This window comes from Benincasa hispida, chromosome 5 (genome assembly GCF_027475165.1).
Source record: "Benincasa hispida cultivar pf3 chromosome 5, pf3_genome.v1.1, whole genome shotgun sequence".
Classification (NCBI taxonomy): Eukaryota; Viridiplantae; Streptophyta; class Magnoliopsida; order Cucurbitales; family Cucurbitaceae; genus Benincasa; species Benincasa hispida.
The window spans coordinates 26,765,606-26,837,694 of NC_143482.1; the positions used below are offsets into that span (position 1 = coordinate 26,765,606).

Sequence of the window (72,089 nt, forward strand, 5' to 3'; positions counted from 1 at the left end):
GTCGCCTACATTGTGTTGACACATCCACCCTTGCGGCGATCTTTCTTCTGTGGGTCGTAGCAATGGAATAAGATGAATGCTTCTTCGCATGACATCGTCGTGATCCAGCGCCTCGATCGTTGTAAGAAAACAAAGAGAAGGTCAAATTATTTTAAACAAAAGGAAAATCGTTAACGCAAATTAAATCTTTTTTTTTTTAGAAATGAAAAATAAAAAGATAGTTGAATGATAGTGAAGATTCTAAGTTAGTGGAGAAAAAGAGTTGAAGACTTGAAGCCCAAGCTTGCGTCCCTGAGAAATTTCGATCATGTGACAACGCAGGGACCACCTACTTCCTTCTTTATTCAAAGTTTCTTAGTTCCATGGAGTCGACTTGGCGATGCCAATCTTCTCCGTGGTAGCCCATTGACTTTGAATATGTTGGTACCGTGTCATTTGATAATTCTACCGCACCATGCGGAAGTACTTGTAAATTATGAACGGTCTGGACCAACGAGACTTTAGCTTTCCCGGGAAGAGTCACAGGCGTGAATTGAAAAGCAAGACTTTCTGTCAAACTTGGAGGTTCTTGCTGCATATGCGTTGATCGTGTCAGCGCTTGGTGCGCTCCTTATAAATTTTTGCATTTTCATATGTGTTGTTCCTCTATTCTTCTAGCTCGACCAATTGCATTTTCCATGCTTCCTCTTCTTCCTTTAAATCGAAATTCATTTTCTTGACCGCCCACAATGCTTTATATTCCAGCTCCAAGGGCAAGTGACATGCTTTGCCGAATACCAATGCATAGGGGGACACACCTATTGGTGTTTTAAATGCGGTCCAGTATGCCCACAATGCATCATCAAGCTTCACTGCCCAATCCTTCTGCGAAAGTTTTACTACCTTTTCAAGTATCAATTTAATTTCACGGTTGGACACTTCAGCCTGGCCATTTGTTTATGGATGGTATGCAGTGGCCACTTTGTGAAGGATATTGTATTTGCGCAAAAGCTCCTTTATATGGTGGTTGACAAAGTGTGATCCTTCATCAATTATGATGGCACGGGGAGTGCCAAAACACGTGAAAATATTTGTCTTCAGGAACTGAGAGACTACTGCTGCATCACTCGCGACGCATGCAATTGCCTCTACCCACTTAGAGACATAGTCACAGCTAATAAAATATAGTGCTTACCATTTGAAAGAGGGAATTGTCCCATGAAATCAATCCCCCATACGTCGAATAATTCCAGCTCCAAGATAGTATTCATCGGCATTGTGTTCTTTCATGAAATGTTGCTAGTGCGTTGACATCGATCAAATTTCATTGCATAGTCAACAGCATCATTGAATAATGAAGGCCAAAAGAATCCACTTTGCAAAACCTTAGCTGCAGTGCGTTGTCCTCTGAAGTGCCCTCCATAAGGTGAATCGTAGCACTATGACAATATGCATTGTTGAGCAGCATCTGGTGCACATAATCGAATGATTTGGTCTGCACCTCTTTTATACAGATTCGGCTCATCCCAATAGTAGTGTCTGAATTCATTCTTGAGCTTTTTCCGTTGATGGTAGGTGTAATCTTCAGGAAATTGTTCACATACCAAATAATTAACGATGTCTGCATACCATGGCAGTTCTTCTATGCGAAACAGCTGTTCATCCGGGAACACGACACTCACTTCAAATTCATTGGGGTCAACTTCAGGATTCTCCAGTCTGGACAAGTGATCTGCAACTTGATTCTCTGTCCCCGTACGATCAATTATCTTGATATCAAATTCTTGAAGGAGGAGAACCCATCTGATCAATCTCGGCTTTGCGTTCTTCTTTGTCATCAAATATTTTATTGTTAAGTGATCAGTATGAATGAGTACCTTGGTCCCCAACAAGTATGCCCGAAATTTTTCCAACGCAAAAATCATAGTTAGGAGCTCTTTTTCAGTGGTGGTGTAATTAAGTTGAGCAGGATTCAGGGTTTTACTCGCATATGAAATGGGGTGCAATAGGAAGAAGAAGAAAAAGTAGATAATGATGAAATCCATGGAGAAAAACTAGGAATAAAAAGTTTTGATTTTTCTTTGGTTTCTCATTTTATTTAACTGCATTCCAGAAAGAAATGTAGTAGGTTAATTGTCATTCATTACAAAAAAAAAAGAAAAAAAAAAGAAAAAAAAAAAAAAAGATAGAAACAAAAACTTTTAAAATTAAAAGAAAAAATTGCAATCTATATTTTATTCAACACAAAGATTGGTAGAATTATTGAATAAGAAAGTTTCAAAACAAAAGTAGATTATTTAGAGTCCAAAAAACTGCATCAGATATCCCATAGATACAAATTCAACTGCACTCCAAACACAAACATATGAATTCATACCCATAACTCTACACCTCAAACACAGACATATGAACTTCACATATATATGAACTCCATAGACATGAAATCTAAACATCATATCTTAATTCCACGTCTCAAACGACTCTTAAATGAGAAAGTTATGATCAACCAAGAAGATGTTAACCAACTAAAAACCAACACTTGGCAGGTGGGTTGACGTGACAGTCTAGCCGTCAAATTATTGTTGACGACATGCATTTCAACTGTCAAAATTTGCTACTGTGGAGGTGGATATTTAGGTGAAGTGGCAATTTTAATCGATTGTTAGATGACACATGGTGGCATTCACTCCCGAGGCAAACACATGTGGTGACAAAATTCTCCATTAAGTTTTTATGATCGAAGTGAAGACTCCCCACATAAAATTTATGACAATTGGGTATTTTCTAATAAATTATATTTTATGTTTTTTCTAATTAAATACTTAACTTTTCATCAAAATAGTTATTTAAATTATTAATTTTCACTTGGAGAATCTTCATTTAAAGAGAAATTTCTTAACCCTTCTAATATAAACAAAATACTTAATCTATTAAATTATTTAGTTTTTGGTTTATATAGTCCAAATATTTAACTTTATGACTCAAATATATAAAATTATCTAAGTCAGTAAACAACAAAACTTGATATTTAAATTTTATGTATATTTAATTGTATGAGCGTCTCTCATTTTCAACTTTTCTTCTCATAAAAGTGAGGTTCGATTGGTTAAAGTTCTTTAAAAAAAACTTTAAAAGCTTCCTCTTGTTCCATTTTTGGTAGAGAAAATTTTATTATTTTAAAGATTATATTATTTCTTTGAGTGCTCAAATTTGTAGTTTTACGCGTGATAATAAATTTATAGACTTTTAATTTATGTTATTACTTTATTGGATGTTTTAAAGGTGTGCATAGCATGGGAATCCACTTTAACATCGAGAGAATAAGTTCCAACCAGTTTGAATTGACTAGAGAACAAAATCATTTTCAAAAAACTCATTTTTATTTTCTCTTTTGATAAAAACTGTAAAATATTTAGTGAAAATGTTACAAAAGTTATTTTGAGTGATTTCAAAACACTAATTTTTCAAAATGACTTATTTTCAAAATTAAACATTTAAAAAGTTAAACCAACACATTTTTTTAGTTGTAAAACTAAACACACCTTAATCCTAAAATAAGAGAGATATAATGGTTTGACACTAAAACTGCTAGGGGTTTATGTTTACTCTTTGCTTGACCAACAAAAAAAAATAGTGATCAATTTGGTTCTTTTTTTTTTTAATACAATTTGAAGTCACGTGATTTCTAACATATTCGGATGTCAATTAAACTATGTCCAATTTAGCAATTTCGTTATTGTTTGCAAAAAGTCCACAAGTAAAATAATCAAGGAGTTTTAAGGCACTTTAAAATTTTCTGCGTCATCTCTACCATTTCACTAGCTGTGAGTTCAACTTCTCAAATATTTTGCCCTTTTGTAGGTTGCAAGATAAAAATAAAAAATAAAAAATAGTACTGATTAAATTAAATTAAATTGATGTTTACATCACAATGATTATATTACTATTTCAATATTTCAATATCCTCATCTGAGTCATCTCTATAGAGCTGAAAGAGCACAGAGAAGAGCACTGAAGTTTTTGGCATGGGAGAGACAATTTTAAGTTTTTTTTTTCAAACCATAGAGACTAAATTTACAATTTAACCCTATAATGGTAAAAATAAAATTTTAGTTCATAAGATTTAAAATTGGCATCTATTTGAGCTCAAATTTTAAAATCAACCCTTTTGTCTTTAAAGTTCAAATAGTTGTTCTAAATAGTCCTCAAGACACATTCACCACGACAATCAAAGTCCATACAGGTATACTTCATAGATTACACATTTAAAACAAAACATAACAATATATCGAACAGTGTAAAACAAGGAAAAATACTAAGAACTAATATATTGAACAGTGTAAAACGAAAGTCAAAACCCGAGACCGATCCTACGTTTTAGCTAACACTAAATTACAAAATCACACCAGAAAAAATTTACAGATTGAACTGTATATATAATGAAATGTGTTCTGATGCAATAACGAACAAAAGAATATATGCAACTTTATATAGCACAATAGGCAAGAGTTCAAACACATGAAGAATACATTACAACCAGCGGTTCAGAGAGGACTCAGCTATTAGTTAGTACCCCTTGGGTGTGAGGTGGGTTGGTGCTTCGGTCAAGAGGCCGCAACAGCTGGTACCAAAATCAATCTCACCTTCTATACTCAACTGTAGCTAGATTTTAAATTTGTGATACGTTTGGAAGAGGGGTATTCTGAAGCTCTGGCACCTCAGATGGGGCCTCTAAGGGTGGCGGTGCATTGTTTGTGGATGATGAATTTGGAACAGAGGAATTCTGAACCTCAGGCGACTCTAACACGGCCTCTGGACGTGCGGTATTATTTACAGACGACAGTGGTATTTGAGTCTCTACTGGTGTTGAGGACGCTAATTGGACATCAAATGGCTCTGAACCATTTGATGTTGTAGGAACATTTTCTGCTGGAGTAGTCGGAGATGTGTCCGTAGCTGCTGTTGAAGTTGGGGCATTACCGTCCAAAGTCTGTTCACTTGGTTCTGATTGGATCGGTGTACCTTCTGGTGGTGGTTGTGGATTAGCAGGTGGTGCCTCCAACAGTAATTGCTTGGCTGGTTGCTGCAATGCACCTTGTGCTCCAGGCGTTGGCTTCTTTGGACCGAGAATAGAAGATGAAAGAGTTGGCATTCCTGGAGGAAGAATTTCAATTGGAGGCTTCTTACCTGCATCTGCCAAGCTTGTGAGTTTTGGTTCCTCAAGGGATGCAAAAAATGCAGCTGTGGCATCAGTCTTTTCTGACGAGGTGTGCTCCATCTCCTTCTGTAGCATCTTGTTCCAAGACTCGACCAAGCTTTTCAATGTCGGTCGCCCATGAGCCTGGAAATTGCATGAAAGTTAATTCCCAAACAGAAGTACATACATAGCACAAATAAAGATGACCTACTTGAGCGTGAAGCACAGCTTCCGCAAGCATTCCTGTGTCTTGCCATGCTTTTTCCATGAGAGCATTGTCTCCCAAAACTGCTGCTGCAAATGCTGCTTCGCGCCCCGAGCCGACTGAGATCAAATTGTTTACCAATCCCTGTAGCATTTACATCGTCATTTAAGACTAGGTTTCCTAAGAAACAATAATATATCAATGCAACCACTGCAGGCAATAATTATCCAGTCTGCAACTTCACAAGATGAAGAATATGCAAAATTATTAGGCCATTTTGATAATGTTTTCTTTTTGTTTTCCCTTATATGTTTTTAATATTTTGCTTCATTTTTTATTTTACTCAAACAAATTCTTGAAATTCTAGCAAAGTTTTAGAGATGAAACTGGTAATTTTCAGGAAAAAAAACTGCTGTCCCGTCAAACTCCATTAACTAATTGCCTGAAATTTTCTCCAATTTCAGAGAAAGCTCAACTTTTTGAGCTCAGCTTTGTATTAATTTCACCAAAAAATTGGGATTGTAAATGTCATCTAAAGATCCCAAATTTGCAATGATTACAGTTACCAAGTAACAGCTCGAAGAGCCTTACTTATACAGGCTCCCTTCTTTGCTAATTATATTCTCATATAAGAGTACGCCAGAAAAGAAAACGATGATGCTGAAATGACATTTAAATGCAACATGAAATTTAATAGTTAAGATAGAAGCTACACGAAACAACAGTATGGGGCAAAATTTTGGATCGGATGAACCAACCTAGGAAAAGCATTATTCTATAGAGCACGGCATATTTTGTATAAGAAAAACAACTACCAAGCTTTGAACATAAATGAACCAAGGCTAGAAAAGTGTTTCCAAGCACTTACACTCAGTCGCGTCAACTCCCCATGATTTGCTAATCGCAGAGCCAATCCTCTTAACACATGACCCTGTAATGCACCTTTCAAGGAGCCTGCAGCAGCTAACCTCTTTAGGACCTCACGAGCAATATCAGCTTGTCCAGTAGCATCCGCAGCATCAATGAAATCCAAAAACTCTTTTGCAAATTTCACAATTCCTTGAAACGTTTCAACCATATCTTCCTTTTTAGTTGTTAAGCTAAGAATGTCATTCAAATCAAGCCCTGCATTATCTTGGCCCATGTCCCTGCTGTTGCTCATAGTAAGCAGACACTGAAGCGCTCTTTTTAAATCATTTCCTTGCATAGCCAGATCAAATTCCAATCTGAAATTTTCAAATAGAGATGGATTAACAAGTAGAACTAGGACTAGGACATGGTTTTGACACATTGACCTCATATCAAGTGACAGACTAGCAACTACTCAATGAGTGATTGAGAAACTATGTAAAGGGGCTTATAAACGACAACAGACAATAAGAAACATAGGCCCTTTAATTTTACATTAGGGTACCATCTTTCCTGCAAGTGTTTGTTTACCTCTTAGATATTCCAGGCAGATGTAGAGCTTCCGTAGCATAACCCATACCGAGCATAAATTGAGCTAAGTCATCATGATGCTCTCTACCAAGCCTACTTGCCCTGCAGGAAAAAGAAATATTTAGGACTTGAAACAATTCCCACCATGACAACATGTAAAAGAATGAGAAAAGTTAATACCATTTGACAGCACTGACTGCATCACCATAGGCAGCAAGACACCGACAACGGATACCAGGATGATTCAAGGATAGAGCATGTGCACTCATATACCTGGCCAAGAAAACTTGAGCAGCATAAGTCCTGATTCTCATTATTATATTTAAACTCTTTTCTGATTTAAAATTCAAGAATCCATCTGAGCATAAAAGACAATGAAATTGGAAATGAGATGAGAATTGATCGAGTGACAGTATAAACTCTATCCAGACTAACATGATCAAAATGGAGAAAGCTAGTGTAATTTCTTAAATACTTCACAAGCACATTGTTCAATGAAAGATTTACTGAACTTTCACCAATAGCTCTCGGATGGTACAACAAAATGAAAATATGTGAACAAATAGAAAACCAGCTTATCAATTTTTTGAATAAATGCATCCAACCATGATGTACAAATGGCAGACGCACTTTTTAAATTTTAGCATTTTGATGTCTTTTAACTTTTTCAAGCACAGATAATATCAGTCGTCTAATCTTCCATCATTCGAAAACGGAGAAAAAGCAACTTAAACATACAGAGAATAGTGATCTCAAACTGACAAATACAAGCAATGTTCATGCTAATTTCTTGCTGATTGAACTGCTTGCATGGTAATGATTAGTTGAGCCATCACGTTGGCATACTGAACCATTTCTAACATTTGTGCTGAAAAACTTCAACATTTCTGATTTCTTTTGAGAGGAACGGTAGTTGTCCTTTAAATTCCTATATATTACAAGATTCAAGTACCTGTCAATTAACCAGAGAACTCCATCTCTAACACCAACCACAACTAGAGGTCCGACAGGACGTTTCTGCTCAGCTGGGAAACGAGTAACTGCCACTGACACTCCACCACCACCAACTGCTATCTCATTTGCTTTTCTTTCTTCAAAATCTTTTTGCATCATTGAATCATCTGCATCTGCTTTCGACTGTTTGGGTAATGATAAAAATGGTGGTACAGAAGGAGCTTGCTGAAATGATGCTAATCGCACTACCTGAAGTAGTATGGATTAATATTAAAAGATTTAGAGAGAAATCAGCATTATTCACATGATTCAGAAACCATATATGGTAAATATACCAAAAATTTAGTCGTAGAAACACTATTTTGAATAAAGGGTAGGTATTGAACATACATTCAACATGGATGTGCACTCAACATCTGTAGGACACGATTTCTTAATGTGATTTTCTAATAATTATTCATAAATTTTACTTTGCTGGGACATGCCAAAACACAACGTTGGATGGTTAGTAGAGCAAACTAATAAAAAAAAAATGGTTTTAGGAACTAGTTTCCAATTGGAAAACCAAATGTCATCATTATTTCTTGAAGAGGGGTGTCAGTCACTATTAAAAATTTTAAATTGTTAAATATCACAATGGAAGAGACTTTCCCCATCAGAACCTGCAAATATTCTAAAGTCAGTAGGAATGGATCTTTCCCATATTGGTCAAGGATGTGCACAAAATCAAGATTCACATTATATGAACCCGAAATTAATTAACATTGCTAATATTGTGACCACAGAGTCATTTATAAAGAAAGGGAATAAGATTTGACCTGAAGCATTGGGGGCCTCAACGTTATCCTTTCTTGGGTAACAGTTTGAGGACCATCTACAGCGATAAGAGCTAACTCCCCATGCTCAGCAATGGCTTTAGCTTGTGCATCTTTCAACTTCATCTCTTCTTTCATCCTTCTCGTCTCAATGTCAATGGGCGCAACTCCAGCATCCACAAAAACACATCTAGAACATTCAGCAGAACAAAGTAGCATAAGTTCTAGTAGTATTTCCTTTAAGTTCAAACTTCAGATGTCTATCATTTTCTATTTATTTATTTAATTTTTTTTTTAAAGGAAACAATACTTTTCATTGATAAAAGTAAAATGAAAAGAGACTAATGCTCACAAATACAAAATACCAAAAAACATAGAAGAGTAATAAGATAATAGAAACAATACAAAACTTAAACATGGAAAAATAAAAACTTTCAAAAACAAGCAAATGTCTTGAATAGAATAATTAGCATAAGGCTTCGATGAAGAATGCCAAGAAGAGTCTAGAAGAGGAGCATAACCCAAAAGATCCATCCATCAAAATGGAATGCCTTGAAAAATCTACTGAATGCAATGTGAACTTACAATAATTTATAAGACACAATATCTAGAACTTACAATAATTTAGAAGATATCAAAGAATAAGAATTACATTAAATGACAAAGATGGATGAAAAAAGCTACTTGTACAAGCAACAAAAAAGGACCACAAATTTCTCCAATCTCTCTCCTGGATACCCTGTCTCCCCTTTCTCCACTATGCATTACTAGAAAAAATGGAGGTGGTACAAATTTTTTCCTCATCTCCATGTGGCATGAAATAATGACCAAGATCAAAAACGAGGTTTTCACATTGCAAGATTGACCAGAACTGCAAAGGAAGAGTTTCAGAAGCCCATTCAAATAATACATTTGCAATTAGTAGAGAAATGGTTGCGGACGTATGAATTGCAAATGGCTCATTACAATTGAGAAGTATTTCACCCAAATCTCCATTGGTTTCAGCTTGATTGGGCAAAGTTATTCTATTATGACTTGATCAATCTTCTTGGGTTTCTCATGGGCTTGGGGTCAAATTCATTTGTGTAGCATGACAGCAAATATCATAGTTAGTTATGAAAGTCATTAATTTGGTTATGTTGCAAAGTTGATGGAAGATAACATTTTCTTTTGGGTTTAGGCATCATAGGCCTTGTTCTCAGTTATTTGAATTGATAGGTCTTGTTCTTGGTAATCTGGAAGATTTCTCATGGTCTCACATGTTTTTGATAGTTTGAAGCCAACTCGTTTCAATGCCTCGTCCTGTTGCACTTGTTTTCCATCTATGTGTTGGCTTCTTTATAAGTTTTATGTTTTATTTGAGATACTTATTTTTTCCCAAATCGATGTTCTCTTGGTCTTCTTTTTCTTCTCTTCTTTCAGGTTTTATTTACTTTGATCATTAGTCACTTTTCATCTCATCAACGAAAAATCTTGTTTCCTTTTCGAAAAAAAAAACCAAATCAAATCAAATGTCATTGAAGACCTTCTGATCCCCTAACAGTCACACAAGTTATTTTGGAAAACGTAATGTAATGGAGAATTCATATGGATCCAAAAGGGAAAAAAAGAACCAAAAATAAAAAAAAAATGGAGGAAGCTTCTTAGAGACTACGAAAGTTCTAAACTCTAGAAGAAAAGGAAACAAAGTGGGGAAGACTATGAAGGATGGGCAAACTTCCCTTTTTTAATTTATTTTTTTATGAGAAACAAATTTCATTGGTGTATGAAATTTACAAAAGAAGGCCAGGATGCCCAAACCAATGAGCTACAAAAGATTTCTCCCGTTGGTCAAAAGAGATGATAGATTATAAAGCTCCAGAACGATGTACATTTTCCCCAAGTCACTTAACACTGAATCTCCGTGCGATATCCCCTTGCTAAAGGCCTATCTCTCATCTTTCAGGCAAACCCGTCTTTTTTCGTTACTTTGACTGTGCTAGGAAAGCAGTCAGACTAGTGCCACGCCCAAAGCTAAGATCCAAAGTCGAGAGGGAAACAGCCCAGAGCGTACGCTAAGGTCTTAATCTCCATGACACTTGGGCTCCTGTTTAGAAATGAGTACATAAAGCTCTTTGAGGGGCAAAAATTCCAAAGAAAGTCAAAAATAAATTTATGGGTCCTTGTTCAAGGAAGCTGAACACCAGGGAGATCCTTCAGAAAAGAAGCCCAAATATTTGTTGTCCCAAAATTGGTGCATAATGTGCAAAGCTAATGCTGAAAACCACAACCGACTTTTTTTTTTCTTTTGCTCCTAGGCAATTCTTTTATGGAATAGGGGGATTAGTTGGTGTGGCCTAAGAATACTAATGAAGTTATCCAGCAGTTGATTTTTGGGACTCCTTTCAAAGATAGAGATTTAACTCTTTGAATCAATGCTATCACAGCTCTTATTTTGAAGTTGTGGCCTGAGAGAAGTCAAAGGGTTTTCAAAGAGGGGACAGTAGCAAGGATGACCTGTGGGGCTCAATCAAGCTCTCTGCCTCCATCTGGTGTTCTCTCTCTAATTTTTTAGTAATTTAGATCTTATACATATTATGGCTAATTGGGAATCCTTTTTGTAGCCCTTTGGCCTAGGGGATATCTCATCTCCCCCTTTTTGTTGTTACCACTTTTTAATATAATATTTTTGTTTCTTACCAATATATATATCTTTCGCTACTTTTACAGAGATTGGAGGTTTAACAGGCTATTGATGACCAGTTTGGAGAATTCATGGAGTATGCTGATATTAATTATTGCCTAATTGATTGTGTTGAAGTTGATATCAGAGTCTAGAGGAAATAGAATTACTATGGACTTGTTTCTTTAGAAATTAATTTATTTGATTTAGAGAAAGAATTAACAGATTGCATTGCATCCCACCAAGATGGCAATCTTTTGATTGGTAGAATTGTTGGAATCCAAGTGAGCTTCTCTCTGGCGACAGCTAAGGTTTTCTACAAAGGCCATTAGCGACCTGGTCCAAACCAGGTCTGTGTGGGGAAAGTCCAAGATGGATTGCTCTGCTCGACAATTTCCATAATAGACCTCTTCGACCATGGTCAGACGTCAGGTACAAAGGGTCAATACAGTTGGTAGTTAATTAGAAAATCAACTGGCATTCTAAATAAATGAGTTCTACCCTCCTACAACTTGTACTCTAAACCACCAGCCACAGCATGAGCAGTGTAGACGGTTAAGTTACTCAGAATAATTGTAAACTCACTCATAACATGTAGAGCATAGCAACAAGAATTCTCAAGAAAAATAAAGTAATATGAGTCACTACATCATAAAAGAATACCTCTTACCATAACATTTGGGAGATTTGATATATACCAAATTCTTTAATTCAGAAAGAAAAGGTTTCTATCTGATATTTGAATCAGGTACCTATGAGTCTGTCTGTGAGAGTACTAGTTAAGAATATAACGGGTAATATTAGTATGATGAGAGTGAGGGATATTATGGATAATTAACTAGTGGTGTCTTGATTATAAATAAAGGGAGTTACAGACCTTAGAGGGGTGAGTCATTTTGGTGAGAGTTCCCATATGGGACTTCAGGAGAGAGTAGCCATCTTGAAAGGCTATGGTATATTATAAATTTTTCACTGACATTGCAACATAGTTATCTTTGGTGTTCTCTTGTATTTTTTATGTTTGGGGACCTACAAGTACAATGACGAATGAAGAAGAAAAGAGCCTCTACCTATTGTCATTATATAGTATCTTTCAATTGATCATTTTGTGGACAGATCCAAAATCCACCATAAAAAGGTCTCGTTTGTAATTGTGGATACCATTGTTTTTCTTTTTAGAAACAATAACTTTCGTTGAGAAGGAAAAAAAAAATACAAGGTCATACAAAAAAATCAAACCCACAAAAAAAGGGACTTCTCTATAAGAAGGGCCTCCAACTAAGTGAAATGTTACCTATGGAATAGTTACAAAAGATCTTCGAAATCGAAGCCCATGATGGAACATGAAACCTCACAAGGGATCAGACGCCACTAGGGTTTCACTCTACCCCCTAACCTAAACACACTATTATTTCTTTCACATCTCAACCCACTGATCCCACAACAATGCACACACCTCAACAAATCATAAGAAATATCCGTTCTCCCAAAAAGGCAGATGGACAAAGAAACTCTACAATAGTAACACTAATGTCACTCCGATGAGCAAGCGAGAAGCTAAACGCCTAAAAGAAGTGGTTCCAAATAGATCTAGCAAACTCGCATCTCCAAACAAGGTGATCCAAATCTTCCTCCGCCTTTCGAAGGAGAATGAATTGTTGATACCACGTACCTAGGTTCAGTGTGAGTGACATGACAATGCTAAATTGTAATTTGGAATACTCATGAAATTTGAATACATCTAAACAAAAACCAAACCAAAACAAACACATTGCGAGATTGAACTCAAGAAACCAACACATTAAAAGATTCAACTCCAGAAACAAATACATTATGAGATGGCATTGGCTCCTTGGTTTAGAGAACTTGGTCTTTGCATAAAGGCGGTCCCAACTCAAAAGCATCCCAACCGATTATCAACCAAGAAAAAGAAGGGGCTGAGAGAACTTCAAAATCTAGAAAGTTAAAGATTTTCTTAGAGGGGTTGTTATGAACTTGATTTTGATTTTACGGCTCCGCGTTGTTCATTTTTTAAAAAGGCTGATAATTTGGTTTTTATGGCTATTATTCGTCCATGCTGATCTTACTAGAGCTTGGCCTTTTTCTTTTCAGACATGCTTCATCTTCGAGATCCTTGCTGCTTTTGTTATTGGAGACACACTGCCCTTTTGTTTTTAATCCATATTTGGTTGTATATCTTCATCTTTTCTTCACTTGTTCATTTGTTCTTCTTTTGGATGTAATCGTTCACTCTCATTTGGACTTCTCCTATGGTGTATCTTCATATTGTACTCTTTAGATTATTTCATTGATCAATAAAATGTTTCTTATCCCAAAAAAAAAAAAAAAAGATTGAACTCCAGAATTGAAGACACGTCCCTTGCAATATTTGAGAGAAAACAGAATTCATGAGGAAGATGATGAATGTTAAGCCAGGAATACAACCAGAAGTGACACAAACAAGGGGGATATATAAACTTACTCTATGGTAGTCGGAGTAGCCACAAACAGTTGTCTACGGTGCCAAACAGCTCCAGTAGCATATGGAATTGCTACGTCTCCCAAGTATCTATACTGAGGCCGCAAAGAAGATATGACAATGTAATGCTGATATGCAAAAGCACAATATTCAACAGTTTGGTCCCATGCAGTCCATTCTGGCTGGTGCAGAAGCCCACCAACAGGCTGAAAAGTTTCCCAGCTGCATGAGATACACCATCCAGAGTGAATAAAAAGGAAAAATAGAACCAGAGAGATAGGGGATAATGTTAATCCCAACAACCAGCATCAATCCCCTAACCAATTTTTAAGGAAAAAAAATTGTCAACAGGGTGAAAAGTTCCAATCTACACAATAACTACCATCAAGAGAGAATACAAAAGAAAAAGAAACAATAGCAAAAAAAACATGCTATTTATAGAGGTGGTGACTTGTAAAAGTCCAAAAGCATCATTTACAAGTCAAAGATAAATCATACATGAGAATAAACTACTTAGAACTTTTTCTTTGAACAAGCGACAAAACTCATTATTGAAATGAAAAGAGACTAATGTGATAGAACCTCAATTATTTATCCACTGTTTTGGCCCCAAAATAGCCACGGAAGGTCGAGTCCTCCCCCTCAATACAGCCTTAAGCTTTTACAAGATAAAAGATGCCTCCCCTCCTCTATAATCCTATCTTTTATACTAATTTGTTATCCCCCTCCCTACTAACAAATTTCCCCACTACTAACCGATTTGTTATAGATTTGGTGGTCCCCCTCTAACTAATTTGATTCTTTTCCCCCATTTACATTTGAGCCCCTCTCTCTATTCTTCCTTTTGCCCTTTCTTTCATACCTTTTAAATATGGGGGGTCTAACATTACCCTCCCCCCAAAGCACCACCTTGTCCTCAAGGTGAAAATCAGGGAATTGTTCAGCCAATTGAGCTCCTCCCTCCCAAGTTGCATCTTCTACTGGTAGGTCTTCCCATTGTATAAGCACTTCGAAGTCATTTGGTGAAGATATTGTTGAACCAATCTTCCTAACTCCCAAAACTGCCAATGGTTTTGGTTGTTTCCCCAAGGACCTACTGTTGGTGAGGAAAATCGTGGCAATATGGTCCTTTCTGCCCTTCTTAGTTGTGAAGCATGTATCACTGGGTGTATGGAGACATTGTGGGGTAGATCAAGCTTATATGCTACAGATCCGATCTTTTGAATTACCTGAAAGGGTCCAATGTAACATGGTGCTAGTTTTGGGTGCTTGTGCACCAGCAATGATCCTTGGCGATAGGGCTTGAGCTTGATGTAAACCCAATCAGATACTTCAAAGTTTACCTCTCTTCTTTTTGAATCTGCTAGGGCCTTCATTCTTTGTTGTGTTGCTTCTAGTGTTTTCTTCAGTTGTTTGAGCATCTCGTCCCTGTTTTTAAGTAGGACATCAACTTCTCCTACTGTGGCATTCCCTTGTGTGTAACAGACGATAGTAGGTGCTGGTCTACCATACAATACCTCATAAGGGGTTCGTTTGATGGCTGTGTGGTAGGATGTGTTGTAATTATATTTAGTCCATGCTAGCCATTTGTGCCATTGTGAAGGGGTCTCCATAGTAAAGCACCTTAGGTAAGCCTCTAAGCCTCCATTGACAACTTCTCTTTGCCCATCTGTTTGTGGGTGATAGGATGAGCTTCTCTTGAGTTGTGTTCCCATCAATTTAAACAATTCTTCCCAAAATAGGCTAGTAAACACCTTATCTCTGTCAGAAATGATGCTCCTGGGTACTCCATGCAAACGTATGACCTCCTTCATAAATAAAGTAGCCACTGTTGCTGCTGTATAAGTGTGGCGAAGGGCAATGAAATGTGCATATTTGGACAGCCTGTCGACCACTACCAAGATTGAGTTGTAACCCTCTGATTTCGGCAGTCCCTCCACAAAGTCCATGCTGATATCTTGCCATGTGAGCTCGGGTATTGGCAGAGGTTGGAGCAGGGGCTAAGGCCAAATACTTGGCTTGTTGGTAGATAGAACAGTCTCCTAGAAAAGCCCTTACCCTTGCCTTCATTCCTGTCCAGAAAAATTCTTTTTTTAGCCGTTGGTACATCTTCACTACCCCATTGTGTCCCCCAATTGGATTGTTGTGAAACTCTTGTAGGAGTAACGAAATGGTAGGTAATTGAGGTGGTAGTACAATGCGTTGCTTATACAATAGAAGTTCCCCTTGCAGTGTATATCCCTGGGGTGTGGTAGTTCTGCCCGAATGTTGTCCCTTATTGCCCTTAGTTCTTGATCTCTCAACTTTACTCGTGAATATCTCCTGATTCAGGGCATGTAATACCCTGATCATAGACAATTCCAACAAAGGAAGTACTCAGACAAAGCATCTGCCGCCAAATTTTCCCTCCCTTTCTTATACTCAATCTCAAACTCGTATCCTATCAATTTTGCAACCCATTTCTAGTAATCTCCTGCTATGATTCGCTGTTCCAACAAGAATTTGAGGCTTTTCTAATTTGTTCTTACAATAAACTTCCTTCCTAAGAGATAGGAGTGCCACTTTTGCACAGCCATAACTATGGCCATTAGTTCCCTTTCGTAGGCAGCCTTGAGTCGATGTGTGGGTGGGAGTGCCTTGCTGAAATAAGCCACCGGTCTTCCTTCTTGCATCGGGACTGCCCCCACTCCTACCCCAGAAGCATCTGTTTCAATTACGAAAGTTTGATTGAAATCAGGAAGCTTAATGGTGGGTAGTTGGGTCATGTGTTGCTTCAAGGCTTCGAAGGCTGCCTGAGTATTTTCATTCCACTCCAATCTATCCTTTTTGAGCTGCTGTGTTAGAGAGAAGGCTAACGAACCATATTGAGGTACAAACTTGCAATAATAGCCTGTTAGCCCAAGGAATCCCCTAATTTGCTTGACGGTTGGAGGTGTTGGCCATTTGAGCATAGCTTCCACCTTTGAAGGGTCCTTCTGAAATGATATGCCCCAGATAGTCTATTTGCCTTGCCCCAAACATACACTTCTTAAGATTGGCCACGAATTGGTGGTCTTCCAAAGCTTGCAATACCACAGATAAATGATGCACATTATCACATAAAGAAGAGCTGTAGATTAAGATATCATCGAAGAATACTAACACAAATTTTCTTAAGTAGGGGTGCAAGAGGTCGTTCATTACCGATTGAAAGGTGGATGGAGCGTTTCTCAGACCGAATGGCATAACTAAGAACTCGTAGTGGCCTTCATGAGTTCAAAATGCGGTCTTGTGTATGTCTGAGGGAGCCACTCGGATCTGATGGTACCCTGACTTCAAATCAATCTTCGAGAATACCCATGCACCAGCCAACTCATCAAGGAGTTCTTCAACCATTGGAATAGGGAAGTTATCTGGCACTGTCACTTGATTCAAAGCCATATAATCGACACAAAACCGCCAACTACCACCCTTCTTTTTCACTAATAACACTGGACTTGAAAAAGGACTCACACTAGGCTGAATGATCCCAGCAGTAAGCATCTCTTCTACCAGCTTCTCAATTTCGTCCTTCTAGAATTGTGGGTACCTATACGGCCTCACTTTCACTGGCCCTGCCCCTGGTTTGAGTTGAATGTGGTGTTCATGGTGTCTCATAGGTGGCAACCCTTCTACTGGACTGAAAATGGCTTGGTGCCTTTCTAAAATGTCTTGTATTTCCGATTGCAGCTCAGTTATTGACCTTATTTCTCTACTTTTTTCAGAGGTCATGAGGGACTTTAGCTCAAGAAGGATACCTTGGCCCTCTCCTTTTACCAACTTCATCATTGTCTTCAGTGAAATCTGTGACTTCATCAAGCTACGGTCACCTTGCAAGTGTACTCTCCAATCACCTACTTTGAATTCCATCTCGAACGTTCCCCAGTCACATTCAACACGTCCTAAGGTCATCAGCCATTGCACTCCTAACACTACATCAGCACTACCCAGAGGCAAAGGAAACAAAAAGTCATTGATGATAGTTAAGTTTGGAAGGTTAAGAATTACTCCCTTGCAAATGCCTGTTGTCTTCACTGATACCCCTGTTCCTAACATTATTCCATAACTCGTTGTTGGCGTCTGTGGTAGTTGCAGGGTTGATACTAACTTGTTGTCAATGAAATTGTGTGAAGCACCACTGTCAATGAGGACAATCACATCCTTATCTCCTATGGCTCCCCTGACTTTGATCGTTCGCGGTGAGTCGATCCCGACGAGAGAGTTTAAGGATACCTTTGCTTCTTGTTCGTTCTCTTCCATCACCATCGATTCTAAGGTAGTTGTCATGGGCATCTCGGCCTCCTCTGCTTCGTTCACTGCTTCCGTATCATCATCCCCCTCTTCCTCGTCATGGTAAAGCAAAATGCTCAACTCTTTCTTTTTACATCGATGCCCTGGCGTATATTTTTCCTCACAACGGTAACAAAGTCCTTTGTCTTTTCGGCTTTGCATCTCCCTATCGAATAAGCGCTTGAAAGCTCCGGTCGTGAATGGTTTTCCGTTGACATCCTTTAAGGTAACAGAGTTTGAAGACGTACTAGAAAGCCGGTTCGGGTTGAGAGAGATCGTCCGAGCAGCTGCGTGCGTGTTTTTATTCGGGTTGGGGCGGTTTGACTCGTGACCGCGTTAGCTCCCGAGCTCGAGGATGTGCTTGTTGATTTTGCCAGATTCGGGTTGCCCCACTTCTTTCTTCGGGCCTCCTCTGTGTCTTCTATTATTTGGGTCATTCTCATCTTCTCTTTCAGCCCAATCAACTTAAACATTCTCATTTAGACTTGGATGTCTTCCTTCAATCCACTAACGAACTTGCTTTCTAATGTTTCATCAGATAGGTCTTTCAACGACCCTGAAAGCTGCTCGAATCGCCGCCGGTAAGCTCGCACACTACCATCCTGCTTCAAGGTGAGAAACAGAGCCCTCCGATCCTCTTCCTTGACTGGTAAGAATCGTAGCAATAATTGTTCCTTAAATTTGGCCCATGTATCCATCGCAGTCCTTTCTTCCTCCCATTGGTGCCACTCCAAAGCTTCTCCTTCTAAACACAAGATTGCAGCCTCGATTTTGTCCTTCTCTAATAACCTATTCACAATAAAATACCTCTCGACTCTATGGAACCATCCCATTGGATCCTCGCCTGGTTCTCCTTTGAATATTGGTATTTCCAACTTTCTCGATCGCATATCGAACAAGGGCACCTCCCTTCTTTCTCCCTTTTCCTCACTTGTCGGCTGCTTGCCTTTATCAGTCACTGTTCTTTCCGATGAATCCGACCCCATCTCCTTGGTTGTTTCTGATTTCTTTGACCAAACCTCCAGTGCTCGTATCATCTTCTACTCCATTGACTCTCCTAGTGCTTTGATTTTCACTATCAACAAGCTCTCCGTGATCTACTGCATTTCTCCGAACCTTGGATCCATTCTGTTCTCCATTCCAATTTGAAGCAAGGTAAGTTATTCTTCCACAGCTGTTAATCTTGCCTCCATCTTCTTAACCGTACCCTTTTCCCACGAATCGGATGGCTCTTATACCAAATGATAGAACCTCAATTATTTATCCACTGTTTTGGCCCAAAATAGCCACGGAAGGTCGAGTCCTCCCCCTCAATACAGCCTTAAGCTTTTACAAGATAAAAGATGCCTCCCCTCCTCTATACTCCTATCTTTTATACTAATTTGTTATCCCCCTCCCTACTAACAAACTTTCCCACTACTAACTGATTTGTCATAGATTTGGTGGTCCCCCTCTAACTAATTTGATTCTTTTCCCCATTTACATTTGAGCCCCTCTCTCTATTCTTCCTTTTGCCCTTTCTTTCATACCTTTTAAATATGGGGGGTCTATCATAATGCTCAAGAGATACAAACTCCACTGGAGAGTGAAATAACAACAATCAACATACAAAATAACAAAAAGCAATTCTGACAACCAAATGATAAAAAGACATAACAAGACTATTCTCAAAAATAAAAGCAGCCCAATTTAAGTTTATATCTTGAAGAGAGTAGCCCTAAAAATATTTAGATAAAGAACACCAAAAAGGCATTGAGGCGAGCTGATTTGAAAATATCCACACAAGAACTAGCTTTATATTTTCAGCATGTTTCTTTCCATCCACAAGCTGGAAAGAAGAGCCTTAACCGCATTAACAAATTGAGATTTTCAAAAAGAAAAACTAGCCAAACATAGTTTCACTAAGCTATTGTTCCAAAACACCTATTTTTTTATAATCTTTTTTTATAAGAAATATTTCATTGATGAATGAATTATCCAAAGAGTACAATATGGAGAGTACACCAAATAAACGATGCCCAGAACACAGGTAAAGATACAACCAATAAAGATATGAAGCAAAGGAGATGAACTAAAGATGTACAACCAAATTGGAGAAAGAAACAAAAATACAGGGGACCACGATATAAAGCTATAAGGAAGCACATGTTGGAATACAACAGCCGATAGAAAGCCCAAAAATCAGGTCCCAAATCACCCGGTTCAAAAAACAAACAAGGAGGAAGTCAATAGCACACCCATGTTGAAGATGGCCCTTCTCCAACCAAATCTTTAGCTTTTTTTGTTTTTGTTATATGAGTTCTACAAACCTACTTTGAAAAAAATTCAAAAGCAGGCCACACACTAGTGAAAGCTGACATAGAGATCGTGATCATAGTAAAGCTGAGTACTTTGGCATTGCTTTGCTGGCTTTCATAGCCATTAGAAATTGACCTTGGTCTCCATAATCAACATAGTCAAGGTTGTTATCATATAGTCAGGAGTTAGTAATACCCGGTGGTTGAATCTCAGCTCCACTTCTCCAAAAATATTTGTCCAGGACTTGTGAAGCTTTTTTGTTAACAAGTTTAGAGGGCAAAAATGAAGTCTATCGACTAATGGTTGTAGGACCTTCCTTGGTCAAATTTGGCTGGAAAGTAATAGAAGAGTTTCAACTACAAAGTAGTAATAGGGACTCCATCATTCTTTCAGCTTCCTCTTGTTGTACTAGACTCTTTTTGTAATTAACTTTTAACTTCTATACACTAGGGAACTCTTTTTACGCCCTTTTGTATTTTCATTCATATCAATCAAATGGACGAACAAAAAACCTACTCTAAGTAACAAATTTGAAAATTCATTATGGAAAAACCTACTCTAAGTAACAAGCTTCTACTCTAAGTTAGTAGAAGCTTATGTCAACCTTATGGAAAAACACTCATTTGTAATTCTCTTGAAGGTAGCAAGAATGTCTCTAGTTGAAAGGAAGGTGATTTATTCTTTTCTGAAGAGGCTTCAGAGTTTTTTGTTGAGGGTGGTAGTAGACCTCATCATGGATATCTCAAGTCACTCGGAGTTCATTATGAAGATTCTTGATGTGTTTTTGGATGTTCAGTTTGTTGTTCTTTGAATATTTTATCATCTTGTTTCATCTTTCTTTTTATAAGAAATCCTCTTCCTCCTCTTCTTGTTTCATCAAGATATATATTAAAATATATGTATGTGTATTTCCTCTTGAATTTTTGGATTTCTTTTTGGTTGTTTTGTCTTTTTTATTCCCATTGGAAACTTGAATCCTATTCCTTGAACATTTTTCTTCCATCCATATATCGATGAAGGGTTGTTTCTTGTTCAAAAAAATCAAGAATCAACCAACCTACAAATTCATAATATATCTGGGCTGAAGGATAGCTTCCACAATGGCTCAAGTCTTTGAGCCCAAATAATTGAAAAATAACCTAATTATATATCAAAAAAGATTGTAATTACTTTTTTTTATTCAATTACTTTGTCTTTTTTTTCTTTTTTCTTTTTTTTTTCTTTTTCTTTTTTTTTTTTTCTGTGATTCATGTTAATCAGAGCCTTTTTCTAGTGTCCATTGACTCTTTGAATTGAATAGATTTTTTTTCTTATTTAGAACAAAAAGAAGAAAGAAAGAAAGAAATGAGCTCCCCATGCAAATTTATTCTCACCTATACAATTGAAAGTTTGGTGGTGTTGTTTCAGATGAAGATTTATGGGATGAAAAACCATCGTCAAAACTTGTAAAGGAAGAAACACCACTGTTGCCAAATCCTGATAAAGGCATCATTGAAATTGTTGTGGCAGCAACAGGACTAATTCTCCTAGATGTTCGATATGCAACTCCAAGAAGAGCCCCACCATGCAAACCAACAACCTAAAAACGTTATTTTAGCAATTACATGAAGTAATTGAGAAAATAATATGAAAAGTGCAATGACTTGCTAAGCTCATTGAAGTTTGGCATTACATGAGATGAATGCAGTAGAATATCCAATGACTGGAAAGAAATGCATATCTCTGATAATCAGACAAATGTATAGGAAATAGCTAAATATTTAGACATAAATAATATTAAAGCTCCATAAGCATCTCAGCCATATAAAAGCACTGGGTTGGTCAATATAATTGCTTTTGTTTTCTTATTTTCAAAAAATTCAACCAGATATCTAAGTTTCTAACATGTCAGTTTCCCACTATATAGCTATAGATGTAATGTCGATTAAAGTTCGAGCCAACACTAGCCTAAATCAAACTGTAGGTACCCCTACTTTCTCGCAATACTAATATAATCTCAATGGATTTGCCTTCTCTTTTTCATAAACCAATGTGGCCTCAAAAGAACTCCTCATCACCAAATTCTTTGTTTTCACTTTCAATGCTTAATCTTCACCTAGGTTTCTCTTAATGTGGCAATCTCGCATGCAGGAGTGTCAAGGAATTTTAGCAGGAAACAACTTGTTGGAGAATAGTTAAATTAGCATCAAATCATGAAGGGGTTGTTTTCATTTACTTTAAATGGTAAGAGCGTACTTTTTCATCAAAAACACCACCAAAAAAGGAGGGGAAAAAAAGAGAGAGAGAGAGAGACATAAGAGTGTTCAAGGTAAAACGAAGTAGGTTGACATTCATTTGTCATACTATGATATTAGACCATGTAAAGTGTAAATAGTCTATTAAATTGTCGAAGATGCATTTGCCATAACATTGAACTATGGAAGTACATTTTACCATTGTCTCACGAGAAAGTATAAGGGAAAAAATGGTGAGGACAAAAAGCCAAATACCGGTTCACTGCGGCTACCTATAGACCTCATCAATATGTTTGATGTCCCATCATCAAGTAATATACGAACTTGAACACTGGCTGAGGAAGCAGCAGAAGCAGCTGCTGCAGCCGCTTGTGCTGCCGCTGCTGCAGCCTCCTTTGCTCTCCTTGATGATCCCCCCTTGGGAATTACAGGAAATCTAGGAGGTATAGCAGATTCCAGTAATGCAAACCTGTCTCGACATGTATCCCAGGCCAAAAGCCTCGCACTTCCAGAATCAACAATGGACCAGTCACTTACTTTGTAGATGGAAAAGTACGGAATATCAGGCCAAATTATAGCAAGGTACCTGCATCAAATGATTATGACTTCGGAATGAAATTACCACTTTCACCAGACTCTTGTTTTAATCTACTAGAAATTAAGGGAGGCAAGCAATAGCATGTTACAGAAAAAACAGAACTGTTAAGTCCTAAAGAAACAATTTCCAAAGGAAAAAAAAAAACATGTATTGATTGCTCATTACTAGAGACGCTGAAAACAATTATAGATCCTGATGCAAAAACTTGAAGGAAATACAGATCAAACTTAACCATCCAATGAAAATTCTGATAACCCCTCCTATATTAATATGGATGCACAACCAAATATATAAAATCCACTTTACACAAAAGATTCAAAAAAGAAGAATATGAGGCCAACTTACTTTCCGGAACTGCTAACGGAAAGAACTGAATACGCATCATGTGGAACTGGAGTGCTGATGTGTTTTTTGACCTGCTTGACTTGTAGCAGCTCATCTCCCTTTAACCTTCCTCCTTCAGATAAGGATCCATTATTTCCCAAAGATGGATTTGTTGTGTGAGACAACTGAAAATTTAGCAACTTTAGCTCCCTTTCAACAATATAAACAGCCGAATGCTCTCGTCCGCCTGATGGAGTTGGAAGAGGAGCTACTGCTGGAAGAGATCTAGCATCAAGTTCACTGATGATAACACCAATATTGGTTCCAGTAGCAACAAGATGAGGTTGTAATGGATGAGCAATCATACAGTAAACCTACAACATGAGACTGATGAGCAATTATACAATAAACCAGCAACATGAGATTGTTAAGGTGGCTGTTTGATAATTCATGTTGTTTGATTTTTTTTAGAGAAAAGAAAAAGAATTCCCTAGGGAAGAATAAATGGCATCTATAATTTGCCTTCCCCATATAAAGGCATATTGCGTCTCAAGTATGATAGCAGGGAGCACTTTTCGAAGTCTTTCGGCTAGGACCTTCCCAATAAAGAGAAGAAACGAGACTAACTGGTCTATAACCTCCCACCTGTCATATGTGTTTCATTTGTTCTCTTGTTGATAATGCCCTTTTCCAACAACAACAACAAAAACAAAACAAACAAAACAAAACAAAAAAACCAAAACAAAAAAACCAAAAAAAAAAAAAAAAAAAGCCCCGGTAATACCTTCAACAAATTGGTTTTAATGGTCTTCCAACTTTTTCAGAAACTGAGCATTGAAGCCATTGGGGCCTGGGGATTTGAGATTTTCCAAGGCAAAAATGGCACCAAAGTTGATTGGTCTTTCCAGATGTGGTTATGGAACAAATAGGGGGTCCTTCATGGGTGTCTAACAAATACAAATTTCTCCTTTTGAAAATGTATAGTTTACAGCCTCATCTTGGACTGCCTCACACAATTCTTTTTGTAATACAGTGTCCTCATTAACTTAGATTGGAGGTTTTCCTTGTCAACCCTCTGAATTAGGCTTAGGGACCCCTCATCTCTAAAGCCTCTTGGTTGTGTTCTTCTCTTTTGATGAATATACTTTCCGTTGTTTCCCATTAAAAAAAAAAAAAAAAAAAAAAAAAAAACAAAACAAAAATAAAAAGTAATAGAATAATAAAAATAAATGCAAGAGCACCAAGGAGCTAGGTAGAAAATCCCAACAAAACAACAAAAATATAGGTTGAATGTTTTATAGAAGCCAAAAACATAACAAACTCATTAGGAATAGTTACAAAATTAATGCTTGTGATAAAAGTCGTACCCTAACTTTCTTGTTTGGAGCAAGTACTTGAGGAGGGACAAGGGAAGAAAGTTCACAAAGTGGTCTTGTGAGAGCTGAGTACGTGGGGTGCTCGATAGCCCTGAGAAAATTAATCTATCAGAGCCTTGATTTTGTTTATTTATTTATTTTAATTTTTAATTTTTTTTATAAGAAACACAATCTTCATGATTTAAAAAAAAAAAAAAACAAACCCTATAAGAGGCTTGATGTAATAAGAAAGCTGAAAAAACAGAACTGAAATTAAATAACCTAGGAAATAGATGGAAGTTGATATCACAAGCTCACCACTCTTTATTTCGCCAAAAAAAGATAGAAATGCTCAACATTCTTATATGACATAATCTATTAATAAAATTTAAAGTAATAATAAATAAAAATCCTACCATATGTGGGAATCTTTAACACAAGTGAGAATATCAAGGTTTGGAGCTCGAGGATGACACCAAGATGCAACACTATGGCAGGCAAATTTTGGAACAGGTTTAATGCGACGCAGTTCCTGAGAAGAAAAGATTAAATGGGATATCATAAAATATTCAAGAAGACTTGCAAGAAGAAAAGCTAGGAAATATACGTTAAGTGCTCCAATATTGTAAAATGTAATGCACTATAGATATGCAAAAATACCTTAAAAGAGATAGTATCCCAAATTGCAAGTGTTTTGTCCGCACCAATCGTGATAAGCTGTGGAGCACCTCCAATCACTCTGGAAAGTTCAACAGCCACTACCCCACCATCATGTGCCTTGATATCAAGAATGCAATAGATCTTATCATTAACCCGTTCATTAATCTTTATGGAGCACATATAAATATAATTATCATGGAAAGGATATGAATGCATTAAGTATACAACTTTTAAAGAAATAACCAGATAGAAGTAGAGGACACACTTTTAAGCTTAGTTTTGGTACAAGTTCTCGTGAATCTTGGCTGTTGTCTGCACTCCAGAGTACAAGTAAGCCATCACTAGCACCAGATACCAGAAGTGCCTGGCAATCAAATTCACAAATACAAAATGATAATAAATCCAAAAGGAAAAGCAGGAAAAGCATCAATAAGAAAAAAAACAGGAGATCAAGACAGTGCAGACAAGATTTTTAACTCGTGAAATAGAACACATATCGAAGTTTAAATTTAGTGTATCGTGTATCGTAAGGCATCGTGTATTATAAGTTTCAATTTGGTAAATAACATTAAAATAAAAATATAACTAGTAAAGCCTAAAATAAAGGAATGAATAGTCAAATATTAAGCAACTCCAAAATAAGTATTAAAACATTAACTAACCTCAAAGTTCAAAATACCAGGAAAAGAAAACATCAGTTGACTTCAAAAATAAGAACGAAAATTCATTTGGGTTTTCAAAAAGCCGTCTCATTTTCCTTTTCTGTTATTTCTTCTCACTACTCGTGCGGCCGTGCCCACTGCCTCGTCATTTCCTTCTAGACTTTTCCTTCTCCTTTTTTTCCCCTTTTCTTTTTGTTTCAAGCACATTCTTCTATGATTATTTCATACACGCTACTCTTTGAGCGGCGTCGCAAACCGCTGCACGAAACAAAGTCATCTTCTTTGGCCACCATGCGAACAATGACCAAACACTGTATCTTTTAGTTTTTTCTTTGTTTTCCTTCATTTCAATTTGAATCATACGATACAACTCGTGTATCATACAAGTTTAATATAACTAAGTGCAAATATATAAGAGAGCTAACTCAGAAAGACAATTTATTGAAATGCATATTTTTTTTTTTAATGAAAAGCCAAATTTAATTGAGAGAAAAAAAAAATGAAAGAATGCAATATCATTTAGAAAATGAACAACCCACAAATGGGAGTCCAAATAAAGGAAAGGACTCCAATCAAGAATAATAAGATCTAGGAAATAATTACAAAAAGGATTCTTGCCGACGCCCAAAAAGACAGAACTTGGCAAGGGGCCACATGTCATACGACTCTTCTCAATTCATCTAAAAGTACCATCATTCCTCTCCCCAAAATTGTTGGGCAATAATTATAATTAAAACCTTATCCCAAGTCAAAGCCCAAAATTACAAGTGTACATCAAATTGTTTGACAATAATTATAATATTAAATTGAGAGTAAGCACTCTGAATGAACCCGAGGCAGTCTGTTACAAGCTTTGTCCCCAAAACTACATATAATTATTTGAAGGAATTTACAAGCTTTGTCCCCAAAACTCCTTTCAGACCAAGTTTATTCTCTTCCTTCTTAGTGGACTTGCCAATGCCAATAACACATGACAGCAAGCCAAGGTTGGGTATGGTTAAATCACCGAATGACCCAAATGCTTAAGCTGGTGAAGGTAAATTTAATATTATATAACCATTTAACACTCCCTCTCACTTGTAGGCTTGAAAATTTGTAAAAGACCCAATAAGTGGAAACCAATATTAAATGGGGAGGAAAAACATCATAGTATTTGAAAATAGGATCTCCTTTACTTCCTACTCTGATACCATGCAATGTTTTAAAAGGCTAAAGGCGGCCTCAAGGCATTTTCTCTTAAAGAGGTGAGGCGTAAGCCTCGAGATGGTATGAGGCGGAAGCCTCATTTTAAATTAATAAGACATAATTAAATGGGCTATTTTCAAATATAGAAAAATGAACCAAAATATTTACAAGTAATAGCAAAATATCACAATCTATATGTGATAGATCGCGATAGACTACTATTTGCGTATCTTTGTGTCGTGATAGACATAGTGTATCACGGTCTATTGCCTAGATTGTGATATTTTGCTATTGCTTGTAAATATTTTCAATAGCATCATTTAAAATAAACTCCCTAATTTAATCATAAAATATATACTATTATATATTTATAATGCTATAATATTGCTTAAAAATACCTAACATACTCAAAACTAATCATGACAAAGACAATAATCTCAATAATTAATCACAAAAAAGAAAAAAATTCTCAATGACCCATCTAAATCTCATCTTCAATATCATTATCATTAGCATTACTAGGATCTTCCATAACATCATCCTCGTATCTAATAATTTCATCCTCATTTTCATTGTCACTCTCAATATCTACCCATTTCTCTTCATCCAATGTCATCGACCTCTTCCCTTTATTTATTTGTGAAATAAAATTGGTAAATAAAAGTTACAACTAAGTGAATTCTGGAAATTTGTTTAAATTAAATATTTTTAATAAATAATATACCTCCACTTTTAATGTTTGGTTGTTTGGTCTTATCACTACTTTTGTTGAGAACTATTTCCTCTCCAAGCTCATAAACATTGACGTTAGAATCATCATCCTGCTCAACAAAGGAATTTGTAGCCCCACAATTATTTTCAACAATCCACTCATCATCAGATGGCACATCATCTACCACCAATGGATCAACTTCTTCCTTGAGACCCTTTCACTTCCGGTGTCTATCCTTTAATCTTCTATTGTACATGATAAAAACTAAGTTATTTAACATAGTTGTGCTCAAACGATTCCTTTTCTTTGTATGCACCTATCCATGAAACATAAACTTATCACTAATGGTAAAAGTCTTAGACAATTCTTTGCAAAGTAAGGAAATACAATTGAACACTTCCTAACCTCATTAAATGTACTCTAATTACGTTAACACCCAGATGCTGAACAAGTAAGACTCAAAACTTTGATGGCGAATCTCGCTAGTTCTGGTGTTCCATCCCCAAATTGAATCCACCAATCAACTGCATCGCCCAATATCACATCAACTAAGAAAACCAAAATAAATAAAACTATGATATATTATCTTCATGATGCTCATCTGGAGTTTTTTTTTTTTTTTTTTTTGCAAGAGGCTATTGCTTGTTGGAACCCAAAGAATTCTTCCCTCCTTCGAAATGAATCCATTTGAAGGTCAGCTTTTATTCTCTCGTTTTCATCTGCTATCAAATTGTTCATACATGTATACAAGCCCAATTTAATCTTCAGAGTGGTAAAATTATCATCATATTGAAAATGTGGGTTCAAGAAATATGCTACCACATGTAAGTGTCGATGTAGTTGAAACTCCCACTTTTCATCAGTAATATTCCATATCTCCCTATAACTTACTTCCTCCCCACCAAGATTCTTGGCAATTTCTTCTTTTGTTGAATCCATGGCACCATATATAAATCCTATTGCAGGCACCTTCTCAGAATCAACCAATCTCAAAACACCCACCAAAGGTTTTGTAGTCTTAATTGCATACACTACAGCAACCTCCTTCTTCCTTTCCGTCCACCTCTCCCCTACCCACCTCTCCCTCTTTCCGTCTAGCAATTCCAGCCACTAGTTAGTATCTCAACGCCAGTTGCTCATTGCGCAAAAAAGCTTCTGTCAATGGAAGTCAAAAGTTGTAGGATAAATATAGTACATTTTTGTGCTTATCTCCAAGATGGACAGTTTTACGTAGAAGACGTGGAAGTTAAGAAACATCTACTTTTATCAGAATCGCAGCTCTTCTGGTTCGTGGAGAATATCTTTGAACTGATTAAGTCCCGAACCTCAAGTTTCTTCATTAAAAGTGGAAAAGATGAATCCAATGTTACAAGGTTATCCAAGATCCGCAAATCCTCGAGCTGGTTATTGAGATGTGTTGTATGGCCTGCATCTAGAGGAAGATTTTTCATCCACATCCCATCAAGTAATTCAAATTCAGGTTGGCATTCCTTCGTCAACATGTTAAGTGACTCTATGAAGCTATACAGAGAAGTTTGTTCGCGCAAAAGCATTCGAAGTCAACAGCTCGAACACTTAAGTCGACTCAAGATGTCAGCTTTGCGGATATGTTAAAGGGAAGAAAGATTCCAACAAACTCCGTTCTACCACCAATGAAACAAAGCACATCTAAGATAAGCAACAAGAAACAGAGCTCCTCCCATGCTCCAGTTGTTGAAAAACGAAGCAAGACAGGGTTTTGGATCCCAAAATAACCAAGAAGTCTTCAAGGAAGACTTCAACAAATTATGGGTAGTCACAAAACTTTCTGAGTTCAATAAATGGCCAGAAGTCTCCAAAGTGCTAAAACTCTATTTCAACTCTGAAGTAATAATCAACCCTCTTTCAGATGAAAATGCTTTGATAAAATTGGAGAGTGGGAATCTCGAAGATCAAATAGAGCAACCCAGAACATGGCAAAAGCTAGGACATTTTCACTTGAAGTTCGAAAAGTGGAACAAATTAGCTCACAGCCGGCCAAAATCAATAAAAGGATATGGAGGTTGGATATCCATAAAAAATCTAGACTATTGATGTAAGCAAACATTTGAAGCAATAGGGACCTACTTCAGAGGTTTAGAATCAATTTCAAATGAAATGTTGAATCCACTCAACGTGGCAGAAGCAAAAATCCAAGTAAAGAAAAACTTTTGGGGTTTTATGCCTACGACATTAGAAATTCAAAGGAAAACAGAGGAAGCATCTTTTTACACTATGGAGATATAGAGTTATTTGAACCTCCCAACAAAATTAAAGGTGAATTATTTGAAAAAGGCTTTTCAAATCCAATTGATTTGGCTCGTTTAAATCAAGTTATGAAAACGAAGGGGTGGATTCATTGAGTTTGAATGCCCTGCAATGCATTTTCCAATCAAAAGAAGAATCCATGACAGACTGTAACAACTTCCCTTTCATAAAGCCTATTGACAAGAAGGAAATTCCAAAAAATCTGATTTCGATTGTGGAAGATTGTGACTTGATCCCAGGATAATCCCAGAGAAAAGGATCCCACACCCAAGTTCCATATCATGAAGATTCTGTCATGGAACACAAGAGAACTGAGCTTTGTAAGTCTGTTTTATCACACATCCCTTTATACTACATGTCAATTTTCTTGATGCCAGAAAAGGTGATCCTAATTATTGAAAGACTATTGAGCAACTTCTTCTGGGAAGGGCACTCAGGAGGTAAACTAAATCACTTAGTTAAATGGGACTTTGTCACTTGTGCGCAAGAAGATGGTGGGCTCGATATTGGAGGTCTGAAAATTAAAAACCAAAGTCTCTGGCTAAATAGGGGTGGAAGTTTATCATTGATGAAAATTCTCTATGGAGCCAAGTGGTAAAAAGTATCCATGGTTGTAACACGTTCAGTTGGCATACTAATGGAAAAGTTAATTGTAGCTTACGAAGTCCTTGGATTAATATATATCAAGGACTTGGTTAGAAACATTGGCAGCATTTAAAATAGGTAACAGTAGAAGGGTTGCTTTTTGGAACGGCCCTTGGTTGGTTTTTGTTACACTAAAAACCTCCTTCCCAAGACTCTACACCATTTCTACAAAGCCTGACGGAGCTGTCCATGATTTTTTGGGATAATGCACTTGAATCATGGTCCATTCACTTCCGAAGACTACTGAAGGAAGAAAAGTTGGAAGATTTTCAACTCCTTATTGGACAGCTTTCTACTTCTACACTAACTACGGTTCTAGATAAAAGACGGTGGATCTTAGAATCTAATGGTTCTTTTTCAGTAAAATCCCTCGTCAAACATCTAACATTGGCCTCTCCAATTGGAAAACACTTAGAAATGGCATTGTGGAAATCTAAAAGCCCGAGGATAAACATTACGATTTGGATAATGCTGTATGGGCTGCTAATTTGTGCAGATATTTTGCAACAGAAGCTTCCCACTCACAATATCCCTCCACAGGCTTGTTCTCTCTGTTCGGAAAATTCTGAAAATCTGCAACATTTGTTCTTCAAATGTGTGTATGCAGAAAACTGTTGGCTCTATCTGCTTAATTGTTTTAATACTAGTTGGGTTTTTGGTAATGACTTCAAAGCTAATGTCCTCCAACTTCTAATTAGTCCTAAAATGAAAAAGAAATTGAGATTAATTTGGATCAACGCAGTCAAAGCCTTGTTATAAAAGTTATGGTTCGAAAGAAACCAAAGAGTGTTCCATGACAAAGCTTCTCCTTGGACGTACAGAATTGAGATAGCCTATATTAATGCTTCTTCTTGGTGCTCTCTATCCAAAGCTTTCAAAGATTTCTCCATTCAAGACATCAGCCTCAACTAGAACGTCTTCATATTTCCTTCTACTTAAAAAACGTTTGAATGTATCTAGTTATTATGTTGATTTTATTTTGTCCGGTCTATTTACGTTTGTGTAAGCTCATTGTACTAGGCATGGTTTTCGTGTCGTTGTCTTGCCCTCCTTACCTTTCTATTTAGGATATGATGAGAGTGCTAAGGAAGTGTCAACCTAGTTGAGATGTCTAGGTGCACTTACTGATCCTTCTATATTGCTTTTGTGTCCTGACAATTATCTTGTAACATCTTTCATTATCTTAATGAAGAGGTTTGTTTCCTTTTTCAAAAAAATTGCATAGACTACAACAGGCCAAAAATTTGTCACTTGAAACTATTCTCCACTTCCTTTCCTTCAGGTTTTTTTGCCGAAACACTATCTTGTTATTCCTTAGAAATAAAAACTGCTTGTAACGGTTGTTTAGATTGGCAAATACTTTGCAATGTCAAATAGGCATTAGCAAATCTAGTGCCGATTGGACGAACAAGCTCTCTTTGTGAAAGATCTCATTAATGCTAACACCCAACCATGATTATAGATAAAATTACCAACTTCCTTTATCCTTTAACAATGCATTCTTATGTTGAGCAACACATGAGCAACACATGGAGTTCAATACGATGAGCAACACATGGAGTTCACCAAGTTTTCCAAGCATCAAATCAAGACGATGAGCAACACATGGAGTTCAATACAAATGTTTTCGCTTTTCCATCAATTTTTTTCCAGCTACCTTGTAGTTAGATGCATTGTCTATCACCACTTGAACTACGAGGTTCTCTCCAATTTCCTCTACTACATCATCGAGAAGTTGAAACAACAAGTTTCCATCTTTTATGGCATTTCAGGCATCAGTCGATTTCAAGAAAATTGTTCCATTTGGTGAGTTTACAAGAAAATTAATTAAACTCCTTCCTCTCACGTCCTTCCAACCATCCGATAAGATTGAAACTTCAGTGTTCGCCCATGTCTTGCGGATGTCATTAACAATATTATTTGTACTTTTCATTTCTTCCTTATCCATGAACTTAGTTCATGCATATTCAGTGGCTTCAAACCTCGACCATATAATCCAATGGATTGGCACATATTTACGAAGGAAGGACTTCTCGCCACATTAAACGAAATACCGTTTTCAAAAAAAAAATCTCCCAATATCCATACGAACAGAATTGCGCGCTTCCTTTGCATTCATAGGAATAACTTGATTTTGAACCTTATTTTCATTATCAACGCCATTAGCATCAATTGTCATATATCGATCCGTTGGCCCTCAAATTCCTCTCGAAGAAACATCACAACTACTTAAAGTCGAACCGTAATAGTATGCGCCCCCCCCCCCAACCATATCCTCAAATTGCTTCTAATTAGCCATCTTTGCCATTTCTCCTTGTTTAAGGTGATCTTGAATTTCGTGCTTAACTTCAACAGGAACTTCATTACATGATGCAACAATTTTACATGTTCCTTCAAGATGATCTTTCATTCTTTTGACACCTCCCATAATAACCTTCTTGTCAAAATTGCATTTGATATAAATGTTGAATTTTCCTATTCGAGCTTCTTGCAGTTCAATGCCATACCTCCAAGCTGGATCTTTCCTAGTCCCATTATTTGTTTTTTTAATACTTCCAACCATATCTAGGAAGAAAACATAAATATGGACATAGTTGAGGGAAGGTAACATGGGGAACAAATAGGGAAAGTACAAAACTGGAAAAAAAAAAAAGTCTTAATAGATCAAACAAAATAGGAAAAAAGAATAAAAATTCTGTATTTAGGAAAATAAAGAATACAAAAATGTGTGAAAAAAAAACTGTGGAAAAAGAAGTATAAAAATTTAAAAGTCGGAAAAAAGAAAACTTCAAGATGTATAAAAAAAACAAAAGAATAAGATCATAACTTTTAACAAAAAAAAAAAAAAAAAACCTCTTTACATCTCTTAAAAAGAACTCTTTAAGCAAAAGTAAAAAAAAAAAACAAAAGAATAAGATGGGGAAAAAATCAATTAAGAAAAAAAAACTCTTTAAACCAAAGGAAAAAAAACTAAAGAATAACAGTGACTATTAAGGGGAAAACTCTTTAAAAATAACAAAAGTAAATAGAAACCAATTTTATTATGAAGATGAAAACATGTGAAAAAATCTAACCTTGGAAGTTGATTGAATTGTGTAGAAAAGATTGAACAAAACTCTCCCACTTGGAATATTTTGAGTTGTCGATTCTGCCTTAATCTTTTAGTGGTTTTAAATCAGTATTAGGTTAGTTTATATTTTAAAACTTGCTGTCGGTTCCACTTCCACCAAAAATATCAATTAATAACAATATTTTGTTAATTGTCTGCCAGTGACAATTCCACTCCTCTAAATTGCAAGGATTAAAACACATGCAGACAATAACCTAATTGTTTCGGTGGTGGGGCCCAACCCATTTAATTTTGTGCTTCAGATTTTTTTAGGCTTTAGCCTCAAAAGCCTTGGTGCCTAAGACAAAAGGCGTATGCCTTTCTATATAGAGGCGTAAGCCTCTTTTTTCTTAACATAAACGTACGCCTTGAGGCATGAGGAAGCCGCCTCACCTCAAGGCGTAAGCCTCTTTGGATTTTTAAAACATTGATACTATGTTATATCACCAATTGACTCAAAAGCTTAAATTGATGGATGATGGTAAATTTAATATTTATATAAACACCCCTCACTTGTGGGCTTGAAATATGTAGAAAACCTAACAAGTGGAAATCAATATTAATTGAGGAGGAAATAACATTGCAGGAGTTTGAACACAAGACCTCCTAGCCCTCCTCTACTCTGATACCAAGTTAAATTACTGCTTTTGGGTCAATTGGAGGTTTAACATGGATTATGTAGCCAAATATGTGGATCATGCAGTAATTGCTTGCCACTTTTTGACGAGAGATCTTTTCATTGATGAGATGAAAAGAGAAACTTAATCCAGAACTTGAAAAATAGAAAGAAATATAAAGATACCGCAAACCACAACATATGACAAGCTTCAAAACCTAAAGATAATTTGGTTTACGGTATTCCGAAACTCCAGAAGTATTGCTAATTTTGACATACAAGGATATTAAAAGAAATAATAAAAAATAAAAATAAAATTGCTTTAGTGAATATTGTAGGGAGTATGGTGTTAGACTTGCCACCACCATTAGCCAGTTGGGTCTACATAAGTCATCCCATGGCACATGATGTGTCATACCATAAGTGAGCATCATAGACGAATGGACTCTCCATGGTCTTCCAACAAGAGCAAAAACATCTTGGACAATGCATTGGCACGAGTAGGCCGGCATTCCACTCTTTCCTGCAAATTAGAGGTTTCCATATATTCGATTCTTTCTTCTTCTTTTTTCTCCCTTTTTTTTCCCTTTTTTGGTTGATATGGGTATGAGCAATTGAATTGATCGATGTTAAAGCAAGAACCATTTTGAGGGCCCATGAGTTGAATGAAGGAAAGAAGTTCTAGCCACAAGAAAATTAATTCTAATAGCAAAATATGAATATGATCAAGTCTACTTAGAGTTGAGCAATTTGTCCCGATCTCACAAACCCTCAATCCCAGTTATGAGGCCAGTAATATGGCTAAACAATGTTGTTGGCCCAATAAAGTTTTGAATGCCCTCCTTCAACTAATTGATGACCCTCATCTCAAAGCTCAAATGAAAATCATTTGATCCAATGGAATCTTTGCCCTCCTCTGGAGACTTTGGTTTGAAAGGAATTCCATAATTGTTCATGGTCCACAAATGAACGGGGATGTCTTTCAAGATTTGGCTATTCTTTTTGCTTCTACTTGGTCTTCTATATCATAGGTTAATTTACACTAGTTAGGTCTCTTTTTTGTAACCTGTTCGTGTGCATGGATATCTTATCTCTCCCTCCTTTTGTAAATTCTTTTGATAATGGAAATTATGTTTCTTGTCAATGTGTGTGTGTGTGTCTGGCTGAACTAGATCACAACACATACTCACCAAAGTACCAATAAAAACTTCCAGTGAGAAGGGTAAATCCATCACAGTCCATTTTCCATCATCTTCATCAGAATCTTCACATTTACCAAACTTCACTCCCTCAAACTTACATGTTATCTCCAATCTTAACTTTTCCTCGTGATGATACTTATTTCTAAACACCCCGTGATGATACTCAATTGAAAAAGAAATGTCAAAAAATGTAGATTAAACCAATATTTTTTTCATACATATAAGAAACAATTTCATTGACGTATGAAATAATTAAAATGATGTACAAAAGGTCTCTATCAAAGAGAGTAAAAAAGATGTGACCAATTAGCAACAAGAAAATCTAAGTTGTGGTCTTTGAGGGGTTGATAATCTTTACACCAAGAAAGAGCAATAAAAATAGAAGATTCGAGAATGTCCTTTGTTGTCTTCGTTCTGTTTTTGAAAATATGATCATTCCTCTCTTCCCAAAATGTTATTTACTTAATTGATGAATAAATGACCTCATTAGATAAAAATGAGACGGGCATTTCCTATCAAATTACTTGAACTGAGTCAATGAATCATAGATTACAGCCAGATCACATTTTATGGAGTTACCTCACCCGAGGAAGCCATGAAGGTCATCAAACAGGAGATTGATCCTTTGTGACCTCCAGTATATCTGCGCACCAGCTGCAAGAAAATATGAAATTAGAAAATAAGAATAACATTTCAATAATGCTATCAAACTTGATCGGTAAGTAAATATCTCAAACCTTCCAGGTTAGCATTGAAAGGACCCTGATAACACCATCTACTCCACCAAAGGCCACAAGAGGACCATCTCCTCCCGAAGATCTAGAAAGGAACTCCATGCTGCAACATGGATGATGCAAGGATTTAGAAAAGAAAAGGAAAAAGAAAGACAAGCAGTTTAGTGATCCAAAACCACAAACCACAAACCACAAACAAAAAATTCTGATAGCAGCCTAAGTAACACAATTAATTACATTTGCCATGTTCCTGTAGATAGAAATTGAGGATCTTTATTAAAAATATCAACTATGAAAGATTTGCATTGTAAAAAGAAAAATAAAGATTTTCATAAATTTTGGAAACATTTGAATAGAGAAAAGAAAACAACTGAGAATTGGATGAAGTAAAATGCAGTCAACATAGAGATAAACGTGTTCTTTTACTTAATACAAGCAATAGGACTATTAAGAAGAGGATTATTGAAGAGAGAGAGAGAGAAAGAGAGATTGTTGACAATGGTAACAACTGCTTTTGTAAAAAAATAAAAGAATACAAGGGCATACAAAAATCAAGCCAAAAAAAACCCTCTAAAGAAAGGGGCTCCAACTAAGTAAAATATTGCCTAAAGAGAAACTAAAAAATGTTTTCTGAATTGAAGCTCAAAGAAAAACATAAAACTCCAGTAAGGATCAAAGAGCAATAGGGTCCCCCTCCACACCCATAAAAACTCTCTTATTTCAAAGATCCCATAACAAGGCACACACCCCAGCAAACTTAAGAAAACGACTTCTAACTAAAAGGCAAAATGGAGGAGAAACTTTTCAATCGAAACTCTAACATCCCTCTAATGAGCCAACATAAAACCAAACTCCTTGACGATGTAGGTATTACCGGATGAATGCATAGTCCAACAAGAATGTGTTGTTTTACAATAATAAAAACATAAAACCTCTAATAAATAAACAAGTTAAACAACAAAATAAATAATGCAAGAGGGTTAATTATCATGTCAAGCCTAAACAACTCATTCAATATTCACGAAGATCCCAGGGAAACACAGAATGAGATGCATTGGCCAAAATAAATGTAAAGGCAAAGTAGGCATTGGTATTATAAGATTATGAAACCGCCTTAAAGGTCCACTTGTCAAATGACGTCAAAAAATAGAGCATCCACAGGGGTCAAGTTCGTTCACCAAACAGGAACCAAAAACAACAGGAAAATGATCGGGTTTTTTTTTTCTTTTTGTGTGTGTGCATGCATGTAAAATCAAGCATTGTTAGTTTCACAGAAAATGAAGGTTTAGATACTGGAAGTAGCAATAGATTTAATCTCTATTTTTGTATGAGAAATAAGATGCCTCTTGAAGAAATTCAATGATCAGAAATGTTTTTTTTTTAACGAAACAGAACTTTTCATTAATATAATGAAAAGAGGTTATTATTCAAAATACAAAGAAACCAAATTTCAAAGTAAACACTAGAACAAAAATCATAGAACATAGAATGTAGGAGGGTCAGTAGGTGCACCTGGGTATCTCAACTAAGTTGACATCCATAGTACCCTCGTCATATCCCAATACATGAAATCAGTAAGTCTTAGATACAAAACTATATAGATGAGATAAATGCATTCCAATTAAGACATATATCTTGAATTGAGTAATCTGCAAATAGCTTGGATTGAGCACACCAAGAAGAAGCAAGGAGACGACCGAGCCAAAACAATCTGACCAATCAGAAGGCTTACAATGAAATACTCTCTGTTTGCGTTCAAACCAAGTCTCTTAAATCAAGACTTTAACTGCATTGGACCAAAGAATCTAGGCTTTGGAGGATAATACGGACCAAACAACAATTGAGAGACGTTCTCCCTAATTAATTGCCCAAAAACCCAATGTTAGTTTAAATAAGAGAATAACTTCAGCCAACAAATGCTGAAAAATGAGCAAGTAATCAACAGATGCTGCAAATCTTCACCATTTGCTAAACAAAGTGGACAAATAGAAGGGGGCAAAAATTGGTCCCGAAGCTTATGCTGCAAAGTTCCCGAGCAATTAAGACATCCATATATCCCAATCCATGACAGTATGTTAACTCTCTTTGGACCTTTAGTCCAAAAAGCATGAAATAACTGCTCGTCAATAGGAGAAGAATCATTCAGATGCTTAGACATTGACCGAGTACCTCCCTGAAGCATCCAAGGACCAAAGCCTTGAATCAGAAGATTGATTAACCCCAACTCCTTCAACCTGGCATAGTAGCTGTTGGAATTCAATTATCTCCTCTTCTTTTAATAGCCTTCGGAACAGAAAATTCCAAGTGCAAGTAGCCACATCCCAATGATCATTAACACTCCCATTTGGGATTGAAGCAATGCGAAAAAGTCTTGGAAAGCTCATCTTAAAAGCACAATCTGAACACCAAGAATCAAGCCAAAAAGAAAATGTTACAACCATTGCCAAGTTTAAATCTAACCAAGGGGCCAAATTCGCTCCAAGTCTTTGATATGCTAATCCAAGGGCTTCTCAAACTCAAACCAAACTTTCCAGAAGTATGTCAATAATGAGGATCTACTCCATGTATGCTTTTAACCACTTTGCACCGTAGAGTCTTGTTCATGCAAGAATCTCCAATTCCATTTAAATAGAAGTGTTAAATTATTATTTTTCAGATTACCAATTCCAAGGCCTCCATGCTGTAGGGCTTTTGCAACTGCATCCCATTTCACAAGATTATTGAGTTTGCTACCTTTATGACCTTCCCAAAAGAATTTATACATAATCCTTTCTAGCTCCAATATCACCGAACAAGGCATATGGAAGAGAGACATGTAATAAGTAGGTAGATGGGCCAAAACTGCATTACAAAGGGTTAACCGGCCTCCTCTAGATAGATTATACCTCCTCCATCTATCAAGTTTCAATGGGACTTCTTTTGGGAAGGTCATAAAGGTAGCAAACTCAATAATCTTGTGAAATGGGATGCAGTTGCAAAAGCCCTACAGCATGGAGGCCTTGGAATTGGTAATCTGAAAAATAATAATTTAACACCGAACAAGGCATATGGAAGAGAGACATGTAATAAGTAGGTAGATGGGCCAAAACCGCATTACAAAGGGTTAACCGGCCTCCTCTATATAGATTATACCTCCTCCATCTATCAAGTTTCAAATGGACTTTATCTAGAATTGGCTGCCAAAAAGAGTGTTGTTTCGGGTATCCACCAAGAGGCAAACCCAAATAGATGAATGGTATTTTACCTACTTTGCAATTAGAAGTAAATTTCAAGGTATCCTCATCAATGTTTACCCCATACACTGCCGATTTGTCCCAACTGACTTTTTGGCCTGAACATCATTTAAAAAATTCAACGGTTTGAGTCAGAGTATCTAACATCATGATAGAGGGGCATTTTGAAAAAATATTCATTTGTTAAATTGTCTCTAAATACAATGTATTAATTTAATTTTAGATTAGGTGTGATCCAACCCTTTCCCCTTAGGTCTATTCAAGGGACCTAGGTTTAGTTAGTTAATTAGGTATACCCCTTATCCCTTGGGTCTATTTAATGGATAGCTTGTTTCCATCTCATTTACACAATCAATAAAATTTCTGTCCAAGATTTACTCCCAGATTTGAGTACTTCATCAAGTGGTACCAGAGCACCTCATGAAAGGATCTGATGGGTGGGAAAAATCCCAAGAACAACGATTCATACCCCATGGATGCAGAAGCATCTTCTTCACCTCAAGTTGTCAATCAACGCCTCACTGTTTTGGAGGACTCCATCGGCACTCTCAGCAACACCGGGCCAGGCATCCAACAAGATTGCGAAGAATCAAAACAAGGGCAAGGAGATTGACTATGGCCATAAGAAGAATCAAGAAACTAAGGGATTTCACGTCCAGCAAGCCAAGAATCAGCATCAAACTGTCCAAGAACCAGCAAGATTTACTTCAAGAAAGTTGTTCCTCGGTCCACGGTACGGAAATACAACTCAAAACCAAAGCTTGAGTCAATTTTTTCCTATTCAAAGGCCAAACAACCAATCCCTATCCATCCAGTCATGGGCACGGGAACAGACTCGTCCGAGGATGAGGAAACCGTACCACCCTTTGCAGATTATTAATTTTGGCAGGCACTTCCTCCATCTCCTTTTCAAGAATTTCATCAAGATTTCCAAGAACCAAGGCAAGAAGGTTTGCAACAAAAACCTCCATCAAGAACGGAATCAAGAACATCCAAATCATCCCAAAATTCATGGACACCATTGTGGGATACAAGAACCAGATTATAAATGGAGATTGATCTTCCCACGTACAATGGTAGGATGAATAATGAGTTATTTCTTGATTGGATTAAAAGTGTTGAAAATTTTTTCGATTATATGGGCACTCCGGAGGAAAAGAAAGTTAAATTTGTAAGCCTCAAACTCAAAAGTGGAGTATCCGCTTGGTGGGATCAATTACAATCTAACCAAAGGCTTTATGGAAAACCACCTATACAAAGTTGGCCTAAGATGCTTCGGCTTATGAAGAAAAGGTTTCTACCAATCAACCATGAAAGACTGCTATACAATCAGTTTCAACATTGCTAGCAACGGACATGGAATGTAGAAGATTACATTGAAGAGTTTCAGAGGCTGAGTGCACGAAACAACTTGGCAAAAAGCAAAAATCAGCAAATTGCTCGTTACATTGAAGGGCTTCGCAATGACATAAAAGAAAAGCTTCACCTACATCCAATTTCTTTTGTCAGAGGCCGTTTCCATTAATTCAACTATTGAAGAAGATGAAGCTCAAAAGTAGAAGCGTTGGTCAACAAGAAGGAACAATTGGGATAACTCATCCGCTCAAGGGAAAAGACAACCCACAGAGACTTCAAAATCCACTACAGCTGCCAGCCCTTCAACCTTAAAGACAAGGGATCTTGGTCCTCTAAAGCCCGAACAAGAGACAAAGGGGAGTATGACTTCGACCGCTTCCAATCCATATAAAAGACCTAATCTTGGTAAATGTTTCAAGTGTGGCCATAAGCTCATTTGTCAAATGACTGCCCTCAAAGAAGGAACTTGACAATTCAAGAAAACCAAGAATCGGAAGAGGAAGATGAAGAACATGAAGAAGACCTTGAGGTTACACAACCGGACATGGGAGATGAACTATCTTGTGTGGTTTAACACACCTACTTACCCCAACATCAGAGTCTCACCCACAAAGACATGTTTTATTCTATACTTAGTGCACCATAAATGGTAAAGTTTGTACGATCATCATAGATAGTGGCAGCAGTGAGTGTATAAGAAGCTGGTTCAGGCTCTTAAACTCAAGGTTGATCACCATCCCAGTCCCTATAAAGTAAGTTAGATCATAAAAGGGGGGAAATGATGGTTAACCACATTTGTACGGTTCCTTAATCAATAGGAAACCATTACAAAGATCAAATAATTTGTGACGTCTTAGACGCTTGCTATGTGCTTTTGGGAAGGCCATGGCAATATGACGATCAAACGACTCACAAAGGTGGTGATAATACTTACAAATTCGATTGGATGGGGAAGAAAGTCCTCCCAATAAACCATCATTCGATTGGCAATATGACGATCAAATGATTCATTCGATTGAATGAAAACCCATAAGAGTAAGAACTCTTTCAAGAAAACCCAAATCAACTCCAACGAAGGCCTTCTCAAGATCTAACTTTAAAATCCACCCCTTTTGTTTCCTAGCCCGATAATCTTCAACTACATCATTGGCTATAAGGATTAGAACTAGGATTTATCTTCCACCTGTGAATGCACTTTGTGTATTAGAAATGAGACTTGGCAGTAATTTCCTTAATCTCTCAGCAAGAACTTTAGATAATATCTTATACATCAATGTAGTTAGACTTATAGGTCTAAAATCTTTTAAGTTTAATTTTGTTTGGAAAGGAAATATTTGAGTCTTTCCTTTTTAGTTTCCAATAGGAAATATCTTTTCCAATCACCTTTAGGTGCTTTGGGGTCTCTCCTTTATTTCATTTAAAATCTTTGAAGTTTAAGGAATCTTCTTCTTGGGAATAAGACAAATAAAATTCTCCTTGACACAAGCATTGAGCCTCCCATTCGTATAGAATTCATCGAACATTTTCAAGAAAATATCCTTGAATTTTGACCAGTGTTCAATGAAGAACGTCACTATAAATCCGTCAGGGTCGAGAGCTTTGTTTTTCCCAAGGGCCTTGATAGTTGCTTTATTCTTCACTCCGAAAAGGTGATATTAAAGAGGAATTTTGAACATCTGAAACTTGTTTCCATAAGATATCAGATGGTTCTCAGTCTTCGTATTTTGGTGTACAAAGAGGCAAAATAACTCACTATTTCTGATTCAATTTCTCAAAAAGTCTGCAAAACAACCCCACTACTTGATATTTTTGCTTCGTTGGCGAAAAGAAATCCATGAGAAAAACTTGTATTTTCATCTCCCAATTTCAACCAATTCATTTTACTTTTCCGAATTAGGTTCCTCTCCTCCAAAAGATATAAATTCAATAGATCACCTTTAATTGCTAAGCGAACATCCATCTTTAAGGTTGATAATTCTTCCATTTTTGCCTCTGAATCAAAAAGTTCCAACTCCAAGAGTAGATCCCTCTCCTTTCTTTTTCGATCTGTTACATATTTGGAAATCATGCTTTCACCTCCTCTTTCACCTTTAGCAGCCTTAGATTAATTATGAAACCAGCACAGCCATTAGAATACTCAACTTCTAGCACCCCATTGATGATCAGTGAGCATCCCTTGATCAGCATCCAATTGTTACAAGGAGAAAGTCCCCAACTAACTACTCCAGCCTCTAACACAACAATGGGAAATGATCTGAAAACACTCTTGCTTTTCTACATACCCTGGAATTATCAAATCTATCAATAAGAGAGTGTGATTGTGAAGTTCCCTCCTTTGACCAAGTGTAATTACCATTAAACAATGAAATCTCCAATAACCCGACCTCTTCAATGAAAGAATTAAATTTATCCATACCTCTAGTGGCTCCCAATAGGAGATCTTTCAGGAATCCATCTTGTAATATTGAAGTCTCCTCCAATGCACCATGACTCCACACAATAATGATATGAGGATATGAGTTCAGGCCAAAGAAATCTTCATCCTCTATAAACTATGGTCCTATACACATTCGTCACCCAACAGATATTCCAACATTGAGTCATGATTTTAACTAAAAGACAATAACCACCTTTAAGAAATTCCAGCGATGCAACCTTGCTTTCATCACACATTGTAAGCATTCCTCCAGATTTGCTAAAAGCTTCAACAAATGTCCAACCGAGATCATTTGAGATCCAAATTGATTTGATAAAAATCTGATCCACCTCCTATTTTTAGTTTCTTGAATCAACACTAAGTCTGGATGCTGATTTTGTAGAAAATTCTTCAAAGTTGTCTTCTTGGATTTGCCATTAAGGCCTCTAATGTTCCATGAAATAATCTTCATACTTAAACCACCTCCTTTGGAGATTTCCTGCAATTGGAAGCCACATGCCGCAACTAAAGATGTAAATTTAGATGAAATTTGAGATGGGGATCAGTGTGAAACACTTCCAAGATCTTGTTGTTGCTAACAAGAAGTGTTCTAAATGCCTCCCCCAGATGATCGAGGGTGGATTCCTCAACAATTATAGGTTCATCATGGTCAATTTCCTCACTATTAAAGCTTACATCTAATTCGTCATCTGACTCTTGAGTGTTTGGCTTCTTATAATCCTGAGCAAATGTTCCCTTCACAAAAACGACCTTTGAGCCTAGAATTGTGAAGTTGGATTGAGTAATTACCGGAAAGGAATGTCATTTTCTTGAAGGCCTTACATCTTGGGGAACGAGTGCACGAATACAAGTATCTTCTAAAGCATCTGGATTAGAAGAATGATTTATCAAGGCGTCAATCGATTGCTTGAACTTCTGATTCTTGAAATATGGTGTTGTACTTAGAGAATAACGGGGACTCAAAACGTCCAAGTGATCTCCCTGAAAATCTTGACCTCTATCTTCCTCTTCTACAAGTGGTAATTGAACTTTCTAAGTCTCTTCAACTACCTGGATACTCTACTCTGGTGGTTAGACCCTTCCCCTTCTTCTATAACATGTTTTTTATTCTCCCCGTCGATTGAGTTTTCTCTTTGGAAACAGATGACTTGATTAATTTAGTTAAAAGTTGAATCAGCATGATCCCTACTTCAGATTATATATCCAGCTGAACAGGTGGAATTAATTATTTGGATGCCTTTTCAATTAACTTCTCATTTCCAGAACTAACCTTTTCTCTCTCCAAAGCAATAGAGCTATGTATTTTGATCATCATGGCCTTTTCGATTTCTTGAGATATTACACTGATCGGGTCTCTTTGTCTCTCTTTGCAATGATGACTTTTGGAACCTTGTTCTCATCATTAATATTTTCTTCGAAAATGTCCATTAACAACCCTTCATCAATCATAGCATTTTTTATGCGAAGTACATCCAAAGAATTCAAAAAGTCTATTGCTGAAAAACATCTTTTAGTGTAGGGGACACTTAAGTTTGAGATCAATGGCCCTATACTTTCAAAAGTAATGTCGAGTTTACCTAGAAGTGAATCTTCAATGGGTAAAGATAATGGAATAAAGCCACAAATATTATTTTCAATCTTTACGAGAGTTGAAGAACAATCCAAGAAATTCAAAGTTTGTGAAGAAACTTCCACTAGTCCTTCCAAGTGCTGGCCAATGGCTTCAAAGACAAAATTCTTCCAAAAAGGTAATGGAAGATTTTTAATTGATGTCCATCCTCCATAGCATCTGATAAAATTTGGAAGAGTGTGGAATTTCAGACTATTGTTCACTCTTAAGCTGCATTCTTTCATATTCCATCCATTTGCCTTCGAGAATGAGCTTTGTCATCAAAGAAAGGATTAGTGGAAATTGATTTTTGGAAAAAAACACCTTCCAACGTATGTTTAACCTCACACCAAGAATAAAACACAATATTTCTTGTTACTACTAATAGAGAATTGAATTCCAAATTCAACATATCTTTTTTTTGTTTTAATCCAAAAAGAGGCATGGACTTCAGATACCTCTGAGGCTTCAAAATGTGGCTTCATTCCGACATCATCCTTTGGCCCAACAGCATCTGCATAAGTTCGTTGAGAAGATTTATCTTCCGATATGAGTCCATTATCCTCAATACTGTAATCAGGTGGAGTTTCAATGTTCGCAATATTTAAGCTAGCAATAATCATCTTTGCGAAGGATCTCCAACCATTATTGTTCAAACCAGAAGGTATGTGAATGTTTCTTCTTCCACCGAAAGAAAGCAACAATGCTATCTCCATGAACCATCCTGCCTTTGATTGAAACTTGGTCAGATGAATAACTCCTTGCTCCATTTTGTTCTTTATAGAGAAGAAAACATGCATTGATCCTTCAACAGTTCATACAATTTTCCTTCAACCCAATGCATAGCATGTGGACTAACTGTAATCTTCTTATTCTTTTTCAAATCTTCCACAGAAAAACCAAACTCCTCTTCCCAAATACAACAAAAATGGTTATTGATATTGCAACTTTTGATCTCCATGATAACAAAAACAAGGTCTAGCTAAGGGATAACCTGAGTAAGTAAAGAGATTCGCCGGTGTTACCGCTGTGGAAGAAAGAGGCTAGAGGAGAGAGGAGAGAGCATGCTTGTATTAGGTAAAAGAACACGTTTATCTCTCTGTAGACTGCATTTTACCTCATCCAATTCTCAGTTGTTTTCTTTTGGCTATTCAAATGTTTCCAAAATTTATGAAAATTTTTATTTTCCTTTTACAATGCAAATCTTTCATAGTTGATATTTTTAATAAAGATCCTCAATTTCTATCTACAGGAACATGGCAAATGTATTTAACTGTGTTACTTACGCTGCTATCAGAATTTTTTGTTTGTGGTTTGTGGTTTTGGATCACTAAACTGCTTGTCTTTCTTTTTCCTTTTCTTTTTGAAATCCTTGCATCATCCATGTTGCAGCATGGAGTTCCTTTCTTGATATTCGGGAGGAGAAATGTTCCAAAAAGAAAAAGTAGATAACATATAAACTACTTCTTACCAACTTCATTTTACGTACTAGCCCTTCTTTCGTTTTCTTTTTGTATATTCGTGAATGTCTAGGCCCACTTACACGCACCTCTACTAATCTCAACCTGCTAACCCTACAACATTTGGGTATCAAGAAAACTCGTAGGATATTAAATCCTAGGTAGGTGGCTGCCATGAATTGAACACATCCCCTCTTGGCCCTTTATCAAACTCATGCCCTTTATTTACCACTAGGCCAACAATGATGGTTATTTTATGTACCAGGCTTCGAAAATCATAAATAATGATTCATTTCCTTGCAGAGCTTTCTTAATTTTTCACTGTGATACAGTACATTTTTGTATAACCAAATTCCTTTATGGTCCATTTAGAGAGTAGTCCATAATATTAATCCATGTCAAATTATTTTGTGGTAATGCTACTTCAAGCTCAAAACTTTCTTTGCAATTAATTTGAAGGCAGGACAATATCAAGGAATCACAACATCTAAATAGAACAGAGAAATCTTGGATTTCAAAACTGTATTTGAGATTTCATTCAATCAAAACACAAATTAATTCTATAAATACGTGATAAACTTACCAGAGAAGCGATTTATTGTCAAGATCCTGCTTCGGTACATCACGACCACGCATTGTCACCAAGTCCAAGAATATGGCTTTATTTTCACAACAGATAACTAGAAAATGTCTCCCTTTTGTTGAAGGGGCAGGGGTACTCAATGCTGATGTAACTTGGTTGACAGCTGAAGGAGCTTCAGCAGCTGCAGAACGGTTTCGCCAAAGTTGCCAAAAGCGTACATCATCGTCATAGAAGTTCACCTGCTTCACACTACATTAAACAATGCACCCCATTAGACAGTTTTCAAACCGATGGAAACGAAAGAAAATAGGAAGATGCCAGACTCACACCTTCCCCCTCGTATAGCTTCACTCGGCTTCCCCTTCGAATCTAACAATGACGTTCAAGAGAGACAAACCAGCAGAAATTTTTCATATTAATGTTCAGAAAAGAATTTAAAACAAAACAATTAAGAAGAAAATCACAACGGATCGAACCCAAATCGCCCTCAGCAAGCTTCTCCAACTTGGCACCAACAAGACGCCTCTGATCAATTCCACCTGCTTTGAGCTCGTAAATGACCTGTCGATGCTCCCAATTCCATACAGATACATGATCCGACGCATCGGCGGTAACAAGCCATGGATGGGTCGGATGCATCTGTATCTTCACAATCTTCTCGCTCGAAGGCCGGAATGCTCTTAGCCTCAACATTTTTCTTTCCTTCCTTCAGTTCAATAAGACCGGATCCTACTTCAATTCAACTGAAATTGAATATAGAGATTGAAGTTACGTGAATAATACTAATTCAAAAATTGATTTCTAATTTAAACAATTGTTTTAGATGTATTTGATACTATATTTATAAATTATAAAACTAGTTGTAGCTACCCACGAAATATTAGGTTGATTATAAACTATTATTAATTGACTTATGAATGTTTTATGTTAATTTTTTTATATACATATTATTTTTAATATCATATAATTTATAATACACAATATAACATATTTTTTTAATTTTTAAAACAAATAAATTGAGTTTATAACATAGAATATTGTATTTCTAATGGTTTTTATCTTTATTTAATATAATTCTGCATTTTGGTCTATTAATTTAATATTATTTTAGTATATCAATTTAAGTTAATATGAACTTTATGTGTTAGTGGCAGAAAAGTTGTGAGTTAATTTCTATTTTAACTTTTTTTTAAAATGTCACCAATATAATTGATGGTATGTGCATATATACATTAATCAATTTTTAAAAAGTAAAAAATGTGAAATAAAAAAAAAACGTTAAAGAAGAAAAACAAATAAATTAAAAATGGAACAAAAAATGTAATTTAGAACGTTTTCCCTATTGGGCGAGGGTTTTCTTTCTTTGATGAGAGTTGTGGTCGGCAGTTTATAGGGTTTTGAGTATCTCGAAGTGCTTGTGGCAGAAGATATGGATGAGTTGGTGACTTTGTGTGATGATTTGTTGGTCACTGAAAGGGAAAGAAAGACAATCATTGTGGATGATTCTAATCTTTTTTTACAACCAGCAGATCTCCAATTGTGTATGGCGGCAAAGTTAGTCTACAAAACGAGCAACTGTCGACACTCTTTGTTCGGTCCTCGAGTCAATTTGGAGGGTACATGTGCAGACAAGTTTGACGTGGCTGGAGATAACCTTTTCGTAATCCAATTCAGATCTATGAGGGATAAGTTGAGGTTTATGAATAATGGACCTTGGACTTTTGATAATGGTCTTATTATTATGCAGCATTTACAAGATACTGAAAATATTACATCCATTGATTTCAATTACACAGCTATGTGGATCCAAATACAGAATCTCCCATTCGGGTGTATGTTGAGAAAGATGGTTGCGCTTATAGAAAATTCAACTGGAGAAGTGAATGAAATTGACAGAGAACAACACACTGGATGGATCGACCCATGCATGCATATCAAAATACGATTGGATATGACCATACCTCTACAACGTGGCATTAAGATCAAGGTAACTAATTCTAGTGAAATTTGGTGTGAGATTAAATATGAAAAATTACCAGACTTTTGCTACAATTGCGGAATTATTGGGCATACTTTGAGGGAATGTGAGGAAAACTCAAACAAGAATAGTGAATCCGGTAATCATCCATATGAGGAAGGGGATTCAAGAAAATAAATCTGAGGACGAGATTTAGGGGAATAGGAGAGGGAGGAGTAAGGTCAGGCTTGATTATGGTTGGAATAGAGGTGACAAAGGAAATGGGGAAGGCATTAGCGTACTGAGGGAGAGAAGTGGAAAAATACTATGGGGATGAGGGGCTCCAAGCCACATGATGGGGAAAATGAGGTGAAAGGTGGGGGAGATCAGGTTGAGAAAAAAGGGATGGGGAAATTGTAGCTAACCATGAGTGTGCTGAAGGGGAGGGTAAGGGCAATCTTGGTGTAATAGTCCAATCAAATACAAGTTTAGATGTGGAAATGGAGGCACTGGGAGTGGAGCTTGGTGGGCTGGAGATGGTAAGGCAGGTGGAGAAGGAACATGGGGTTTTGAAAAGATATCCCAACCTGATCCTCAGCAAATGGGCACTAAATTTGTGGCTTTCGATGGGAGAAAAGAGGTACCAGGGAAAAAGGTGAGTGGAGTCCCAAAATTAGTCTGATAAAAGGAAAGAGGAAGATGTACTCGGTGGAGGAGGGTCCTGATCTAGATCTGGGGCTTGATTTAAAAAAGCAGAAAATTCAACTGGTATCGGAGATCAATAATATATCAATGGAGGCTCAGTGAACCCCGCCAGTCACAATGAAAATTATATGTTGGAACACTCGAGGTATGGGGCGCCCGAAAGCGTTCAAGGATCTCAAGAAAGTAGTGATCGATCATAATCCCCTTGTTTTTTTTGTCGAAAACAAAATGTGGTTCCAGAATGGATTCTATTAAATATGGACTCAATTTTGATAATTGTTTTTCGGTTGAATGTTGTGGAAGGGGTGGAGGGTTAGGCTTGTTCTGGGATTTATAGGTGTCTAAATAGCTTAAAGAAGTTTACCTGTGAGCTTATTCGTCGTCTATATAACTATGACGATTCGGTGTGGATTGTTGGGGGCGATTTAAACAAATCATTGGGCTAACAAAAGGGAGGTGCATCTCGAAATAAGCCTAATACGATAAGATTAAGGGAGACTTTGTTTGATGTCAATCTGCCAAATCTGGGTTTTGATGGTAGCAAGTTTACTTGGACAAAGAAACGGGTGAACAGGCAACCGATACTCAAAAGATTGGACACGTTTCTTGGCAATGAATAGTTTAGTGGGTTATTTTCATCTAGTCGTGTGCGGCATTTCAAATGGAATAGTTCTGATCACGGCCCATCTACCTTGACTTGCTATTGGATTCAAATAGTCATCAACGAAGAGGTTAGGCTAGAAATTTTCGTTTTGAAGAAGCTTGGATGCTTGATGTGGAGTGTGAAAGCATTATCTGAGACCGTTGGAATGAAGGGGTGATGAATGGTGGGAGTGGGAGTGAATCTGGTTTGCAACTTGCTATGTCTACAAAATCTTGCAGGAAAAATCCTATGGCTTGGTGCTCTACTAAGCCTAGAAACTACTCTCAGCAGGCAGCCTACTTGTTGTGTGATCAAATTAATAAAGTAATGAATAATGGGAAAGGGTCCGATTTTCAAGTTGTTCATGCTCTTGAAAGGAAACTTGAGGATGTTCTTAATCGAGAGGAGATTTATTGGCATCAGAGATCTAAGGAGCACTGGTTGAAGTGGGAGGATAGAAATACTAAGTGGTTCCACCAAAAAGCACCCATTCAAAAGAAGAAAAATACTATCAAAGGGATCACCAATATTTCAAGGAGGTGTGTTACGACTGATCAAGATCTAGAACATGTGTTTGTTCAATATTTTTCTAGTATATTTACCTCTTGCAATCCCTCTGTTGAGCACATGCGACCTGCCTTGGATGTTGTTCATAAAAAGGTTTTGGCCAAGATGAATTCATTTCTTATGAGAGGTTATTCTAAGGAGGAAATTAAAGTTGCATTGTCTCAAATGAGGCCTTCTACAGCACCTGGCCTTGATGGGTTTCCTGCATCCTTTTATCAAAAGTATTGAGATATTATCAAGGTCAAAACGTTGGCTGCTTGTCTGGAAGTCCTTAATAGAAAGAGTTCAGTTAGTCGTGTAAACCATTCCACTATTGTCTTAATTCCAAAGAAGAAAAACCCTCGACGTCAGATTTTTGGCCAATTAGTCTGTGCAATGTCATCTACAAGGTTATTGTGAAGATTATCGCCAATAGACTGAAAATCATTTTGCCTCAGATCATTTGGGAGACCCATAGTGCATTTGTGCCAGGTAGGCTAATCTCTGACAATATTCTTATCAGTCCCCTATTCCCATACCTTTTATTAAGAATATAATGTAAACATTCTTGATTGATGAGAATATTGTCAAAGATTAGCCTACTTGGTGGACCTGAAGGCACACATAGTTGGTGGACCTAAAGGTACACATAATCCGGTGGAATCAAAGGCGCACATAATTGAATTTGAGGTGTACGTAACTATGGGTAGGAGGGAAATTGTCCCTAAATTGGTCTTTCATGAAACATGCAATAAAAGTCCCATAACATAACATCTTATAAATTCATGAATTTATGGCATAATTTCTCATAAACTCATAGCATGCATAATTAAATTCCTTTCAACAATGAAAATATATCTTTTCTAAACACTGTTTGGCAAAAAGCATAAATAATATTTTAAATTTATTTTACCTGGCACAAAGGTAGTTCCAATAGTAAAGCACTTACCGTAAAATTAAGCCCACAATATTAACACGGCAACAATCTCCACAAGAATTCTTGAATAAAACCTAGAACACAACCCAAACTTAGATTAAATCTCTAGGGCTTAAAATCCAACCATAGAACTAATCAAAATACATCTAAAAAAATTTACCCAAAGTGTGGCTTGATTCGAATTCACCTCCAATCCTCCAATTTAAGCCCCGATAATTAGCAAACCAAATTTCTCTTCATCTTTAGTGAAATTATTGAATCAAGCCCCCTAATCATAAATTGAAATTAGGCTTACATAATTAAAGCTTAAACCAAATACACACTTCACTATGAATGTCTCAAATAAATTAACCATGTGTAGCTTGGTCCAAATGACTTTACCCAAATTTCTCAACAACTGAAATTAATCCACAAGAGGGTCATCAAGACAAAAACTTAACGAAACTCTCAGAAACAAACTCCAACTTCTCTAGCACCTCAACACCTCCAAAAACTCGAATCCAAAGCTGAGCCACAATGGCATCAACCGATTGATGCCAAAAGTAAATGGGTATTCAAGAATCAACCCAAAATAAACCAAAACGACAGAAATCTTACCCAAATCGATGGATCCGGTGACGGCAAAGGTGAGCGACGACTGAGCAGTGGCTGCCGGCGTCAACTGTGAGGGTTGGTCAACGTTTGGCGGGTCTAAGCGGACGACAGACGTCGTCAGGGTTCGAAGGGAACTCGGATCGGCGGTGAATGAGGGCTGGTTGCACGAGCGGACGGAGAAGAAAGAGATCTGACTCGCTCCGCGGACAAACTCGACTTGACCGACACTGGACACGCGGACGACGGTGGCAACACCTAACGAGCAATGGCGGAGAGACCTGTTCAGGCAGCAGCGGCGACTGACGAGACGGACGGCGTGCGCCTACTCTCCGACAAGACGATCGGCGTGAGTTGATGACTTGAGAAGGGGGAGAGAGAGATTTAGAGATCGTGAAAATGCATATATATCTAATATATATTTTTCTTTCCCACTTTTCCTTCAAAAAATCCAAATTAAACTCATCTAAAGCCCAAATAATTTAAATCCAAATTAAATTTCAAACCTCCAAATCCCTCACTTTAAATTCAAATTTTAGATCTTTATTATGCTTGATCTAAATTGAATTATCTTATCCAAATAATTCTTTGACCTCGAAAATATTTCTATTTTATAAATAACATATATCCATTATAAACCAGAATAATGAACGTACAAGAATTCACCTAATAGTAAATGAAGTGAACTAATGTGATTCTTATTTATCATATTTATATTTTATTCATACGTTATACCAATAACAACACATAGTAGTAGTAGATGAGGATGTAAACAATTAATTATAGACACGTATCACTCATGGACCTCAATTATGGATAGGTATATTTAGATAAGCACTTCGATGATAAACATCTATCGTGATAAGTCTATCAATGATAGACCTTAGTTAACGATAGGTACTGATTGAGGTTAAAATTGTACTATATTTATCAATAGTTTTAGATTATGCTAGATTTGCTATTATTATACGTTGGGATTGCCATGTATGCAATTACAAAAAAAAATCAACTATAAATCACAATGTGAAGACTTAAGAGTTAGTTTGCCATTATCGAGTAAAAAAGTTAGCTCCAATTGTACTATTTGTTTGGAGGATAACTTATGATTTAGTGCTTACAAATATTCAAAGCATAGAGCTCAATAAGAAGAGTTCAAACACATTTTAAATCTCTCAAATCAAACATTCAATGGGAAAGGTATGGTCAACCATGAAGATGTGAACCAACTAGAAACCAACACCTGACAGTCCTGGTCATCAAATTATTGTTGACAACATTACACTTCAATTGTCAAAATTTGCTAGCATGGAAGTGGATATCTAGGTGATGTGGCAATTTGAATTGAACATTAGATGGCATATGGTGGTATTCACTCCCGAGCATGTGGTGACAAAAATTCTCCATTAAGCTTTTATGATCAGAGTGAGGATTTCCCACGTAGAACTCATGGAGATTGAGTTTTTTCTAATAAATTATATTCTATGTTTTTTGAAAATTTTCTTAAACCGTCTACTATAAACAGAATACCTGATCTATTAAATTATTTAATTTTTGTTATATATAGTTCAAGAATTCAACTTTATGACTCAAACATATAAAATTATCTAATTTATTGAATAATAAAACTTAAAATTTAAATATTATGTATATACAATAATAATATACAAACATGGGGTAAAATAAGATAGCCACGAGAAACGGGGCAAGGTGGGGACAAAGACGAAACATGTATTCCCCATTTTACTGAGAGGATTTTTTTCTCTCTCTTTACTACCTCCATCATTCCCCATGAATAGAGATTTCATGTCTTATTAGGGGCAAGTCCATGAATGGACATCCCTACCTACAACTATAGTTTAAAATTTCGATCGAAATTCCGGTATGAGGGAATTTTAATTTTCCCCCATTCTCAGAATTTCGATTTTTTTGAAGCAATTAAGCTCAGTGGAAGTTTTTTAAGGTTCATAGACTTGTCTTGATTACATAAATTGTATAGTTTCATACATCAATGCATAATTTCACCTCAAAGTTGAATTGATGTAAGTTTTATTTTTTTTACTATCTTATAATAGTATGTGTTTGGAGTGCAGGTTATTATAGTACAAATTATAACAGTTTGTAATTGAATGTACATTAGTTTAGACCGTGTGTAACTTTTTCTACTACCATCTTTTATAATACTAATAATTGTGCATATGAAATATCATATTTTGAAAATATAATTAAGACTATATGTTTCACCAATTTATATAAAATTAATTTTATTATAATTTATGCTAAAAGCTAACCATAATTTTTTTTTTTAATCATTTTGGGAGGTACCTTGGTTAACATGACCAAAAAGGAAAAAAAAAAAAAAAGAACATTACTTTTGGATGAAATTCATGTGTTTCATATATAAACCTCTCTTTTTTGGAGGTACAAAAAAATGTAAGACAAAATAACTAACTCATGATTGCATGATTAAAATATGACCACGAAGATTTTGTACCAAATGTACTGCAAACTTAAATGCATAATTGAAACAAAGTAATCATTGTTCATTATTGAAAAGAATCTTGAGTGAATTGTGAACTCCTGCCTATGAGGGCGGTCCTTTAATTTGTATGGGTGAGAGTGGCTAGATCACCGGCTCAACAAGCCTACCATTTTGGGAATTCGTTTGATTTGGGAGTTGGGAACACAATTACACAAGATGGAATTCACTCTTTTTCCAAAGTAGGGGTAAGTAGATAAATTGCTCCCTTAAGGGCTGATTCCGGGTTTTGAACAATGTGACGCCACACCCTCTCGTGGCCCGAGAGTGGTTTAATCATAGTAGTACTATGATCTATTGTTCATTAGATGGATCAGTGGTACTTAAGAAGTTAGATGTAATTACAGGGACAAAACGGTAATTTAACCTAGCTTACTTACGAGAAATTTGTGAAGGGTCATCATACTGTTGATTGGTTATATCCAATGGACACAGAAATATATCTATAGTGTGAAGAGTGCAGCTATCGGTCTTTAGTGAAGTGCCCGATAGTTAACGGATGGTGAATAATGTAACTAAAGAGTTTAATTAATTATTCATGTATCGTTGGAGCTTCAAACTACAAGTCCATGAGGTCCCTTGGTAGCTCAATAGGATTTAGTTAAGAATCAATTTTTGGATTAGTCTGAATTGTTCAAATTAATAGGGGATTTAATTATATATATGATATAATTAAGTTGTTTCAATTATATGTGATATAATTGTCATAATGTATTTGATACATTATAGCTTAATGGAAGGAAATAAATATTTGAATGAGTTTCAAATATATTTTCTATAAATGTGATTCACAATTATCAAAATTTAATATAAATATGATTTATATTAAATGTCATATAATAGATAAAAGAAACTATAGTTTATATTGTGCGTGATACAATATTAAAATTATAGGTTATAGTTTATATTTGATATAACATATAACATAATATATGTGATAAGTTAGTTATCATATTTATATTTATATTAATATTATTATTTTGATAATAAGGAAGGGAGTTACAACTCCCTTCCCCATCTTTTCTCTTCACCCACATTAATGGGTGATGGTTATTTTTATGGTAAAAAGATTAAAAAGAAAAATGGTTTTTCTTCTTCTTCTATGTTGAAGGCTGTTGAACGATTGAAAGGTTACAGAAGTGTTATGTGTCTTTGAGCTTTGTGTGAAAGGTTCTCAATCTTCTTCCTCCACATTAAACTTTTCCCTCTTAACCAAAATAGTTAGAGCCCAACACTCCTGAGTTCTCACCCTGAGAATACCAAGGTATCCATTGTGGTAGTGTCCGATTTTGGTTTGAGGTTTATCTTGAAGAAGGTCTTCAAGAAGTTCATGATTCATTCGATGGGAAATCGTGAAGAAAAGATCTTCAAATGTGAGGTTTGTTGAAACCCTTTCTTGTAAAACATGCCGTATTTTAGATTTAAATGCATATCTTTTGCTTGTTTACTGTAAAACTTTGTATTCAATAAATTATGGAATTTGGTCGATCCGCTTCCGCTCAAGGTTCTCTCATTAGAGTTCCTTCAATTAGTATCAGAGCTAGGTTGTAGGTTTCTGATTCCAAATTCCATTTTTGTATTCAATCATATTATAGTAATGGTGGGTTTTATTATCTGCATTCTATTTATGTGATGAATAGTTGTGGATGTTTTTGTTAATGGATGTTTTTGAGATAGAACTCTCTGTTTATGGCTTTCTTTAATTAACAAGTTTGTTTTGTAAATGCCCCTGCATTTTTGGGCATGAATTGTTGCAATCGAGTTGTAATTTGTAAGTTTTGAGTCACTCGTGATGTTCCGGGTTGCTTCAAAGAAGGGTTGCAGAGTGTTATTTTGATGAAGAAGACGAAACAGAGGTTCCAGATGGTGTAGCTACAGCTAAACAATCGGGTAGCTCTTGTTATGCGATCAGGTAGCTTTTGCTACATGATCGTGTAGCATTTGCTAAACGATCGCATAACTAATGCTACGTGATTGTTAGCAAACGCACCATCGCGCGGTTCTTTAGATGCTCAACGCATGCTTGCTTGCTACACGATCGCATAGACTTTCATGCTTATCGCATAGTCACTAGCTATGTGGTCACATAGTCTTTCATGCTCATCGTTTAGATGCTCGACGCATGGTGTGTTTGCTACAGATCAGCTGCAAGGTGGTTCTTTGAAGGGTAGTTCGATTCGAGCTGTTCAAGACCCGGTTCTCCTGTTCTAAACCGGTTGACTCAAATTTTTGTAATAGTTAGCATTTTGTTTTTTCTTTTTAGAGAGGTTCTATCTCGGTCCATCAACTTTTAGTATAAATATACATGCGATGTATGTTTTATATTATATGTCATAATGTATGTCATATGGTTTTAAAACCCACCATAGGTTATACATTTATATTCATACATCATTTTATATTATAAGTGTTATAATATATGAATATGCATGATTTAAATTACATAAAGCATGCTCATGCATCATATAATATAAGCGCTATAGTATATGTGTGCATGCATTATAGTATATCCATGCATCATTTAAATTATTAGTATTATAATATATGGTAGAATGGTTTATAGAATGTATGCTATAGCGTAATTCATTACTTAATTATATAAATATATATATTAGTAATGAATGAATATTGCATGAAGCATGACATTATCTTAGGTTAATTTATAAATATTATAATTAAGTAAAGTGTGTCTAGCATGCAATAGTTGGTTTTTAATTGTTTCATTTATTTATAATTATTATAACTAAATGAAATTAGAATTAAAATCAATAAAAAATAGTTGCATGCAAACCTTAGGCTATAATCATTTTTTAAAACTTTTTTAAAATATGATTAAGATAGACCTAAGATCACATTTCTAATGAGATTAGAAATATAAGTTTCATCTTTTAAATCGATTTAATAGGATTAAATTGATTCTTAATAAAAAAAAATTAAATATGTAACAAATGTATCTATAAGGGACCTTTTGTCTAAGGGGGGTTCTGACTAGAGTGGGGTACATAAGTCGATGGAAACGTAACACCCCTACCTGGGAACCTACCTGGAAAAATGAATTAGATAGATTTATTACATGCATGCAAGTTTGATAGAAGTCTATTAAAGAGTTTAATGAGACTTCAATCAAAATTGTTAATCATCAAAGAAAAGAGTTGTTTTTTAGCAAATTAAACAAACACTAAGATAAAATCAGTAGCCGATTTTTCCTAAGCTAATTAACCCTAAGTAGAACACTCAATGGGAGGAAAATGGAGTATATGATACTTCATTTTATCCTCTACATGTTTCTCCTTAAAAGTTCACACCGTGAGATATACTCTCGGCCTCGAGGCACCATGGGTGTCCCCCTTAAAGGAAATCAGACATGAGGATTTCCATGAGCAGTGGAAAGATCGTTCCAAATTCTATTCGAAATTGAATATAAACAATTACAGTACAAGAACGGAAACTAATAGGTCATGCACAACACGAAATTACAACATGTGACCAAAAGTATCAAGGGATAGAGTTTGCATAATTTTGAAGAAACATTCTTCAAACTCCTTCGATCAATCTCCAAGCGTCCAAGTTCAGCAACACAACCTTTGAACGGCAACAACGGTGCACAGTACTAACACAACAAACACAACGATCACGAACCCAACGAACGACCTCAAGATCCTTAAAATAAATCGAGTTGAGTGAGGACACCACCACAATGGTTACCTTGGTATTCTCAGGTGAGAATCCAGAAGTTGTGGGCTCTGTATGGACTTGGCTTGAGGAAGAAACTGGAAGACAACAATCGTGTAGAAAATCAAGCAAGTGGGAGATAGGATGTTGTCTATCGCATAGACAATATGCTTGATCGTGTAGAAGATGGCAATCTATCGTATAGACAGAGCCACGCGATCATTTATCTACGATCAGTTGAATAAACTATCGTACAATCAATGTGCACGATCGTTTAGTCTCTCTATAGCTATCGCTTAGTGAAACAATTTCACTAGATAGCTTTCTCCGTGAGTAACTTTCCGAAAGTAGCAACTCTTCCAAAATTAGGAAAACCTTTTTCCTTTAACCTCACGGTTACCATAAAACCACCAATAACCTCCCACTCAATTGGTTATTAGAGAAAAGGAGATAATTATCAAATAATTAATATTATTATAAATAAATATGATAACCAACTTACCATATTATATTTATAACTTATAGTTTTAATATTTCATCTCATGAAACATATAAATCATAATTTTTTTTCTATTTTATGGTACTTAATGTAAATCATATTTACATTAATCCTCCACTTGCTGTATCCCATACATCACACCAACTATATCATATATAATTGAATTTCCTCTTGTCAATTTGAATATTTCAAATCAACCCCAAGAACTGATACTCAACTTGAACCATTGAGCTACCAAAGGGATCTTATGGACCTGTAGCTTGAAGCTCCAACGACACGTGAATAACTGACTAAACTCTTAAGTCATGGGATCCACCATTCGTTAATTATCGGGCACTACACTAAAGATCGACAGTTGCACTCTCCTCGCTATAGATATATTTCTGTGTCCATATCAACCAATCAACAGTGCGATAACCCTTCACAAATCGCTCGTAAGTATAGCTTGGCCAATTTACCATTTTACCTCTGTAGTTACATTTAACTCCTTAAGTACTACTAATCTCTCTAATGAACATAAGTCATAGTCCTACTATGACTGAGTCATCTCTTCCAAAGAGAGGATGTAGCCACTATGTTCAAGACCCGAAATCAGCCCTTAAGGGAGCAATCTATCTACTTATCCCTGATTCGGGGAAAGAGTGAATTCCATCTTGTGTAACTGAGTTCCCAACTCCCGAATCAGACAAATCCCCAAAAGGTAGGCTTGTTCAGTTAACAATCTGGCCACTCTTACCCATACTAATCAAATGACCGCCCTCAAAGGTAGGAGTTCCGAAAACACTCAGGATTAAGGTCATGTCACCTATGGTCATTTAGGTGAGATGTAAGTCTCAAGTATCATCGACATTATATAAAGAAACGAATCATCTCATGGTCCGGTCTTATACAAACTCTTTGTATAGGACACTCGTTCGCATATCTCCACATGAATGGTCAGGATCAGATCATCTGTAGTAGTTCACAATACTTGTAAACCTCTACAAAGTGAGTCGTGTACCTAGTATCACCAGGATAAGGTATCCCTCATTTATCCTTATACTACAGATCATTTAGGTTTTTACTTAAGGCATGATCCATGTATATATCTCATATACATGCTTAAGTTTACATATAATAACCACAGATCTTTGTTTATTGGATATGAGTAAATGCAAATAAAATAACTCTTATTTTATTCATAACAATGTGTACAATGTTTACAAACTACGAGACTCCTGGAGAATTAGGACACTAGTCCCAACACCCTTACGGGTGGCATTTGGGTAGGTCCATATCAAAGAGTGTTTATAGTAAGTGGGAGAAGACATGTGATAACACATCCCTAGTTTCTCTCATTAGGTTGAATAAAGTTTCATGCATCGCCTCGAGGCATCGTGGGTGTCCCCCTAAAGGATGGTTGTAATGCATGACACTTTATTTAATCTCTAGAAATGGATAGGGTTGCTTTAGTTTCATGTTCCAATCAGCTTTTCCCTACTTGTGGCTCATTGAGGCGGAACTCTAGAACCTAAAACGAGGGGTTACACTTGCATAGAATTGTTAAAGATGTTAACAAATTCTAGACCGAACAATGGTGACTATTAGTTACAGTGACAAGGAGTTGTTTCTGTCTAATGATTGAGAATGTCTCGAATGTCTCATTTCACTGAAGGGGCACTTTATCACCCTACAGTGACTTTTGTTCTGCCTCACTGAAGCATCATTGCAAAATAGATGTCACTTAGGGTACATTAAACTATTTTGCTAAAAATTTGATTGGTTTTCTAAAAAGTGGTTTAATGTAAGTAGACTAAAATAAGTTTGTTCTTTTTCAGCAAAGTCTTAAAATGGCTACTGCTACTCTAAGTTCACTAGTCATCGATAAATTAATGGGTGAAAACTACGCTAGTTGAAAAAACACAATCAATACTATTATGACCATCGATTACCTTCGTTTTGTCCTAATGGAGGGTGTTCTCCCCTTCTACTTACCAATGCTCCTCGAAATGTTAGGGAAGCAAATTTTCAAGTAAACTCATGCTTCCCTATTAGAAACTTAAACAAACATGGCTACGTGCTCAAATATTCAAGGGAGTCAAAGATGGCCTTAAATATAGCTTAACTCAAGCCTATGCTACCCTATTTCTGCAATTGATCATCTAACATGCAATTTCGAATAACTCATAGATAATCATAGTCCTCAACATACTTATATAATTTCTCTCATTAAATCATATTTTATACTCAAATCGAAAAAAAATTACTCAAATTCTAGTTGTTCAACTTTAAACTTCATTAACATGCATAATTCATATTTTTCAAATTAACATGCATAATAGGATCACACAAAGACACAGAAGGATGCAATACTTCCAATATCCAAACTTAAAATATAGCATTGTCCTTAATTCACAAAAGAACTTAAGCACAGAAGGAGTGAACAATATATTGGGATTGGTGTTCTAAATCTATCTCTATTCTGGTAGTTTGTATACCTCTGTAAACAAATTGTTATCAATAAAATAATTGCTATTTTATGTGCATTTACTCAATCTAATAAACTAAAATCCTAGGTTATTTTATGTAACTTAAACATGTAGTGGAGACATACAGGTGGATCATGTTTAAGTAATAACCTAAACGGTTTGTAATAGATGGATAAGGCTGGGTACTTTATCCTAGTGACACTACGGATACGACCCATTTTGTAGTTGTTACAAGTGTTGTAAAGTGCTACAAATGATATGATCCTTATCATTCATGTGGAGACTATGTTCAAGACCCGGAATGATCCTTATACTACAAATGTTTTAAGTTATTACTTAAGGCATGATCCACTTGTATATCTCATATACATGCTTAAGTTGACATACAATAACCATGGATCTTTGTTTATTGGATGCAAATAAAATAACTCTTATTTTATTGATAACCATGTGTACAATGTTTACAAACTACGAGACTCTGGGAGAAGTATGACACCAATCCCAACAATCTCCCACTTGTCCTAATGCCTCAGGAGACTAATGTATAATACATGAAAAAACAAGTACAATATACAATAAACTAGGGCATACTTTATACCCCAGTATCATCTCCCACTTCCCTTAGACAAGATGCCGCATGTCCCATAGACCCAGACTCTCTAGATGACCCTCGAACACTTTAACCGTGAAAGCCTTTGTAAATGGATCAACAACATTGTGCTCTGACGTGACCTTCGTAACTATCACATCACCGCGATGCACAATCTCCTTGATCAAATGATATTTCCATTCTATATGCTTGCCTCTACGATGACTCTGAGGTTCCTTTGAATTTGCCACAGCCCCGTTGTTATCACAATATAGAGTGATCGACAATGACATATTTGGAACGACTTCCAAATCTGTAAGGAATTTCCTTAGCCAAATAATCTCTTTAGCAGCTTCATAAACGGCTACGTATTCAGCTCCTATAGTGGAGTCTGTGATGCATCCTTGCTTGATGCCTTATCATACTACAACCCCTCCATTTAGAGTGAACACTGACCCTGATGTTGATTTCCAAGAATTTCTATCAGTCTGAAAGTCAGAGTCTGTCACACCCGCCCCAGACTAACCTCTAAGCCTGAGAAAGGGCGTGACTGCAGCAGTTATCAACCCTTTGGCTGACACTTACTGCCTAATAACTCTTGCAGAATAACTCTGATACCAAAATATAAACTATATACAGCGGAATGTCTTTAGGCCAAAATTTATTAATTCAGAAACATAACATATTTAGAGTCATTACAACACTAGATTCATAAATCCCAAAACCTAAAAATCCCTAGTCCCTATATGAACAACAGTAACATGTGTACAATATTAATAGTAACCACCTAAACTGACGGGTTACAAATCTCTTATTCCTTTAGTGGCAGAGCAGATGCAGAGCTTTCTTCAGAGGATTTGACTGCTACCTGTGGGAGGAAAAAGAAAGCATTTGAAAATAGGGTGAGCTTGCGCCCAGTGAATGACTTAAGAAAGATAATTGATTCTCATGTAAAATCTCAATAAAGAGTTTAACTGAAATATAAGCTTCTACAGTACTTGTACTGCAGTATAAACATTTTCCAAGCATAAAACATATAAAGCTATTTTAATCATAAAACAGTAAAACTAATTCTCGGTTGAGAATAACCCTTACTGTGGATAAAACAATCCTAACACCAACTACTAGTCAAGAGAGAACCGTTTTGCTCAATCTCTGACTCTACCTACGTGCACGTGGCTATACTAAGTATCGTCATACCGTAGGTACTTCTGTTCAGATACCTTCTCAAACGTCCTTCAGGATCTGGTTGGTTTGGTACCTTCTCAAACGTCCTTCAATACCAATAGATACCTTCTCAAATGTTCTTCAGTATCTAGTTGGGCGGATACCTTCTCAAATGTCCTTCGGTATCGCGTTTTAAGTAAAACTAGTCATAAATGACTTTCTTTTTAAAGCATGTAAAGTATAACACATATAAAATCATGGCTTTAAAGGTGCTAATGCATGCTGAGTATATTTAACACATATAAATCGCTTTTTAACAATTTCTCACACATGCATGCGTTTAAAACATAACTCATGGTTTGCTTGGAATCACTTTGTAAAACTAGCTAGCATGAGAATAATCTTCTTTAAAACATGCTTTCTATAACACGTTGTAATCAAACATTTTAAGCAAATGTTTTAGTCAAAACATTTTAGCCACTCATCTTGATTGCTTAGGAGCTTTTCACTCTAGTAGCTCCCTTTTCTACCTCGGGCTCCCTTTTCACCCCTAGAATCTAGATTCAACTTACAGCTCAAATTACTCATAGTTCTAAATCTTATTTTGAAACACTTCCTTCTACAAACATATTTTAAAATGTCTTAGGAATATTACCATAAATTTGAGCTCAGAACCTCTCGTGGTTTGGCCGAAATCATAGAATCTTCAAGACTGGCCCAAACTGATCCGACAGCCTGACCCTTCTGTCTTCTTCTTAGTTTCCAGCCCGATCCCTTCGATCTTTTCCTCCGGCAGCCCTACGCTGAAAACTAGACTTTCAGAGCTTTCAGGTGGCTTTGGAATCACTCCAAACGCACGAGTAAATTGGGAGAACTTCTCATCCCAAATTGATGCGTCCTCTTCAGACCTCACTGTCCAATGCGTCCTTTATGACTAACGCATGGATTTGGCTTCAATGCAAGCTTTGCTCAACTTTCCCACTCTTTTTACAGTATTTCTAAATTTTGATCTAAAAATGAAGTCTTTGGCTCTATTTATAGGCGTCCAAACCTTCTTCAGAGTTGACACTACCTACTTGGCTACATGGCCAAGTGTCTCCTTCTCACCCCATCAACACAATGCTGTGATCATCGCAAGCTAAGTGTCTTCCTCCCACGTTGCCAACGCATGAGCCTCCAATCTGATGCCACCACCTCAAATTATTAAGCTTAAGGCTTCCCTTCCAAGAAGACAAATGGTTTTGATGATGTTCTTCTGCTGATCTCATCCTTTGTATGCGTCAAACTCTTGGATGTTCAACACATAATCCATACTCAACGCATAGCCTATCATCAACGCATAGCAAGCCAAATCACTACCATTACAATTCAACTTAGCCATTGCAAGAGCTAACCATCACCAACGTATAGGCACGCTGCATAGGCTGGTCGCTCGAATCATGGGTGAGCTGGCTGCTCGACGCATTGGGCGTGCTTGGCCGCATGGGCTGCACGCGGCGCCTTGATGCTTGGTCAGGTGCTTTGGCGCATAGGTGTGCTGCTTTGATATATGGGCGTGCGGCGTATGTTGGCCATCGCTCGCTCGCTCGGGCGTATGGGCATGCTTGGACGCATGGGCTGTGCGCTTGGCTGCATGGTAGGGCACCTTGACGCATGACATGGCTGCTCGGCAAGGCTCTCAATGCATGGGTGTGACTGCTCGGTAATGCACTCAACGCACGGGTGTAGCCGAGGCTGCTCGACGCATGGTAAGGGCACTGGCCGAGGCTGCTTGACGCATGGTAGGGGTGCTGGTCGAGGCTGTTGAACGCATGGCAAGGGTGCTGGCCGAGGCTGCTCGACGCATGGGCTGCCTTCCAACGCATCACCTCTATCTTTCTTCCTTCAGTCGCATGCCATCCCCAACCATTCTTCCAACGCATCAACACCACCCTTCCAATGCATCAACACACAAAATTTATAGTTAGCCAATTTTCCAAATTTTCCCAAAAGTTAAACTTCCAAATTTCCTCTTTTCTTCAAATCTCCACTTTTTCCTCTACCATTCCACACTAGTTTCCACATTAACCTACTCATCACACTAGTCTTAGTAGGGAACATACTCAAGTAGAGGAATTAGGATTCGGGGTTCACATTTACCTCCCCCCTATAAAGATTTCGTCCTCGAAATTTCACTACAAGTCTGTTAACTAAACAACTATGTGTACTTGTTTCTGATTTGCTCTTCGGCTTCCCATGTTGCTTCTTTCGTGCTATGGTTTCGCCATAGTACCTTTACCAATGGGATTGTCTTATTCCGTAAAACCTGTTCTTTTCTGTCAAAGATTTCTACTGGTCCTCTTCATAAGACAAATTCTCTTTCAACTGTACCGGTTACTCAAGCAATACATGGGTAAGATCTGACACATACTTTCTAAGCATTGCCACATGAAACACATCATGAATACGAGATAATTCTGGAGGCAAATCCAATCGATATGCCATTGGGCCGACTCTTTCTATTATCTCATAGGGTCCAATATATCTCGGGCTTAATTTTCCTTTCCTACCGAATCTGAGTATTCCTTTCTACGGAGATAACTTCAGAAATACTTTATCACACACTTCAAATTCTAATTTTCTTTTCCGCTTATCAGCGTAACTCTTTTGCCTATCTCAGGCCGTCTTAAGATTATCTTTTATAATCTTAAAATTGTCTGATGTCTGTTGCATAAGTTTTGAACCTAGTAATTTCCTTTCACCGATTTCATTCCAACATATCGGAGTTCTACATGGCCTTCCGTATAGTGCCTCATACGGTGCCATCCCGATACTCGAATGGTAGCTGTTGTTATATGCAAATTTGATTAACGACAGATGCGTATCCCAACTGCTCTTTAATTGCAATATACATGCTCTCAGCATATCCTCTAATGTCTGGATTGTCCGCTCAGACTGACCATCCGTCTGTGGATGAAAAGCGGTACTAAAATATAACTTGGTTCCCATAGCTTTCTGCAAACTAGGCCAAAACTTTGATGTAAATCTAGAGTCTTGATCTAATACAATTGAAACTGGAGCTCCAAACTGACTCACGACTTGATCAACATACAACTTAGCTAATTGGTCTAGGGTATAAGTAACTTTAACAGGTAAAAACTTAGCTATTTTTGTCAATCTATCCACAATTACCCATATACCATCATAGCTCGTTGGTGTCTTAGTAATCCAAACAGGAAATCCATCGTAATATGCTTCCATTTCCACTCTGGTACTCGGAGTGGATTAAGTAATCCTGCTGGCCTTTATCTTTCTGGTTTAACTTGTTGACATATTAGGCACCTGTCAACATACTCCACTATTTCTCTTTTTATACCAGGCCACCAGTACGATCTCTTTAATGTTTTGTACATCTTCGTACTGCCTGGATGCATAGCATAGGCTGAACTATGCGTCTCCTCTAGAATAGCTTGTTTAAGTGCTAAGTCCTTAGGTACGCATATCCTACCTTCTTTCAATAGCACTCTGTCAGCTCTAAATTGGTAGTCCGTCCTCAATCCTTTATGTACTTCTTAACTAACTTCTAAAGATCAGAATCCTCTAACTGCTCGCGTAGAATATCTTCTACGAGTGTAGGATGCGCTTGAAATGAAGCTAATAACCCTTCTTTTTGACTGATTGATAATGCTGCCCTAGCATTATACAACTCATGAATCAATGTACCCTTCACTGAATTGATACTAGCTCTAGCTGATCGAGTTTTTTGACTTAAAGCATCAGCTACCACATTTTCTTTACCTGGGTGATAGTCAATGGTAAAATAATCCTTGATCAACTCGAGCCATCTTCTCTGTCTTAAGTTCAATTCCTTCTGATCAAAGATATGCTTTAGACTTTTATGATTCGTGAATATATGACTTCGCTCACCAAACAGGTAATGTCTCCACAACTTTAGAGCTAACATAACTGCTACTAACTCCAAATCATGTGTAGGGTAGTTACATTCATGCTTCTTTAATTGTCGAGAAGCATAAGCTACTACCTTTCCCTCCTACATTAGCACACATCCAAACCCTTGTCGGGATGCATAATAATAAACCTCAAACTCTTTACCAGGTGTAGGTAGAGTTAATACTGGTGCTGACACTAACCTCTGTTTCAATACTTGAAAACTATGCTCGCATTCTGGCGACCACTCAAACTTCGCATCTTTTCTGGTTAGGTTTGTCAATGGAAAAGCTATCTTAGAAAATCCCTCCACGAATCTCCTATAATAACCTGCTAAACCTAGAAAACTGCGTACTTCGGTTACATTCAGGGGTCGTTCCCAGTCGACTATTGCTTCTATCTTTTGGGAATCAACGCTAACTCCGTTAGCTGAAACTATATGCCTAAGGAATATGACTTGGTTTAACTAAAAATCACACTTACTAAATTTGGCATATAACTTCTTTTCCCTTAGAATCTGTAACACCATCCTCAGATGTTCTTTGTGTTTCTCCGCACTACTAGAATACACTAGTATGTTGTCTATGAACACTATCACAAACTAATCCAGATAAGAATGAAATATACTATTCATTAAGTCCATAAATGCCGCAGAAGCATTCGTGAATCCAAACGGCATTACTAGGAACTCAAAATGTCCATATCTAGTTTTGAATGCAGTCTTTGGAACATCTGTGTCTTTCACTTTCAACTGGTGATAACCCGATCTCAAATCTATCTTAGAGAACACCGTGGCTTCCTTTAATTGATCAAAGAGATCATCTATATGAGGTAATGGGTACTTATTCTTAATGGTCACCTTATTCAACTGTATATAGTCTATGCATAATCTAAGAGTACCGTCTTTCTTCTTAACAAACAAGTCTGGTGCTCCCTAAGGCGACTCACTAGGTCTAATGTACCCCTTATCTACAAGTTCCTGTAACTGAACTTTTAGTTCCTTCAGTTCCATTGGTGCCATCCTATATGGTGCTTGGGATATAGGTGCTGTACCCTGAACTAACTCAATAGTAAACTCTATTTCCCTATCAGGTGGTAAGCTTGATAATTCTTCAGGGAACACATCTAAGAATTCTTGTACCACAAGTACATCCTTAAGTCTCAGTTTCTTATCCTGTGAAACTGCTACATAGGCTAAATAGGCTTCACATCCTTTACTCAACAGTTTCCTAGCCTTTACTGTTGATATTAAACTTCCTGGAAGTATTCTTTTAATTCCCACTAGGGTTATTTCTTTTTCACCTGGTTTCCTAAACACTATTTCTCTTTTAAAACAATCCACAGTGGCATAGTGTTTACTTAGGAAATCCATACCTAGGATAACATCAAACTCTAGTAATTCTAATGGAATCAAGTCAACCTAAAAACTCTGATTTCCAAGAATTACTTCACAATTCCTATAATACTCATGTAGAACTAGAGTATCTCCTACAGGCGTAGAGATAAACAAATCCTCATTCATATGCTCAGGCACTCTATCTATATGTAATGCACACATGCTAGATATGAATGAATACGTAGCACCAGGATCAAATAATGCGTAAGCGGATTGATTACATAAAGTTATCATACCAGTTCCACTTCCTGGTGTGTCATAGCGTATACTCTACCCTACTGCTGCTGCTGTTGCTGTTTTGTTGGGGTTTTCCAGCTACCTCTTTCTGCTTAGCTACACCGGATCCCTCACCTCTAGTTTCGGTCGCTCTAGGCTGGGTAACTCCTCTTTGCTCACTCTGTGCTCCATGACCTAGCTGAGGACAATCTCTTTTGAAATGCCCAGCTTGTCCGCACTGGAAGCACACATTCCTATTACCATAACATACTCCTATATGAGGCCTACCACAGTTTACACAAAGTGGTTTCCTCTCTGTACTAGCTATGACTCGCTAGCACGACCTGATATCGATCTACCACTCAGTCCAGTTGCAGGTCTTGACCTTTTTCGACCTGAGCTTTGTTGGCTCGTGCCTCCAAAACTCCTTATACCCGACTGTCTAGAGAACGAGGGTCTAAATATCTTATTCTTATTTCTCCAGGCATTCTAAACTATCCTTCACTTGACTGGAGTACATCTTCCCTCGCTACACTCTACTCCACTTGGATAGCGGTCTCAACTAATTGAGTGAAATTCACCCAATTGGATGTAGAGGTAACGAGTGTATGTATCTTCCTTCTTAGGCCATTCTCAAATCTCCTACACCTCTCATTTTCTTCTGCGATGATCGAAAGAGCATACTAAGATAACTCAGTAAATCTTTGTTCATACTCAGCAACCATCATCACTCCCTGAGTTAGGCTAAGGAATTCCTCCCTCTTTGCTTCTTTAAAAGAACTAGGGTAGTATTTATCCTTAAATACCTGTATAAACTCAGACCAAGTCATAGTTTTCGAACTATTCCTTCTAGCCTCTATCACTTTCCACCACTTCTCAGCCCCTTCTGCAGTAAGAATGCCGCTAACTCAACTTTACGGTCCTCAGGGCACCTCATAACCTTAAAAAATTTCTCAATCAAATCCAACCAGATCTATGGCTCCATTGAACGTTGTGGCTTCTACAGCTTTCAGCTTCTCGATGCCGAATTTCTTTTTTGGATCATTTTGAATCGATCCTACACTTGCCGCCAACCTTTGAGTGATTCTATCAAATACTCGATCCTCCATCTGGGGTTCTACATCTACCCTTGGTGTACTCGACTCTTTTGCAGAAGTTGCTTTCTACTCTACTAAGTCTCTAACTCTTTTCCCCTTTGGATCTGGGTCCCGTCTAACTTCAGGACCTCCGCTGGTAGGGTCAACATTCCTCTCCTCATTCTGCTTGCTCCGCTTGCCACTTCTCCTCCGCATCTTTGTCTAATTATTAAGTACATATGTTAGGGACTTATCTGGGACTTATCTATGGGACTTAATCTAATGCATGAACTCTCTCTCACCCAATACCTTATGCTTTAAACTAGCTCAAACCTTTCCCAAGTTTACGTATACCTTTGCTCTGATACCAAGCTGGTATCAACCCAAACTTTATACTTAACCTTCTCCCAGGTTTTATGTAAACCTTTGCTCTGATACCGAGCTGTCAAACCCCGCCTCAGACTAACCTTTAAGCCTGAGAAAGGGCGTGACTGCAGCAGTTATCAACCCTTTGACTGACACTTAGTGCCTAATAACTCTTACGGAATAACTCTGATACTAAAATATAAACTATATACAGCGGAATGTCTTTAGGACAAAATTTATTAATTCAGAAACATAACATATTTAGAGTCATTACAACACTAGATTCACAAGTCCCAAAACCCAAAAACCCTAGTCCCTATATGAACAACAGTAACATGTGTACAATATTAACAGTAACCACCTAAACCGATGGGTTACAATCTCTTATTCCTTTAGTGGCAGAGCAGATGCAGAGCTTTCTTCAGAGGATTTGACCACTACCTGTGGGGGGAGGGGAAAGAAAACATTTGAAAACAGGGTGAGCTTACGTCCAGTGAGTGACTTAAGAAAGATAATTGATTCTCATGCGAATCTCAATAAAGAGTTTAACTGAAATATAAGCTTCTACAGTACTTGTACTGCAGTATAAACATTTTCCAAGCATAAAACATATAAAGTTGTTTTAATCATAAAACAGTAAAACTATTTCTCAGTTGAGAATAACCCTTATTGTGGATAAAACAATCCCAACACCAACTGCTAGTTAAGAGAGAACCCTTTGCTCAATCTCTGACTCTAACTACCTACGTGCACATGGCCATACTAAGTACCGTCATACCTTATGTACTTCTGTTCAGATACCTTCTCAAACGTCCTTCAGTATCTGGTTGGTTTGGTACCTTCTAAAACTTCCTTCAGTACTAATAGATACCTTCTCAAATGTCCTTCAGTATCTAGTTGGGCGGATACCTTCTCAATTGTCCTTCGGTATCGCGTTTTAAGTAAAACTAGTCATAAATGACTTTCTCTTTAAAGAATGTAAAGTATAACACATATAAAAACATGGGTTTAAAGGTACTAATGCATGCTAAGTATATCTAACACATATAAATTGCTTCTCAATAATTTCACACACATGCATGCGTTTAAAATATAATTCATAGTTTGCTTGGAAATCACTTTGTAAAACTAGCTGGCATGAGAATAATCTTCTTTAAAACATGCTTTCGATAACACGTTATAATCAAACATTTTAAGCAAATATTTTAGTCAAAACGTTTTAGCCACTCACCTTGATTGCTTAGGATCTTTTCACTCTAGTAGCTCCCTTTTCTACCTCGGGCTCCCTTTTCACCCCTAGAATCCAGATTCAATTTACAGCTCAAATTACACATTGTTCTAAATCTTATTTTGAGATACGTACTTATAAAAATATATTCTAAAATGTCTCAGGAAGCTTACCCTAAAATTTGAGCTCAAAACTCCTCTTGGTTTGGCCGGAATCATAGAATCTTCAAGACT

The 72,089-nt window shown here is 36.8% G+C and overlaps 1 protein-coding gene and 1 pseudogene across 4 annotated transcripts; both read right to left on the reverse strand.

The window, feature by feature from the left end:
* Window positions 1-4,290: 4,290 nt before the first annotated feature.
* LOC120077754 (Transducin/WD40 repeat-like superfamily protein) lies at window positions 4,291-53,149 on the reverse strand. 4 transcript variants are annotated; one of them, XM_039031753.2, is made up of 23 exons: window positions 52,723-53,149; window positions 52,286-52,393; window positions 52,138-52,199; window positions 47,814-48,080; window positions 47,667-47,706; window positions 47,338-47,586; window positions 36,663-36,762; window positions 36,505-36,579; window positions 25,774-25,872; window positions 25,509-25,625; window positions 25,265-25,380; window positions 24,861-24,960; window positions 23,515-23,867; window positions 22,827-23,157; window positions 21,711-21,916; window positions 13,735-13,953; window positions 8,594-8,780; window positions 7,774-8,024; window positions 7,002-7,094; window positions 6,822-6,923; window positions 6,250-6,607; window positions 5,388-5,525; window positions 4,291-5,320 (listed from the first exon to the last, which is right to left on the reverse strand). In XM_039031753.2, the coding sequence occupies exons 4-23, from the start codon at window positions 48,028-48,030 to the stop codon at window positions 4,649-4,651; spliced, it is 4,023 nt and encodes a 1,340-aa protein (XP_038887681.2). In that variant the 5' UTR covers window positions 48,031-48,080; window positions 52,138-52,199; window positions 52,286-52,393; window positions 52,723-53,149; the 3' UTR covers window positions 4,291-4,648. The 4 variants fall into 4 exon arrangements, with proteins under 4 accessions (XP_038887681.2, XP_038887682.2, XP_038887683.2 ...); XM_039031754.2 differs by lacking the exon at window positions 52,286-52,393 and having other exon boundaries at window positions 52,723-53,102; XM_039031755.2 differs by lacking the exons at window positions 52,138-52,199; window positions 52,286-52,393 and having other exon boundaries at window positions 52,723-53,088.
* On the reverse strand, window positions 27,837-33,225 carry LOC150036007 (uncharacterized; annotated as a pseudogene).
* Window positions 53,150-72,089: the final 18,940 nt, after the last annotated feature.

What these genes read in the sequence shown, in the direction of transcription:
- LOC120077754 (XM_039031753.2), bottom strand. Translation starts at nt 48,030, where the DNA reads ATGTTGAGGCTAAGAGCATTCCGGCCTTCGAGCGAGAAGATTGTGAAG. An exon ending in GTTAAAGATTCCCACATATG is followed by an intron (nt 24,961 to 25,264) that starts GTAGGATTTTTA and finishes TAATTTTCTCAG; the next exon opens with GGCTATCGAGCACCCCACGT. An exon ending in AAGCTGTGCTTCACGCTCAA is followed by an intron (nt 5,321 to 5,387) that starts GTAGGTCATCTT and finishes TGCAATTTCCAG; the next exon opens with GCTCATGGGCGACCGACATT.